Genomic DNA, 72,089 nt, shown 5'->3' on the forward strand with positions numbered 1-72,089 from the left:
CCATCTCAAAAAAAGAAAAGAAAATCCATCTCTATGTGGCATTTTGTAAAGCTAGCTTACAGGCACGGAATAGAGCAAACAATGTAGTCATAAGTACTTTTTCTCTTATCAGGCTCTTACTTTTGTATTAAAACAGGACTTGGGGAAGGGTAATGAATTCAACAGGGCTCAACATATCTGTATTTTACAAAAATAAAAGATTCTTGAAGAAAATAATGATGACATATAATTTTACTTTTACAGCACCAAACTACAACAGTTACAGAAACAAATTACAGTAACAAAACTATCACACACACACACACACACACACACACACACACAAAAAAAAAAAAAAAAAAAAAAGAAAAAAAAGCTTTAAACAAAAATTTAAAGATCCTTTACTGACCAGAAAGTTTTAAACAAAATGTTGTGATTCAAGTAGTGAGCTGTCCTTGTATTCAGCTGAAGCAGCCATTCAACCTTTTAGTGTCTCAGCTAATCAGCTTTAGTTTCTTCATGGTTCTCCATCTGTCTTTTAACATGACACTTGTTCGATTGTTAAATTTATAGTGCGATAGTATTTTAGACCAATTTCCCTCCCCATATTTTTTTACACCACACTTCAAAACTCTGTCCTCTTCCCAAAGCCAGGCCTGTTGAAAAAACAAAGAGTTACTCATAGACTCATTCTTTAAAGAGAATACATCTTTTACAAATCAAAGCAATGGTTAGTTTCATAAAAATGAAAATTTTTAATATTCTTTTGTAGATATGCACACACACACACACGGTTTTACAAGACCTTACTATTACTGTACTATTACTGTAACATTTTAGAGTAGTTTTTACAGAAGCTAAGCCACCTATGACGGGACAGCTACATAGTGACAGTCTGTTTGACTTTGGGCTCATTATAGTATCTCAAGAAGCTTTTATTTAACTCTTAATAGATCACTCCACATTTCTAAATAGAACTCATAACTGTTTATTTAGTACTTCACTAATGAAGTCAGTGAAAATTCTGCTCTACCTGTGTTGGGGAAGTACACACATGCACAGAAAATGCAAGTCTCTAAGACAGATTTTCAAGCACATACAATTAAGTTGAGAGAAAATGCTGAAAAAACTTAAATGAAATCTAGTAGTTTGCATAGAGAAAGTACAACATTTAATATTTGGTATAGGTGACCAACTAATTATTCCTTCTTTTGAAATGGTAGAAGAGGGTTTGAGTGTCAAACACACTATTTGTACACTAATGATCGCGGCTATATTATGCACAACACTTAAATGAGGAAGGAAGTCAAGTATCCATCAATGAATGAATGAATTTGTAGCATATAATATATGGAGACTATTTATCCTTAAAAGGGAAATTCTGACAGCATACTTAAGCCTTAAGATTATTATACTAAGTGAAATAACAAAGATATGAAAGACAAGTACAGGGGCTAGAGAGATGGCCCAACGGTTCAAAGCACTTGTGGCTCTTCCAGGAGGCCTGGAATCAGTTCTCAGCAACCACATGGTAGTTTACAACTGTCTGTAACTCATGTTGTAGGGTTCAATGGCTTCTTGTGACCTCTTTGGCACCAGGTACACTTGAAGTACACACAGACACACACACACACACACGTACTTTATATATATGGAATAAATCTTAAATAAAAATAACACAAGTACTGTAAGATTTGACTGATGTGAGCTACCTAGAATGGTCAAACTCAAGACACAGGCAACAGGCAATAAAAGCAGCAGTTACCAAGCATGGAAGAGTTTGTTTGAAAAGACTTGGGCTGTAGTGATGACCTGAAAACATGAGCATGGTTAGTGCTACTACATTGTACACTTAAAAATGATCGCGACATGGCGGAGACAGCAGAACAACAAAACAAACACCTAACTAAAGAAACAAAACAATAAAAGGGAATAGGGGCTGACAGGAGTAGTGATTTGGCACGGCAGCCTTGCTTAGTATGTACAGGTCCTGCCCCCACCACTGTGATGTGCAGGGGGTAAATCAAAGTAGCTGCTGATTATTTTGACTATTATGCTACTATAGATATCTATGCAAAGTTAACTTTGAGCCACACAGGATGATCCTAGTGGCCTAATTCTCAAAGCTCTTACACTTGAAATGACTCAAGTGCAAGTAGGTAGGAAAAAACAAAAGACAAACAAACAAACAAAAACTCAACCCAATACATTTTAAATTGAGTAAGACAAATGTTCCAGACACAGTAAAATAACAAGGACTAGATTTATTGATCTGTTGTCAAGAGTTAGAAAATCAGATAAACTACACCAACACTTTCAGATATTGGGGGGGGAAAAAGGAATTCTGAATACACTAAGTGGGAGAACTGATCTAAACCTGAAGCTGATCAGACTTAATACAATCTAATCCCTTTAATCCCAGCACTTGGGAGGCAGAGCCAGGCAGATCTCTGAATTCAAGGTCAGCCTGGTCTAATAGAGTGAATTCCAGGACCGCCAAGGCTACAGAGACTTTGTTTCAAAACAAAACAAACACAAAACCACAAGAAATTGATTAAATGGTATTATTTCTAATTTATGAGTGGTTTTCAGGTGCTTAAGAATCTTATTTAAGTTTACTAGGAAAACTTGAAGCAATTTAATGTTCATAAATGTTATTAGAATATAGTGAAAAATACCTGTTTTTTCTTACGCTTGTGTTTTTCGTTAGTGTCTGGCTGATTGTTTGAAGTATATGACATATTGCTTATAGTGGCTCTTCTGTTTCTTTCTGTCATTATTGCACCTACAAATAAAAACACTACCATTAAATACTGTTCACAGTAGAAGGGTGGACTTTGTGTGTATATACACACATATACATACACACACTATATAGTGTAAATTAAAACTTTTGTATTTATAAGCAAATGTTATATGCTAAAGAAATAACTTTTTTATTCATAGGAAGACATAATTGCCCCTACTCTTCCCCATGATCTGTAGTTGTAACAATTTCAAGTAAAATTTTCATCAGGTTCTTTGTGTAACTTGACAAGATTCAAGATTCTACCAGACTACCGTGGTTTCTGTAGTTCTTTTTTTTTTTTTTTAATTAATTCATTCTTGTTACATCTCAATGGTTATCCCATCCCTTGTATCCTCCCAATCTTCCCTCCCTCCCATTTTCCCCTTACTCCCCTCCCCTATGACTGTGCCCGAGGGGGACTTCCTCCCCCTTTATATGCTCATAGGGTATCAAGTCTCCTCTTGGTATGTGATTTTCTTTTTTTCTTTCTTTTTTTTAATTTATTTTTATTTTTTTATTTTATGTGGCTTTTATTGGCTCAGGCTGGGTGTTGGTGACAGAGCCAGATGTGAGGTCATTGGACCACTTGAAAGGCTAGCTAATTGGCTGCATCTGCCCTTGCCTTCTTCTTTTTTTTTCCATTTTATTGTTTTATTCATATTACTTTCTTAATGAATATACAAAGCTCAACTCATCCTGTAGTTTGCAAAGCTACTCAGATAGGCAATTCAACAGAGAAGGACGTGATAGCAGGGCCTCCACAGACCTGCTGTGCAGTGTACTTGCTTATTTGCTAACACAATATTCCATGGCTTCTTCAGAAAGTGTTATACACTAGGCTGAGAGCTGAAATAAATCTTGCTGTCTTGAAAGCATTCACTGTTCATGGGACTTGAAATCAATGCAGCTGCCCTTAGATCATGCAGTTACAAAGAAGCAGTAACTGAGATGTAACAGCATTGCTGCAGGAATTCACTGAGACCCTAAAATTTGAAACCTCATACTTTTACTGGTTGGATTCCAGTCAGGAAAATGGAAACCCCACAAGCTACAAACAAAAATCTTAGTACTAGAAAGAGTTTCTAAACGGGTAGAATTGGGGAGGGGAGTTAACACAAATAGACAAGCTCTTAATTACAGCTAGATATTTCTAGTTTTCTCTTAGTAACTTTTAGTACATACAGGTAGGAAATAAGAAGAAACTAGAACTTCAGGACGGCACTATTACCAACTTGACCTGCAACAACTTTAAAACACCCCCATTTAATAAAAGAATACATATTCTTCTCTGGTAGGCATCAACAGCAATCACCATGACAGACCAGCAGTACGATGGACCATTAAAATTTTTTCTTTAAGGGGCTGTTAAGATTGTTCATCAAGTAAAAGTTCTTAGTGTGCAAACCAGCTAGCCCAGATCAATTCTTGGTGGAAGAAGAGAACAGAACTGGCACTTGGGAGGCTACGGCAGGAGGATTGATTGCCACAAGTTCATGGCCAGCTTAGGATTTAAGTGTCTTTTTGTCTACAATCTATTCTCAGATCATAACAGAATTAAGTTAGAAAGCAGGAATAGAAGGACATTTGAAAATTATTCAGGTTTTTTTGGTAATTAAATATGCAAGGTCAAATATTCCATAAATCCAGGAAAGTCTGAAAAAAGTGGAAAAAAATCACTTTAAATAAATGGAAATCCAAAACCAAAGCAGTAATTAAGGAGGGATTTCTAGCATTAAGTGCATGTCCTCGGACAACCTGGTCATATAAGAGAGAAAAATAACTCACACACAAAGGTGGGAAAAGTCATGTTAGCGTCAGACCTCTCTACTACAGCAACTCGACATCAACTTGTTTGTGACGCTGTGACCAAAAAGTATTTCTAAAGAGTATTAAGCCTTATGAATAAATTAATAAAATATATTTTTTAAAAAGAGTATTAAACTTAGACAAGGTTTTTGTTTTTGGAGACGGAGTTTCTCTGTGTAATAGCCCTGGCTATCTTGGGACCCTCTTCGTAGACCAGGCTGGCCTCGAAATCCGCCTGCCTCTGCCTCCCAAGTGCTGAGACTAAAGGCATGCACCACCACACCTGGCTTAGACAAGAAGTGTTAAAAAAAAAAAAAAAAGTAGATAGTCTTTAGTGTGTACTTTAGGAGTTATAGACTTTTTTTAAAATCCAAAGAAAATAGGAAATAAGATGAAGATACAAGGAAAAGGGAATAATGACTGAAGAATTCATGGCAAATTAATTTAAATCACTAAGGTAGAATTTCATGGGTACTGTATTAAGAAAACAAGGCTACAACCCTCATTACACAAAATTGAAAACTAGAACTCAAGAGGCCAAATATAAGAAGAGTGTGAGATAGAATTAGACTATACTGTCAGACTCTGAACTGAACAAAATTATTCTAATTTAGGTTGGTAAACCAACCAAAAACAAGTAACTAAAGAAAACAAAAGATTGGCTTTGGGGCATAGATTTTTGCTTAAATCATTCAACTTTAAAGCTTAATTTATACTCAAGACACAAGTACAGCCAATTTTCAAACCACTTCATATTCTTTACTCAAACTTTACCAATTACATTTATTTACTTATGTGTGGGAATAGGCATGCGTACCTGTGGAGTCAGAGAGCAACATAGAAGAGCTGCACACATTTTATTTGGGCACGCACTACATATAGTGCTGCCGGCAATGATTCAACATTAATGAGTCAACAGCTCAGTGTCTTTAGCTAGGAACATAAAACAAGACCGTGCATTGGTTGATATTATATGAACCCTGAGCTTTGACTGAATGTATCACTCAAAAGTCTGAAGTTGCTGAGTACTGCTAAGCAGAAAAACAGCGCTACTATCACAGCCAAACAATCAGACTAAATCACCAAACTCAGCTTTCTAAAGCTGGCTTCTGGTCTTCTGAGGTGCTGTGCTGCAGTGGTGAGGTGGACAGCTAGAGCGCTCAGTCCTCTCTACTTCTAAAACTACAGTAACAGTACTCACTTTGAGCAGTTCCCATTGTTGCTTCTTCCTTATTGGAATCTCGGCTGCTTCCATGTTTCAATTTAGATACGACATTCTTGTGAGACCTAAATAAAACACAAGAGCTTGTGACTGAGACCTTTGCCAGTGCATCTTCTACACTGGCCTGTTTCTCTTGTTGCTCTCCTTAGTGACCCACGTTAATTTTTAATAGTTTCTATTGTCAAACTTCCCTTCGTCTCGTCTATCTACAGCTCATCTACTCAGAAATGAAGATTCTTATCAGTTTTCCAAATGGATTGAGGGAGAAAAGCAAAGCAAACAGAACTGAGCCGAACGGTACTGAACCAAATGAACTCCCAAACACCCCTCAAAGTACAAAGCATTTATTTTCCTTTCCTTTTCTCTTGTGGCTTCTAAGTCTTTCTGCAGGAGAATTTTCATTCATTCTTTCTTTTCTTTCCTTTTCTTTTTTCTTTCTTTCAATTTAATGGTAGATCACTTACTTTATAGCTTCTAAGACTTTTATTTTTTTAAGTATGGTTATACTAGAAGTAATGGATATGGCACATACTTGTTCAACCCTGCAAAGTTAGCATTATTCTAATTTTATATAGAAACAAATTAGAACCTAAAAATCAGTGTGTCTGATCTTGTAGGTATGTTACCCCCATCTAATATGTAGACATTTTAGCTATACTTTTATCCATGAAAACTGTTCTTTTTAATTATTAATAGGGCCTAATAATGCTTATTATCAATATGCCTGGCCAGCAATCAATCAAGACACAGACATTTGTTATATTTTAAAATAGCCTTAGTTAACCTGGGGCAGGGCAGGCATTAATCCTCTAAACTACTTCCCATAATGGGGCAGGTTTAGGATATACCTGCCATCTGTTTCTAATAATGTCTATCAATTTACCTCCCATCCATAATCCCATATACTTGCTAATGTTCTTCATCTGGGCGAAATCTTCCATCCATGTCAGCCATGTGCTTTTCTTTTATCTAAACCATGGCGGCCTCCTCCTCTCTTCTCGGGACCCTCTCCTTCTTCTTCTTCCCAGGATCCTCTCTGTCTCTCTAAGCCCAGGAACCTTAGCCATACCTCTATCTCATTTGCCCTGCCCAGGTGAATGGCTTTTATTAATCAAAAGGTGGGTACAGAGACAGCAAGCAGTAATCAGTATCAAAATACATCAGACCACCCCTCAACTCTACAACTACAATCCTTTCTCACTTTTCCTCTCTCCTGAAATGTTCTATTGTCGTCTCTAGAATGCTATTTTCAAATTCTTTACCTCTAAGTCTGGCCTCCAATCCTATTCCCACTCCACCTTCTAACCTTTTCAAGAAGAAATCTTAATCTTCAACTCTCATAAGTTGTAGTGTTCCAATGACGGGTCTTCATATGGTTTGGTTTTACAATGCTGGGGACTGAACCCAGGTCCTCCTTACACATGCTAAGCAAGGACACTATCATTGAGGGCTATCACCAACTCCAGTGGTTTTTATTTCTTAACAAATAGAACTCCGGCTTCCACAGAAATCTCAGCCACTTAGAAATGCTACTCATATCACCTTCTCTCAGCCTTAGTTGACAATCATCCTTCCAGGAACTTCCCATCATTCATGTATCTTTCTTGTATCTGAGAGGCAGGTGCATAGCTGCAATCTTAGCAGTGGGGTAGGCTGAGGCAGGATGGCCAATGCAATGGGTGAAGACAGCATGAACTACAAGTAATAGTCCAGATAGCCAGGGCAACATATTGAAAACCTGTCCCCCTCCTTTCCAGGGATATATATTCTAAATCAGTGATTTTATGGACAATTCATATAAACATCTGGATTCTCAAGTCCTAATCACCAATATTTCCAGACAAATTAGCCAGTCCCTCCCACATACCCACTCAGCCACCCAACTGATCTATTTCTGTAATCATTTATGCAGAGTTTCTGCTTTTGGACATGTTAGATGGTCTCTCACATGTTTTCAAATAATTGGAATATGGGACACTCACCAGAAATTATAGCTTCTAGTCCTTTCCTTAGCAGTGAGTCTTTGTTTTTGACAGAATACCAGAATAAACTCATGTGCTCCTTATTTGTTAGTCTATTAGACAGAATGTAAAACAATCCTAGATCCCATATCAAAGTCTTTATAGCTAGAAATTTCCAAACTTTTGAGGGTCTTGAATATCTGTTGAGCTAAACAGGACTCTGAGCTATACCTAATCATCATATTTACATGCCAATTATAACATGAGTTGCCTTCATCAATGATTTTAGGAACATAGAAAAACATCAATTTACTTTACCTTATTAAGGATACTGTATCCAGCAAGGATTCGGTTTCTGTAGACTGTTGGCCATTAACACTTTAAAAGAAAAAGAAATTCTAAATGATCTTTGTATAAGGGAAGTAGTTGGCATAGTCACGACATCTTTCAATTCACAAGAAAGCTTCTTTTTGCTGAGATGTGCTTATGAGGCACAAATCAAACCTCTCCCAAATACAAGTTAGGGCATAGTTAATGCTGCAATCAAGCACTTATCATGTTTTTCTTTAGAAAACTCCTACTCCATGAAATTTCTTTTAACAGCTCTACTGGAGTACAGCTGATACATGAAAAACACATGCATTTAATGTGTATAATGTAATGGGTTAAATTATATATTCTTGTCTTTCTAACCAGTGTAAACTTGAACTTTAGGGGAACTGTGTTGGTGAGTGGGAAGTGAGATGAGGTGCTGTAGGATATTTGATCCCATTGTGAACCCCAAGATTGCGAACTGTAAAAACATGTTTCTTGATTGGTGTGGCTCAGCCCTAGCACAAACCTTTAATCCAAGAACTTCCTGACCCTAGGTCAAGAGACAGAGCAAGAAACCAGCTGACAGGGATTAAACAGAAAAAAGGGACTTTGAGTTGAAGGGTATTAAAGACAGCATGTATAAGCAGAAGGAGATTTTGGCTTTTTCCTCCTGATCTGTAGAGTGAGCTGAGCTAGCAAGCTTTTGGCCTGGGGATTTTGGCTTTTTGGCTTTTTTCCATCTGGAACTTGAGCTAAGTAAGAAAGGCTTTTTCCTGTGGGATATCAGCTGGGAGCTTTCTCTGTCTCTCTGAACTAGCAGGTTTTCACTCCAGCATCTGGCTCCTGAGTCTTCATTGGTAAAATCAAATGATTTGAGGTTTTTGTTTTTTATAACAGTAATGCCATATGAAATCCTGGCAGGAATCAAACTGATGCTCCTCCTGCTTTAGTCTCCCAAATGCTAGCATAAAAGTTATGAGCCACCACATCCAACTGAACTTTTTTTTCCCCTTTTGCTGGCAATAAAATAGCATCCATAAACACAGCATGACCATTTTTAATTCTGTTGTGGTTAATTTAAAAAAGTATGGCTTAATAAATATTTATTATTCTGGCAGTATTTTCTAACCCACTAACGATCAATAAAAACACAGACACCCGATGTATTTTAGAATAAGCCTTTACCCAGGGCAAGGCAGGTATTACCTCCTAAGCTATCCTCCATTATCTCCCAGTCTCCATCCCATTCCATCTGCTTCTAATCATTTCTATTTGGGCTACCTCCCATCCATAATCCCAGAGTACCCAATCAATACCTGATTTGAGATAAGACCCACCCATGAGATGGAACCCATACCCAGTATTGCTTGGGTGACAAAGTCCAGGGACTTAGGGGGAAACCAAATACTACTGTTCTGCTAAAGGAATATATCAACAAAATGACTCCTAATGACATTCTGCTAAACTCACAGATCTGTGCTGCACTCAGCCATCAGATGTTTCCTCCTGCCGCAGATAAATACAGAGACCCACAGCCAGACAGAATACATAGACTTACAACATTCATCCTCAAAAGGGATGTCTCCATCAAATCCCTCTCGGGGCTCAGAGAACTATGTGGAAAGAGTTTAAGAGCCAGCAGGGTGGAAGACACCAAGGAATAGAGATCTTCTAGATAAAAGAGGGCTGGTGCACATATGAACTCACGGGTTTGTGTGGGTCTGCACCCATTCTTGGTGCTAGAAAGGAGGTGTACATATGCTCCCACCACTAATCAAAAATAATCTATAGCAGACATTTACAAATGAAAAATTAGTTTTCTTCAAGGGGGTCTCATTAGGGAAAGCAGCTACCCTGAAGAGTAGGCCCCATGTCCAGCAGTAGATGGCCAGCACACCGTGAATTCACTAGCACCTTTGGAAGTTCTTTATCTCATAATGTTAAGTCAGAGTGTTTTCTCCAGGCCCTTTGCATATATGTCATGGCTCCCCCTACCCCCCCATATAGGGTTTCTCTTGTACTCCTGGCAATCCTGGACTTACTTTGTAGACCAGGCTAGCCTCAAATTCAGAGATCTGCCTGCCTCGGCCTCCCAAGTGCTGGGATTAAAGGTGTGTGCCACCACATCCGGCTCCTGATTTGGGGTTTTTATGGGAATCTTGAGTGTGGGAACATATGTCTCCGCACCTATATATGTTTCTTGTACTTTTTCTTTGACTATTCTCTTATCTGGTTGTTTTGTTATGCTTATTTGTTTTTGATTCATCTCATTTTATTATTATTCCGTAGATGCCTGTTTGTTTTCTAATGAGAGATGGAAGGATGTAGATCTGGGTGGTAGGGGATGTGCGGAAGAACTGGGAGGAGCTGGAGAGAGGGAAAACCAGAATATATTGTATTAAAAAATAATTTTCAATAAAAGAAAAAATATGTATGATTCGTGTCTTGTCCTGGGTTCAATCTCTACTACTGTGAGTTAAAAATTTCAAGTTGGGAAGAAATCTAAACAGTTACCTTTGCAAAAGCCAATCTTAGGACTTACTTTAAGCATGTTGTGTGGTACAAAGCCATATTATAGCTTTGGATACAAGTCATCTGAGAAGCATTTCTGAGATGAGATTCCTAATTTTTGGAAGGACAGTTGGATGTATGAAGTCATGGAGAGTATGGAGAAGTATACTTTACATACTCTGCACTGCGTCTGTGTCTAAGAGAGCCTCTGAGATAAGTGGATGGTGCTATACAGGGAGAGAACACGGGAAATGTGCTTATTATCTCCAAGAACCACCGTTTAGGTTTTAACTCTACTGTACAGCACTATTACAATGGGCAAGAAGGCTTAAGTTACCTGAATGTACTGGTCTTAGGATCATTTATTTTCCAAACAAAATAAAATAATGGAACCAAAATGAGATATTTAATTCTCAAAATAGATTGTCAATGACAAACAGTATTTCAATGCACCCTTTGAGATAAACGAACAGCAAGCCATGCTCTGACACACAGGAACAAAAGGAGGAAAGATGCTAGGATGACTGAGCCTTAGTCCTAAGGAGTTACAATGAAGTGCTTACCTAACTTGGGCCCCAAGTCCCACCTTTAAATAAGTAGTTATGATAGCATTCTTGGAAGCATTATGTGGCCCAACAAATCCATCCCTCTAGAGATTACAAGATTCTAACCACTCAGCCTCGGATTAAGTATATAATAACAGAAAAATATACCATGGGTTAAACAGAAGAAATCTTGGTTGGCAAGATGGCTCAGTGGACAAAAGCACTTACTCTGTACATCTGATGATTTCATTTCAGTTCCCAGAACCCATTCTGGAAAGAAGGAACCAGCTACTGAGCATCCTCTAATCTTTATACATGTATGGTGGTACACATATGCATGCACACACATACACAACAATAAAAATAAATAAAAATTTAAAAGTAAAGAATCTTTATGGTCAAATTTTATCTTCTTCAATAGGGTTAACTTATAAAACAGAAGTTAAAAATTCACGCTTGGTGTCTTGAGAGATGGCTCAGTGAGTAGGTAAAGGTTATTGTTCCTTTGTAGCCAAGCTTGACTACATAAATCTCCATCTTTGATAGAAGAGAGAGCCAACTCCCACAGGTTGTTCTCTCACACCCCCCACCCAAACCAAATGTTAACCTTCCTCCCACTCCCCAGCTGGGAGTGGTGGCATATGCCTATGAATGTAGCATTTGGGTGGTGGAGGCAGGAGGTTCAAGATCTGTTCAAAGTCAGCCTAAGTGACAGTGACAGTGACTGATTAAAGCCAGCCAGAGTTATATAAAAAGCTGTTCAAAAGATTAAAGCAAAACAAACAAACAAACAAATCACCACTCCCTGGTTGAGGATGTAGCTCAAATCAACAAAGCCCCGAACAAGCCAACGTTGGTACCCTGTGAAAACAGCCTGAGACTGAACCATTGCCTTACACAGCCAGGACGAACTAGTGTACTTCCTCTAGCATTGCAGCCAATTGCTGTTTTTTGTTTTTTAGAGTAGAACACCATATCCATGAAAAATATACAGAACAGTATCTTAAAATACCAAAATAACTTAGTACATACCAAAGGCTGATAAGATCTGAGTTCAAATAAGAGGGAAAAATGAACCAGGTTTCTAGTTTCCACCTCATTTCTTAGGCACATCTTTACTAAAATTAGTTAATAAATTTGTACATATTAAATTGATATTTTCTCACACCCTCCTTTGCTCAACATATAATTTGTATACGTCATGAAATAACTCTACAGTATTCCACACTTGATCTTAGCCAAAAGGCCAAGAAGCAATTGCTCTACAGTACTCCAAATATTCAAACAATCAACTAGAGAACACACTAATTATTCAATTGTTACTTTTAATAATGGCTCACTAGCATTACTTATGTTAAAGACAAAATATTCCTAAAACTACCAAGCCCAAAAGAAACCCAACCAAACAAACCTTTTTCCTTCATTCAAATTAACTTCAGTTTCTGTTTCAGTATTAGTAGCATTTGGCTTATCCTCAGAAGGTAGTGTCCGTGCTTTTTCATTTTCTACTACTTTTGTTGCTGCCTTTAAAAAAGGTTGATAATGAGGGGGAAGGAGAAAAAAGAATGCATTAGGCATGTTTAAAAAGTAGCACACAGTCTTCTTTGCTAGCTGCAGCAGAAGTGTCTGTTCTCGGGCTAATAGAAGGTACCAAATTATTTTCATGAATCTGATGATGCCAGCAACTCCATTAGCTTTTGTTGGTTTACAGGCATTATGGAAGGGTGTGTCTGTTGTAAGTATATTTGATGGACACACTGTTCTCTAGGCAATTTTAAATAAAATTTTAGTGGCTAGAGACATTGTTCAGTGGTTAAGAACTTCTCTTGCTGAGGACAGGAGTTCAGTTCCCAGTCGCTGTATCAGATGGCTCACAACTGCTGGGAGTGTGACGCCCTCTGCTGGAACACACCCACAAGTGTACTCATTCATGTATACACCCAGATATTTTGAAATAAAATCACCCCAAAGTAACGAAGATATCCATTTTAATAACTCATAACTTAAAATGTGGGTCAGATTTTAAGACTTTCAAGTAGGTCCTTCATTACAACAATTTCTCTCTGGGAGATAACGTGTACCTTCATTAGAAAAGTTGACGATTTTTCATGTAACACATAATCCACATAACTCTTAACTTTCTCCATCATGTGGTTATAGCTGAAGTGTTGAAAAAAGGAGTGGAATGTAGCTTTTTGAGAGATTATCCTAAGTAATTTCCTTTCTAAAGACTAAAAAAAAAGAAATGTATTAATATAAAACATTAATTTCATATAAATATACATTTGTTTAAAAACATCTTTTTGTAAAAACGAACTCAAAGAGGTACAATTAAGTGTTGTAATTCTGCTTTAAAAGACCCATGTATTGTCTATTGTCTTTCTTTTTAATGCCCCTACATTTCTAAATGTTTTGTTTCAGACACACAGAGAAAACAGAGATTATATATTTAATTTTCCACTACCCAGCTTAAAAACAAAACATTATCAATACGGCCAAAGCCTGCTTACTTCCTTAATCTGGCCTCACTCTGTCCTTACCTATAACTACTACCCAAAATTCAGAATTTACTATCTTTATAAGTTCCTTAGAGCTGAGGGAATGTACATAGTCTGTCAGAAACAGTGCTTGGCTAGTCTAAGCAATACCTGTGCACCATTCCCACTACTGCCACCTCCCTCAGAGTAAAGTTCCTTACGCTGGTACAACATGTTTACATGTCTGTGAACAGCAGATGGTGCTGCTCACCAGGTTTAACTGTGTTTATGTGTGCTGGTGTGTCCATGTGATCCATGTACATACGTGCTCATCTGTGCATGCATCAATGCTCTCACCTTATATGCTTAGACAGGTTATCTAGGGAGCCTCAGTCTCTGCCTCCCCACCACTGGGATTACAGGTTTCTGCCACCATGTCTGGATTTTTACGTGGGTATCGAGAAACCGAGCTCACGTCCTCACACTTTTGCACAGCAAGTAGCTTCCTTAATTGTACCATCCTTGAAGCCCAGTGGCTTTAATTTTGTCCAAATTGAATCATTTGTATGATTTTGTTTACCTGATGGTACTTGCTATATTTTTCTTAATTCTATGTTTCTGGCAATTCCTTATGGAACTATGTAGAAAAAGTTATTTGTACCACTGTAGAGTATACTGATCAACCATCATTTGTTCATTTAGCTGCTTGAAGAAGTTAGGTTATTACTATTACTGTACGCTCAAACATTTTCTCTTACTTTTTCTTTGTGTTCAATACATGCTCAATTGTCTCAATGCTGGACAAGCAATAAATATAGAACTTGAAAAAAAGAAAATGAAACTGTAGGCTTGATCCTAGACTAATTGGTTCAGTAAGATTTGGGTTTCCCCTGTTTGTCTTTAAAGCTTCATGGCTTTTAGAATGAAGAGCAAATATAAGATATTTACCTAGGAATGAAACTCACTGAAATGTGTGCTTGCATAATTTGCTAAGACTCTCTAGCGCACCAACTTATTCTCCAGAGAGGAATGCAGACGGCTCAGCACCCTGCCATCTTCTGAGCCAATTGCTGGTGCTCTAATCAAGGAACAGACTAAGAGTATCGGCCGGAAACAGTTCCGTGAATTCATTGGGAATGCCCCACTGGTCACGCCAATCCTCAGAATTGGAACCTTTCTCCTAAGTACTTAACGTTTATTGGCTGTAAGTTTTCCTCTTATGATACAGAAGCAGAGTAGAGTTCTCATTATCTAGTAATACACACACACACACACACACACACACACACACACACACACACACACACACGGGCAGGAAATCCAACAAAAGCATCAGGCTCTCAGCTGAAATATCTGGGGCATTATACCCTTGGAGAAGGGTCAGATTAGATAATGCCTTCCTTACCTAAACCATAAACTACTCAATTAGGACAAGTCAGTTATTAACCAAGCCAACTACCCTCTATCTACTAGCACATCAAATAGCATTCTACCTTCAGGAGCTCTCAGGCAAATTAAAGCCAGTGTGACAGAACTTTATATTTGTCAGGAAAACTGAAATGAAAACCACAGATAAGGTCTACAGAGCAACTGGTGTTAACTACTTTGGAAAACTATTGGCATTAGCTACTAAAACTGAATGAATGTTACTTGAAAAGTGAACAGCAAATTAGAAAAACACATAAGTATGTCTAACAAACCACTCAAATTCTATTCCCAAGTATACACTGAAGCCTGGTTGATCTTTCTCTTTGATGATGCCAAGGACCAAATATATGGGAAATGCTATAGTGCTGCCATGGAGCTACATTCTGAGCTAGGTTGTTTCTGGATGTAGGTGCTCCTCATACAACTGTGTTCTTTGGTGCATTATTTCCTTCCATACTTAGGACACATTATTTCCTTCTAGAGGTATAGATACTCAACAAAAATTTTAAAAATATAAGATCATTTTCTCTTACTTTAAAGATGTTTAATTTATCCCAATAACTTTGCTTTAAATATTTTAACAAACTGAGACCTATTAACTACATCAGTATATACATAGGCACAAATGGCATTATGATGATATAATAAACTCCAGCTGGGTGTGATGCACACTCTTGAGATCCCATTTGAATGAAAGCTAGATAGATAGATAGACAGACAGATAGATGAAAAAAGAAAGAAAAGGAAAAGAAATAAAACAGTTCGGTATTGGAGATTGGTCTGATGTATTTTGATGCTAATTGCTGGCTTGCAAAATCTTGTTACTGCCCTGAATCTTGCCTCCCTGATTGGCTGAATAAATATACCTTGGCAAGGCAGAAGGAAGGGGAGGGGGTGTGTCAAGGTTCCATGGGCTTTGGAAGAGAGAATCTTGGGAGAAAGGAGAGGCAGGACAGAGGAGGAAGGAGGAGAATCTCCACGGGATAGGAAAGGAGCCACGTGGCCCCAGAGAAGGAACTCTCAAGTTCCTCATGGAAAGAAATGTAGAACGTTATCAAGTACTCTGGGATTATGGATGTGAGGTAGCCCAAATAGAAATGATTAGAAGCAGATGGAATGGGATGGAGACTGGGAGATAATAGAGGATAGCTTAGGAGGTAATATCTGCCTTGTCCTGGGTAAAGGCTTATTCTAAAAAAATTAGGTGTCTGTGTTTTCATTGATTGCTAGCGGGTTAGAAAATACCCTTATAATAATAATTAGCCTAATAATAAACATTTATTAGGCCATACTTCTAAATTAACCACAACAGTTTAATAATATAAACGGTTGAATAATTAGTTCTATGACTTTAATATAAATAATTACCGAATGAGATTCTGGATCACCAAATATTCTTTCAAACACTTCTTCTGCTTCCTTAAAACTGCCACTTTCCATACAAACAGCTACAGCCTTTAAGATAACATATACAAACTTTAGGTTGCCTTTTAAAATATCCAACCATTATTTGACTAAGTGCATAAAGTTCATTTTATTTGGTAAAGATATAAAGTCATGTTTCAAATGGGAAATAATTATGTCTTAAAACGATAGCAGAATTTCTCAGTAGTTCTTTGCACATTTACAATATGCTCAGCATCCCTAAGCAGGAATTAATAAATAAGTTAGAAGTGAATTTATTATCTGGAAAGACTACTGATCCTGCTGCTCATTTTCATAAGCTCTAGATGGCGAAGACAATATACCACACTCCACAGAACTGTTATGTACATGTGGACAGCACTGCGGAAAAGCAAGATACACTAAATATTACCATCACCACCTCAATTGTCTGGAAGAGCATTAAACAAAGTCAGCTTTCTTTAGAGACCCAAAGACTATGAAAACTCTGTTCTAAGTTGAATTCTTAGAAGAAGCAGTCATTTTCCCACCAGGTCCTAACTTCATTTGACAATCACCATATTAGGGAAAGTAGAAAACCACCTTGGGTTTTTCTCTCTCTTGTGCAACTTCAAAGAGCATTGACTGTACTTAGCTTTTTGATTTTTCTGGTCTCTTATTCTTAAGCAGTCTACTAAAATTCAAGTCTTAGCATGATTAAAATTCTACATATTTTTGTTCAGAAAAAGTCCATTCAAAGCATGTGTGAGGTCCTGGGTTCAAGGTCCAGAACCAAAACCACAACCCTACAATAAACATGCACCCCCAAACTGAAGCACTTATTACCTCCTGCCCCCATAGCTGTATGTTTTGGTAAGTAAGAGGAGAGCATGAATCCTCAGTTTTGAAGCTTGCTTGGTAATCTTTAAGTAGCTACAGTGTTTTCTGCATCAAGGAGGCAACATACACCTAAATATGAAACAGTAAGTTCTGGGCCTAGTGCTCATGTGAAGACTATAAATCAAAGGTCAATGAATGTACTAAATGAAAAGAATTATTAAAATTTCCAGTAGGTGTGTAACACAACTCGGACAGGTTATTTTTACTTTGGATGTTAGATGTTTTCATATTCACAACAGTTAATATTCATTCTCAAGTTTACTGAACTTAGAAGCGTATTTCCAGGAGGGTTTAGCTGAGAAGACCCACCCTGAACATTAGCAGCACCATTCATGGGCTGAAGAAAAGATCGACATAAACACTAACATTCTTCTCTCTCTGCTTGACTTTTTTCATTTTTTTCCTCAGAAGACTTATTTTTCTTTATGTGTATAAGGATCTGTGTGTGCACACCTGTGTGCAGGAGCCTGCAGAGCCAGAATAGGGATCTGTAGTGACAGGTCATTGTGAACTCCTAATATGTGTGCCTGGGATGTCACCTCAGGTCTTCTGAAAGAGCAGAAACACTCTTAAGCACCAAGCCATCCTACAGGCTCTCCTTAAGTTGCTTTCTGTTAGCATTTTTCTGTTCATCAATGAGAAAGGTAACTAATACAATATTCTAGCAAAACAATAAGCACAAAACAATATTCATACCTGAATTTTAACTAAGTTTTGTATTTCCTCATGAAGTTTGTCATGCTCTTTTTCAATGGAATTCCAAATCATCAGGGCTGATTCCAAGGGTGTAATACGTTCATCACTTTCAAACTGTGCATCTTTTAAAACAGAAAAGCAATTAACTGAAAGTATAATCTTAAATACTTCGTTCTCTTTCAAAATTACCAAGTATATACTACATGCCAAGCAGTTTTCATTCAGAACAGTTTAGGGAAATAATTTTTCTAAATTAATTTGTTCCCTAAAATCCATTTAAAAATAGAAAAATAAAATCATTGAAATTTTAAGAATCAGAAACTTCTTTTTTTTGAGACAGGGTTTCTCTTTATAGTCCTGATTATTGTCCTGGACATTGCTCTGTAGTGCAGGCTAGACTTGAACTCAAGAGATTGGCCTGCCTCTGCCTCCCGAGTGCTAGGATTAAAAGCATGTGCCACCATGCCTGGCTTACAAAAGATATTCTTTGCTTTTTTTTTAATGTTTTTTTGAGACAGGATTTCTCTGTGTAGCCTTGACTGTCCCGGACTCACTTTGTAGACCAGGCTGGCCTCAAACTCACAGCGATTCGCCTCCCTCTGCCTCCTGAGTGCTGGGATTAAAGGTGTGCACCACCACGCCCGGCTTACAAAAGATATTCTTACTAACAGAAATCTAACAGAGGTCACAGCTAGAAATGGGAAAGGCAGAGATACCAGAACCCTTAAAAAACACTGTGTGTCTCAATGTCTCAACAAAAAGTTCATCTCAGCAGATGGCATAATCCAGGACCCAAAAGTCCCTAATGACTCCACCACAAAACACTTAGATTTCATAAGCACTGTTAGTGAATAAAGTAGCAGAATATAAAACAAATTGTAAAATTTAGTAGCTTTCCCTTATATTAATAAATTGTTTGAGAAAGACACCAGGGGGGAAAATATTGTTCATGATAAAATAAAGTTCCTAGGAATAGACCTAACTCAGGAGGTATACAATCTATACAATGAAAAATTTAAGATACTGTGGTAAGGATTGTAAGCTTTGTCCCAGGTGAAAGCAGTCTTGGAGGGCTTTGTCCTTTGGAAACACCATGGATTAGACTGAATGGAGCCAGCCTGGGTCTGAAATTAAGGAAGTAAGGGGGGGGGGGACCGGACAGGGGGAACTCCAGCCAGGCTGTTGTGTTTCCAATGGGACATTGATGGGGGGAGGGATCCTGACCCAGACCTAGGCCATTGTGAGCCCTAGTGAGAGGCAGGCGAAGGAGAGAGAAGGCTGCATCTTTTCGAGCACGTGGATTTGGGGGAGAGACCAGCTTATAGGCCAGACCAGCATACAGGCCAGATACACCTGGGGATCTGTCCTGTCCCGTGGAACAGATACTGGAGGGTTTACTCTTGTTTCCCTTTAACCCTTTTTCCTTCTTATATAGGATTGCTGAATTATATAATAAAGTCTAATTGTTAAAAAACAGAGCCAACAAGATACTGAAGAAGTGAAAGACACTAGAACATGCAAAGACCTCCTGTTGGGAATAGATTGGTACAATGAGTTTTTAGATGCTGATTTGTGTGCTCAGGGATCTGGTTGCAGTTGGTCTTGGGCACTATCATTTCTATGAAGAATCTCCTGTCTCAGTGTTGTGTAAAAATTGTTCTCCATCATCTCTGATTGGTTAATATAGAGTTGAACAGCCAATAGCTGGGCAGGAGAAGAGTTGAGGGAGGACTTCTTCTTTTTTTTTTTTTTTTTGGTTTTTCGAGACAGGGTTTCTCTGTGTAGCCTTGGCTGTCCTGGACTCACTTTGTAGACCAGACTGGCCTCGAACTCACAGCGATTCGCCTGCCTCTGCCTCCCGAGTGCTGGGATTAAAGGCGTGCACCACCACGCCCGGCTGAGGGAGGACTTCTGATCCTAGGTAGGGAGAGAATAAAATTGAGGAGGTTGCAATGAGGAAGTGGCCATGAGGAAGGTTGCCAGAAGCCATGAAGAGGTTGCCATGAGGAAAAGAAGATGGAGCAGGAGCAGCCAGGGTGAGACTAGATGGCAGGTAACAGGGAACATGGCTGGGAACAGTCCAGACCAGCATAGATGGGCGAGAATAGATGCATATCTACCCAGTTACAGTGCTTTGAACCTCATTAATAATGGTAATAGGATTTTGTGTCATTATTTGGGAGCTAGAGTGGACATAGAGAAAACCCTACATTATTTTTACAACCTCCCAAACTCATGGATTGACAGAATATTGTAAAAATTGCTATTCTTATGTAAGTGATCAAAATCCTACTTACATTTTTCATAGAGCTGGAGGAAAAACACTAAAATTTATGTGAAAAAACCAAAAATCTCCAAATAACAAAAGCAATACTAAACAGAACAAGCATTGTGATAGAGGTCGCATAAACACCTTTCCTCTAACTAGGAAGACAGGTGGAAAAATGTAAAATAATGTTGCAAAGACAAGGAGTAGGCATGGAAGCAATGAGGCAAAACAAAATTTTGAAGAGAGCCTCCTTGGAGGTGAGCCACAAATTTATACCTGTTTTCTTTCCTGGGCTTATTCTATATGGAGTTCAAACATCTGGTAGAACAGGCATTATTTTACAGGGGAAAAGAGAAATAAGAAAAGCTTCTGATGGTTTCGTTAATATTGGGTTGGTGGACTGGAAACTAAAGAAACTGAAGACACATGACTTGCTTTTCCCCACAGGGCATAAGCTAAATTCTGTAGGAGGCCTGGAAATTCCTAACCTTGGATCTTATGAAGTAAAGAGTCAGGCATGGTGACACACAGCTGTCTGTCAGGAGCTGTTGCAGGAGGATTGAGGCTCTGGGCAGCCTGGGGTATATAAAAGTATGTTTGCTTGAGATGAGAAAACCTGCTATAAGAATTTTCTCCTTGAGCTAACTGTTGCATTTTACACCCACTAGGTACTTATAAGCACTTAGTAGTTAAAATGCTACTAGTCTAAACAGATATGCTTTAAGCATTAAATACTATGTCATAAACTTGATACAAAAATACGATATCGCAAATTTTAAAAATATTGGATTACTGGGTTAAACAAGATATTCACTGAAATTAATTCTATTTCCTTTTAGTGACGTAATTTAAATTTCAAACATAGACCACATTTCTATTAGGAAGCACTACTATAGAACAATCACTGAAAGATATAGAAGAGTTGTATATACTGAAAATCCAATACATAAATTAAAATGAAATAGTATGAGGCTATAGCTTGATGACAGCATGTTCACCTGGCAAGCTAAGTCTCAGGGTACATGGCACTGTCAAAAAAAACAAAAACTCTAAACTTTAACTAACAACTATCTCTTTTAGAGTCAATTATGATAAAATGAATTCTTGCTAGCCGATCCTGGTGAACAGAACTCTGGTACACTTAAAGACTGAGCCATGAGAGCAGGATGGCTGTGTGCTCAGTGGTACAGGGTTTGTCTAATACATACAAGGCCTGGGTTCAATCCTTATATCTGTAAAAATGAACAAACGAAACAAACCAACCATAGAGTTACTCACAAAATCTGTTTTTTGCCCTTGTTTTGAAGGGAAGATTCTCTGGAAAGAAACTAAGATGTAGAGTTGCTATTATATTTAAAGCACTGTTAGACAGCTTAGAACATTCTGTCACAGCTGATTTACACAGCCATCCAGTGAACAACAATATTCAAAGTTATGATCTGCAATTTTCAAATCATGTACAACATCAACCTGTTATCTTTTTCAGTCACAGGCCCTAACCTACACATGGCCCTCGACTCTGCATCTGCTGTAGTCCTGCCACGCAGTACTTTCCTTTAGTTCAAACATTCCATCCTACAGGGAAGTGTAAAAAGACTCAGGAAATAAAGAACCTAGAAGACTCAAGAACCTAGAGAGCTCCAGGGCCCCAGCGCTCCTCAGTTGCCACTCATGCTGTGGTGAGCTTTTGGTTTGAGCCTTTGAGTTGTCCATAATCCTGTAAGGAACTATAACAATGCAACTGGCTCACCAAGTTAGAGTTTGCTGTCAGTGTTACTTTGGCTTGTTATAGGTTCCATATTTGGGGTAGAGTGTTAACCTCTCCAGGAATAATGTCAGGCAAAAAGCCCCTCATTTCATTCTCCAAATAAAGCAGGCTATGTGGCCCAGGTATGGTTTAGTATAGTACTAATATTTTGAGTTTAAATAAAAATAAAATTTTTTATAAGTAAGGAATTTCATGTAGGTGCTGCTTACCACTCAGTAGTGTTGAAGAAAGCATTTTGTAAATTATAAAAACCAGCATAAAGTAATTATTTTTACCAAATAGCCCCTTGAATGACTATGCTGTAAATATGAGCCAGGAGTGATAAAATGAACTCATTACAATCTAAAATGAACAATGGAGATAAGACAGATTATAGCTACAAACCATGTTTTCTTGTATACAGACAGGCATCAATTTAAACAGCTGCCAATGAGCAGTGTATGTATGAGAGCTGTCATCACTACGTTCATTATATAAGAAAGCTTCGGCTGAAACCTCCAGGAGTCTATGAAACGCAGTCCTCCCACTACTGCATCAGAATCATCTGGGAGCCAAACTCACGGTGAGGCCGAATGGCTCTACTGTTTTAAGAAGCCCTTTAAATAATCTGAAGTAGGATAAAGTTTGAGAGTTACTGCTCTAGAAAGCTAAAACGATAGCTTTTATTTGCTTTACATAGGCAAACTTTCTCTCACCTCTTCCTCCCCATGGAAAATAAAATGCTCATCAATTTCTCATGTTTTATATTTAGATATATTTAAAAGATATTTCTAATATAAAATAAAAATCAGTATTTACCAAGGGATTTCCCTGCTGCAATTCTTGTCAAAAACTGACATATGTATATAGTTCTCAACTGGTAAGCTGTAAGACTGGGTAGTCCATGAATAATAGCTAAAAGAGAAAAGAAAGACTTTATTAAAAGATTATCACAACCTAGTAGGCCCACTGCATAGACACAATACAGGGTCAAGTATCAGATCATAAACACTTGGTGATAGCTATGCTTGGATCTCAACTTGACTACATCTGCAAGTAACTAAAACCAAAAACCAACCAAACAAACCAACATGGCTGGGCACATCTCCAAGGATTATTTTTTGTTACATGAATCCTCAGAGGAGGGAAGACCCAACTCTAATCTGGGCTACACCTTCTGCCGGAAGCCCATAGAAAGGACATGGAAGAGGGATGTTCTCTCCCACCCTACATATATATGTATGTATGTATATACGTCAAGGTTTCCATTGAGCTTGTTCAAATCATTAAGATATACTTTAAAACACTTATTTCTCAAATATTTGAATGCACACAAAGCTGTGCTTGGCAGTGAACATGTACACTGGTGAACCAGCCATATCCTTGGCTAGAGATAGTTGGGTCTCATTCGACAGGCACTGTCAATTATTTTAAACATTTAAACAAAAGATTGATTTATTTTTATTTTATGTGCTTGGGTATTTTGCCTGCAAGTGTGTCTGTTAACATGTGTATGCAGTGTCTGCTGAGGCCAAAAGAGGGCATTAGACGCCTGGAACTGGAGTTTACAACCCTGCCATGGGACTGCTGAGCTATCTCTCCTGTGTCCCTCATTTCCCACACGCCCTTTTTAAGACAAGGCCTTCCACTGGCCTGAAGCTCACCAAATAATGCTAGGTGGACCAGCCACTGAACCCCAAGGATCCAGCTGTGTGTTCCCAGTGCTGTGGATATAAGTGCGTCAAGCTTTTTTGTTTGAGTTCTAGGGATCAAACTCAGGTTCCCTGGCTTGCAGGAGAATCATTTCACAAGCTGTGCTATCTCCCTAGCCACCACCCCCACAACATGTACAACACTTGTTACGTTTGTTTACATCATCTGCTATAGTCTGGATCTAGGATGCTTCTCTTAAGGCTTGGTTGGGACTTTGGCACTTGCTGAGAGAGACATTAGAACCTGAAGACATGGAACCTCATACAGATTTGAGGTCATTGAGGGTGTCTTTTTCTTGTTTTTGTTTTTCAAGGCAGGGTTTCCTTGGCTGTCCTGGACTCTCTTTGTAGACCAGGCTGTCCTTGAACTAACAGAGGTCCACCTGCCTCTGCTGGGATTAAAGGCATGCACCACCGAGCTCGGCTCTGAGGGTGTCTTTTAAAGGGACCATATGGGACCCTTTCTCTTCTCTCTCTTACATCCTGGCGTCATGCAGTTTTGCTCCTTCTTCGCTGCCACCTGGATGCTCTCTGCCACCTTTGTGATCAGTCTGCTCTCTCTGGTGTGCACTGCTATAAACTTAAAATAATGGGTAACTGTGATTATGCCTAATGTTTGCCAGCTTTGCTCTTGTGCTCCACTAGGACAGCACAGCTTGATGACTCTTCACAGTTCCAGGGACAGAAACACCAGTCTCTGGGCTGATTACCTCAGATACACATTACAGTGACACAAAAATAACAGACTGCCTATGTTGTAACGGTGTTTCCAGCTCTAACCTACTACCATATAGAAACCACACAGCCTATCCGTTCTCAATAGAAGTTTTTTAATATTCCCACGTAAAGTGAAGTGACGTCAGGATTTAATTCTCCACTTACCGTTAGGTGCCCATGTCATGGCTCCAGCTTTATCTGGGAAGAGAAGTTCCTTAAACTCTTAAATGACACACGGACCTGGAGCACACCTCCTAACCTACCAACACCTCAGAAGAAGTCACTCACTTCTTTATAAATAAGATGGCCTAACTTGAGTAGTATTACTATAGCTGAGATGCAGTCTGTCTATATGGCTTGATGACAATTCCGGGTTAAATATTACATTTATACTATAAACACACACGGTCACAGTAACATGAACGGCAACTTCCACAGCAGCTGCTGTAATGTATCTGGCAGGGGTCCGGCTTCACCATCCCGCCCACGATGTTCAGGGGGCTTGCAAGTTAACATAATGCCACCTGACGACTGAGTTGCGGGCGGGCAAAGGAAGACTGCTGAACGTCGCTAAAGGAACACCTAGGCGGTGGGTAGGTGGCCGAAGGAGGCAGAAGCAACTGGGCTGGCCGCCATTTACTCCGTTTTAACCCATCTAGTCCTTCTATCAAGGTCGACAGGTCTCATTTTCGTTGTCCTGACCAGGACCACAGAATGGGGGAGAGCGCGTTGGGGGGTGGGGGGGGGTGGGGGTGGGGACTCCCGGCGGCGGGTTTCGCGCGGCCTGGGTGAAGCCGCGGCCTCTCTCCGGTCATCCCGCCCGAGTGTGTGAAAGGAAAGCGGGGCTCGGCTCGCACTCACCCTCGGCGCTGTCACGAGTCCGGCGGAAGTCCTCGGAGCGGCCGTCCCGGAAGGCTCGGCACAGAGACAGGCAGAGGAAGTCGAGCATCCAGCCGGCAACCACGGCCTCGGCCTCGGCCACCAGGTCCGCTTTCTCCTCCTCCGGGCCCCCCAGCTCCACACGGTGCTGGAACAGCTCCTCGTCGTCTTCCGCCAGCTCCATCATCTTCTCTGGTGAGTCCGCGTCTCTCCAGCCAGCACAGCCCTGCCGGCCCGGGGCAGCTGAGGCGACCACTTCCGCCATGTTAAACCGAAGGCGCGCGGCGTTCCTCAGCTGGCGCCCGCGCTCCGATTGGCTCGCGGTGGGCGCGAAAGTCAGCCAATCGCACCGCTAGGACGGGCTAGTGGCTCGAACTTAGCTTCTGATTGGCTGGGATCTGTCAGTCGGAGGCAGGCCTTTCCGGGTAGAGCAGCTGCTGGCGATTAAGTGAGGACTATTTATGTTTTTAAGAAGTGCAATCTGCTCTTAAAGCCACAAGGTTACTTAGGACGGAGCGGTTTTTGCCTGCGGATTTTGACTGCGTGGTGCAGCGTGTCTGTGGAGGGCGGGGGGTCGAAGACAGGAAAATTAGAAATTCGGGGCCAACCTCAGGTACAGAGTCCAAGTCAGCCTGTGGTACCTCAAAAACAAAAACAAACGAAACAAATCAAAGTTGTCGCCATTTTCCAAACGCAAACACGAGTATTTATTAGCCTAGTTACGGCATGATCACACTGAGTGTTCTTTCCTCCCTGAATCTTAACTGAAACCTGGGGTTCATTAAAACGGAAGTTGCTGGGCTCTTCTGCTTTCGAGGTGTCTCTAGAGTTTTGGCTGCCAGTTGGCGGGGCCTTGGAATTTGCAAGTCTAGCCAGTTCCCCACTGAGGCTGAGGCTGGTAGTCCGAAGACCACGTTTTGAGGACTACTGCTATACAGTGTATGTATTGACTATGGTAGTGTATTTCTACCAGGCTCTAGAAATAAAATGCATCTATGTGACCTAGGAGAGGTCATGTCCTTCTTTTTTATTCATGTACTTTACACTATATATCATAATTGAATAAAAAAATACTATTAAAATCCTATTGGTCCGGAGGGGTAGTACATACATGTAATTCCAGTCCTGGGGAGGCAAAAAGCACGAAGACTTAGACATCTTCCAGACTAGCTTGGGTCATTCTACTTAGCAAGTTCCAGGCCTGTCTTCACATTTCTTTCTCTCCTTGAATTTGGGATTCTCGGTGTGGTTGTTTAAGGCACCTTGTTGATGATGTGCTGTAATATTTAACCTAAGGCACCTACCAAATCCTAGGTTTCCACACTGAAACTTTTGTCATTGCAGATTTGCCAAGTTCCTTACCAGTACTTTCTTCCCAGCAGGCCTTCATGGGTTAGTATTAAGTATATCAACCAATTCAAAACTATAAACTAAGCATGACTCAATTTCCTGTGGTAGACATTTACTGGAGGATTTGAGGGTGTGAAATTGTATATTCTTAAAGGGTGTATCTGAAAACATATTTTAGATGAGGATTAAGTAATAATCTTTAATAAAATTTCCGTTGAAGAACTGCTTCTAGCTATATATTAACTCCACGTTTCCTTCTGTCAGGGAAGAGCAAATGAGCCACAGCTAATACGCACTGGCTCAAAGGGTGGGTCGGATGGGAGAAAAAGTGAATTCAAGAGTCTTTCTTACTGTGGTACATTTACACTATGGAATACTACTCAGCTATTAAAAACAAGGAATTTCCGAAATTTGTGGACAAATGGATTGAACTAGAAATTATCATAATGAGTGAGTTCACCCAGAAGCAAAAAGAGTTAAATGGTATATACTCACTTATATCGAGACACTAGTCCAAGGGGTACGTCCCCATGAAAAACTTTACCTACCAAGAAAGTGGATCAGAGGGGAGGACATCCTATTGAGACTTTAGGTGTGAGAAGCCTGGGAGAATGAGGAAATAGAAGGATCCAGAGGGTCCTGGAAAACTACAGGCGGGTCTGGGCCCTGGGGTCCTCCTCAAACTATGGCACCAGCCAAGGAAAATATAGGCAGTAAACTTCAAACCCCTACCCAGACTAGCCGATGGACAGGACATTCTCCACCGTTAAGTAAGTGGCGAAGGAGATCTGACTTTCACACAAACCCTGGTGCCCCATATATGACCATGTCCCTTGGATGAAGACGCCTGGTAGCACTCAGAGGAAGGATAATAGGTCACCAAGAAGAGACTCGATACCCTATGAGCATATACAGGGGGAGGAGGTCCCCCTCAGTCACAGTCATAGGGGAGGGGAATAGGGGGGAAAGTGGGAGGGAGGGAGGAATGGGAGGATACAAGGGATGGGCTAACAACTGAGATGTAATATGAATAAATTAATAATAAAAAAAGGAAAAAAGAGTCTTTCTTCACAGAGAATTATTCATGGGTGTCTAACCCCAGGTTGTAGATGAGAAGGCAGAGGAAAGCTTTGGTAATGAAGAACACAGATTTCTGCTTCCCGGGGAATAAGGGATGGTTTATTCTCAGCCAAATAGGAGTGACAATGGTCTGACCACAGAGTCGGGTTGCCCCTAATGTCATGTTCTATGGTGGAAGTGGTTATATGAGCTTTTAAGGTCACAGAACAAAGGACAGCCATGAATCAACTCATTTATCACTTGTTGGAGAAGACAGCAGGTGTCAGCACACAGCTCAGCATTCAAGTCCTGTGAGGAGAATTCTGAGAGCCTTTGAGAACACTCCAAGAAAAATCATGTGACCTCAGTGTCTTCAAAATACAGAATTGTTCTTGGAATCTGTTTCTGTACTCCTCCTGTGTGTAGTGAATCGGTGTCAATTTACTTAATATTACTAATTATTGTTTGGGGTAAGCATTCAATTAATTGTTTAAACTATGCTTCATACACCTCTCTTTAAAAACATGGGTTTTTAACCACATGTGGCTTGCTTTTGTGAGTGTGTACAGCTTGAACTCAGAGAATTTACTCATGTGACCTCTCTTAACTCTCAGGATACAAATTGTTCGAGTCTCTGAGTAAAGTTGGCTATTGCATGAGTCTTTAGTCTGTCTCGCTTATTGGCTCCATTCTCCCAGGTCTCACTGCTTCTAGCATGGTGACACGTGGGATACAGCAAAGAGGAATAACTCAGTGTGTTTAGTTGCTCTGTGAATGATGCTCTTAGTTTTGGCGTTAGTGGAAACTAGTGGCCTGCCAAGAATACACTTCAACGGTTGCAGTTAATAGTCAAAAGAATATTAAGTCAGATAAGGAGATTGCCCCGGCCCGCCGGGGTTCGACTAATGCTCGGGAGGAGAATTTTCCTGTATAGGGACAGAATACAAGACACGAAGAAGGAGGCAAGTCTGCATTTTGATCAAACCCCGTTTATTGAAACTTTCACAGGGTTTTTTTTTTTCTTTTTTAAGATTTATTTATTTATTTATTATATACACAGTGTTTTTGTCTACATGTATGTCTGTGCGCCAGAAGAGGGCACCAGATCCCATTATAGATGGTTGTGAGCCACCATGTGGTTGCTGGGAATTGAACTCAGGACCTCTGGAAGAGCAGACAGTGCTCTTAACCTCTGAGCCATCTCTTCAGCCCTCACAGGGTTTTTATAGGCACGGAGGCATGGCTTTTTGTGTAAGCAAGGGTTGCTATGGATACCTAACTCTGGAATGCTCCAGCAGGTGTCTACCTTTACAGCTGCTATTATTGCAGAAGAGAGAAATTCCAGGAAAGTTGTGAAGGATCTGGTTAGTCAGGAAAAAGTTTCCGGAACTGCTACTCGAAGGCAGCTGTCCTTTAATCTGATCTTATCAGTAGCCTTACCGGAAAAGGAGTAGCTAGGGGGTCTAGAATGACCAGGCCCCACAATAAACCACAACAGGTGTCTAACTGCCGACCTACGACAAGGTCAGCTAGTTTCTGGTGAATGGCAGACTTCTGGAGAAAGAACAGCCTAGGTTCTGACAAGATGGCTGAACATTGGCCATGTAGCTTGTCCCCTACAGGAGATGGGTGATAAGTGAGTGGTTTTAAGGGGATTACCATTAGTTCAGAATGTTTGCTTCTGATCTATAGACATCCTAATTCTCCACAAGTAGGAAATTCCAGTCGGTTAATCCACCAGAAGCATCTTCAGCATAGGTATGGCTATTTGGGGATGATGTCAGTTCATACTTCTCAAAAGACAAAAACAAATTACTAAAAAAACATATTCTAGAAGCATCAGTAGTAGTTTTTTTTTTTTTTTTTTTTTTTTCTTCAGGATAATTTCAGAAAACACAGCTATAGTGACTGTAAAACAGCTAAGTAAAGCCTTTTGGGGATGGATGGGAGGAAGGTGCTGGGGACTGAACCAGGGGACTAGTGCATTCCAGGCTTACCATAGAACATATTAGGGCCTCAGTGGTTGGGAGCTCTTGCTGCTTTCCCAGAGGACAGGAAGCTCACAACTACTTGTTACTCCAGCTTCGGAGGATCTGAAGCCCTCACCTGGCCTTCACACTTGCACATGCATGCTTGCACACAAACACACACACACACACACACACACACACACACACACACACGGCCTTCATAGACAGGCACACACACACACAGGGCCTTCACAGGCAGGCATAGACACACACATATACACACACACAGGGCCTTCACAGGCAGACACACACACACATACACGCATACACACACACATGGCCTTCATAGGCAGGCACACACACACACACACACACACACACACACAGGGTCTTCACAGGCAGGCATAGACACACACATACACACACACAGGACCTTCACAGGCAGACACACACACACACACACATGGCCTTCATAGGCAGACACACACACACAGGGCCTTCACAGGCAGGCACAGACACACATACATACACAAACACACACATACACAGGGCCTTCACAGACACACACACACACACACACACACACACACACACACACACTCACTTACTCACTCACTCACTCTTTAAAAGGCTTTACTAGAAAAGCAGCATTCACCCATGACTACCTGAAAGATGGCAAAGCTAGCTGTTAGGAATGGAGAGTGGGTTTGATGAGGAGAGAAAATCTCTGGTTTATGATTTTAAAAGTCACTCCAGCAAGGCTTGGTGTTATATCTTATCATCCCAACATATAGGAAACAGGCAGACAGAACAGAGTTCCACGCCATAAAGAGGCATACAAGTTTGAGACCAGTCTGAACTAAGTGAGGCTATAAATAAATAAATAAATATTAATAAGAAAATAGGTTAGGCCGGGCGTGGTGGTGCACGCCTTTAATCCCAGCACTCGGGAGGCAGAGGCAGGCGGATCACTGTGAGTTCAAGGCCAGCCTGGTCTACAAAGTGAGTCCAGGACAGCCAAGGCTACACAGAGAGACCGTGTCTCGAAAAACCAAAAAAAAAAAAAAAAAAAAAAAGAAAGAAAATTGGTTAAAGGCCACCTGTTAGCTGAATGTGATGATATACCTCTGTAAACACCACTAATTGGAAGACTCGGGCAAGAGATTTGTAAATTTCAGGCCAGCCTCGGGCCTGGAAAATGCATGTCAGTGATCAAATGCTTGCTTAGTGTACCCAAGACCTTGGCTTCAAGTCCCAGCACCACCATGCATGCATACGTATAGCCATCTCTTTGGGTGACATTAGAAAATCTTATTCTCTGGCCAAGCTCAGTTTATACAGTAATGCCCACAATTTCTACAGTTGGCTTTCTCCAAGTTACCTGATAGGCTGTTACAAAGGAGAGGTTCCATCTGTTCTATGAGGCTCCTAAGAGCACAGCTGGAAACCTAAAACTAACAGTGCTGGAGGGCAGGGGGCAGATTTGACTTCATAGTCTGTGGGCTTTCTGACTGTTTGGGCTTTTCTCACTGCTGGGCTCTGGCTTCTCACTACGGAAGAGCAAACTGTGCATGCCACCACAGCTACTGTGTAAAAGACTGCCACACAAACTAGATAGCAAGATCCGTACTGCCAAATTTCCCCTTGTGTGTGTGTGTTTTTTTTTTTTTTTAATTAAGCCTTGAATTGTTTTCTGAGAAATGCTTTGAAATCCAGCTCTTAAATTCTTCTATCTACCATATTGAATAGCTGTGCATTTACTGTAAGCTGAAGTTCTGTGAAGAAGCTACAGCTATGTCTTGTTTACTGGTTTGGCAGACACGGTCCTTCTGGACCTAGATTTGTCTGAGCTCTGCTGCTCAGAGTCTATTCCGGGAAGTTCATTGAGAGTTAGAGTCCAGAGTCGATGCAAAAGCAAAGGAATTTTTATTAAACTGACATGTGTGGGAAGGAGTGTACGCTTTCTCACAGGTGAAAGCAATCTTGGCAGGTTTTGCCCATGGACACACCACAGATACTCCCTGAGATTAACCTTGAGATAGACTGGGTGGAGCCATCCTGGGCCTGGAATTCAGGAAGGGGACCTGGGGACTCCACCTGGACTATTGTGTTTCTAATCGACCGTCAATGGGAGAGGGAGACCTCCCCTTGCACGTGAGAGACTGGCAGGTGGAGAGGACAGAGAGGAGCAGCAGTTTCAGACCAGGCTTGAGCACATGTGGATCGGGAAGAGGATCAGCGAACAGGCTGGACCAGCATGCACACCAGAGACACCTAGGGACCTGTCCTGTGGACCGAATACTGGAAAGTTCACTCTTGTTTCCCTTTAACCTTTTTCCCCTTTTGTGTAAGCTAGTTGAGTTGTATAATAAAGTTTAATTGTTAAGAAACAGAGCAAACAGACATGCTGGGATCTACCAAGCTCTGAGGAGATGGAAGACCTCGCTCTGTAAAAGCAGAGGGTTTAAATACCCTTTACAGAAGAACTCAGTAATGTGGTTAGTTATCAAGTGTTAGGCTAACAATAGGTGACCTTTTAGGTAGTAAATTTCAAGTAAGGTGGGATGGGGCAGTAAATTCTGAGGGCAGGGTAGAGATGGAGACTAGGGGAAATTTTTTTAACTTAGGCCTGTAATTCTTTTTTTTTTTTTTTTTTTTTGGTTTTTCGAGACAGAGTTTCTCTGCATAGCCTTGGCTGTCCTGGACTCACTTTGTAGACCAGGCTGGCCTCGAACTCACAGCAATCCACCTGCCTCTGCCTCCTCAGTGCTGGGATTAAAGGCCTGCGCCACCAGGCCTATAATTCTTAACTTGCTATTGTTATGATGTTTAGGCCAAGCCACCTGAAATCTCCCATTGCTTAGCTAACAATGTTACTCTTACCATGGCTGAGTTCAGGCCACCAGGAATCTTACATTACCAGCCAGGATCCCGGATTCAGCAGGATTCCTCTGACTACTTAGTCTCCTCAGAGGAATCAGAAGCAGAGTAGAACAGTGGCTTGTAGGCTAGAAGTTGTTGTATTGGAGTCCCTAACCCGTTGTGTTAGATACTTTCATGAGAATATTAAAAATGTATTGGATAAAGGTAAAACAATTCTAAAACAAACAAACAAACAAACAAAAAAAAACCTAAAAAACTAACTGTCCTTTGAGCCAGGCTGCTAGCTAAACTAGCTAAACAAGCCCAGGGCTAGAATTCCCTTGGGCCAGATAATTTTACAGACACTGCTCCTAGTTATCTGTGGGCTTGACCCTTGGAGAGGATGTGGCACAGTTAGACCGAGGAGCCTGCTGCAGCAACTGTCCTTCTGTGTTTGCCCTGGCTCCCATCGAGGCAGGAACAGAGGTGTTGGCTGCGGCAGTGCCTCTGACTATTACTGCAAGGCTTGGGGATGTGAGACCACTGGGAAAACCTAGGGTGATCAAAACTGATAATGGTCCTGGCTACAGACACGTGGCTAGTTGGAGAGATAGAACTAGGAGGCTGATAGATTTCTAAACTAGGCTAGGGAATGTAGTTAACTACCTAGATCTTAGAATTTTCTTGTTTCTCTGATTAATTTTTGTTTGAGATGTTTAAAAAAATTTTTTTACTAGAATTAGAATGAAACAATTAAACAAGTCACGGTGGCACATGCCATTAGTCCCAGCACTTGGGAGGCAGAGACAGGCGGATCTCCGTGACAGGGTGTGGTTGTGCACACCTTTAATCCCAGCACTTGGGGATTAACGCAGGTGGAGCTCTTGAGTTACAACCTGATCTCCACAGGGCGTAATCTATTTATAAGCTAAGTTACTTAGAGAGATGTAAGTTTTTTAACTTACTTGAGACTTGCAACTTATGGGAACATTGCAGCCAGGACTGCCCTCTCCTGTGGCTGTTCCCAAAAATACTTTAAAATTTGTCATAGACCTTAAGGATTGTTTTTTCACTGTTCCCTTGCATCCAAAAGATTACCATAGCTTTGCTTTCAGTAGGCATTCTGTGAATTCCAAAGATCCAATGAAAAGATATCATTGGCAGGTTTTGCCTCAGGGAATGGCTAACAGTCCCACCCTATGTTAGAAATTTGTAGCTACAGCTTTACAAAAGGTTAGAAAAAAATATACTAATTTATATATCATTCATTACATGGATGATATACTTATTGCTGAAAAGAATTGACAACAAGTGATTTTGTGTATGCTTTTATGGAAACCCAATTATCTCAGTCTGGTCTACAAATAGCTCCTAAAAAAGTCCAAAAGGTTGATCCATATTCCTATTTGGGATTCCAGCTTTTTCCTTCTCAGGTAAAACACCAAAAAGTATCACATTGAGAATAGATCACTTAAAGACTTTAAATGATTTTTAAAAGTTGCTTGGTGATAGAAATTGGCTTAGACCTTATAAATTAACTGGAGATTTGCGGCACTTATTCAAAATCTTACAAGGAGATTTGGAGAGGTCCAAATTCACCCTGTGAGCTTACAGCTGAAGCTAGGAAAGCCTTGGCGTTAGTGGAAGAGGCTATCTCCCATCAATGTATAATGTACATAGATTATGACAAGCCTCTAGGGTATATTATCTCGGCCACTCATGCTACGCCTACTGCGGTGTTCTGGCAAGGTGCTCCTGTTATGTGGGAACATTTGCCATCTTCTCCCAGTAAGGTAATAGTGCCATATTATTTGGCTGTTGCAAAGTTGATTCATATAGGTCGAATGCAAGGAAGAAAGTATTTTGGTAAAGAATCTGATTTTATTATTCAGCCATATTCTAAGAAACAACAAAATTGGCTATCTGCTAACACTGACGATTGGCCGTTGGCTTATGAACAAAATAATGGAGATATAGATAACCATTTTTTCCTCTAATAGGCTTCTCCACTTTTTAAATAAACATCCAGTTATTTTTCCTAAGTTAACTCAATTTCAGCCTGTGATAGATGGTTGGCTGATTTTTACTGATGGGTCTTCTAATGGAAAAGCTAGTTACATAGTAGAAGGACAGACATATGTTATTCCTACTGCTGCTAAGTTTGCTCAAATTGCTGAGCTACAAGCGGTAGCTACTGTTTTCCAACATTATGCCTTTTGTTCATTAAATTTATATTCAGATAGTGGCTATATAAGCAGAGACAGTTCCTTGCCTAGAAACTACAGGACAAATCCAACCCCAATCACCGGCTAGTGGATTATTTTCTCAAATCCAGACAGTTATTCAAAAGAGAAAACATCCTTTTTTATAGGACATTTAAGAGCTCACATTGATTTACCTGGACCTTTGGCTACAGGTAATGCATTAGCAGATACAGCTACCAAAAATTTGGTATGCCTTACAAATGTAGGAAAGGCTCAGAAAGCTCATAATTTACATCATATTAATAGCCGAAGTCTAAGACTTCAATACAGGATTACTAAAGAGCAAGCTCGAGCCATTGTGAAGACATGCTCCACATGCCCTCAGTTTCTTTCTGTACCACATCAGGGAGTAAATCCCAGAGGACTGGTCCCTAACCAACTTTAACAAATGGATATTACTCATATACCTGAATTTGGAAAGTTAAAATACTTTTTCATAAAACATGTTACAGGTATTCCTTATAATCCTCAAGGACAAGGTATGGTGGAATGAGCTCATTCTATCATAAAAACCTATTTACAAAAAGTAAAGAAGGGGGAACTTTACCCCCAATCACCTAAAATGCTTTGAGTCATATTTTCTTTATTTTAAATTTTTTACTGCTTGAAGCCAAAGGAAATTCCGCAGCCGATTGATTCTGGCACACTAATAGTCATCCTTTGCTAGAGTGAAATGGAAAGATCCTTTAACTGGACAGTGGAATGGACCCCACCCTGTATTAATATGGAGTGGAGGCTCTGTTTGTGTTTTCTCACAGGAACATGATGCTGCACGCTGGCTGCCTGAGAGGCTAGTGTGTCAAGTGGATGCTGGTACGGATGAGGTTGCCGGTGATCTCGAGGTCAGAGGAGAAGTGCTATTTCTATGCTAACAAGTCTGGGATCATTTGAGATAAGATTTAAAAACTACATAATCCCCTTTGGAATGGGCTCTACAGGTTCCTCCCGTATCTTCTCCCTCTTTTAGGTCCCTTGCTTGCCTTATTAATATTACTATCGCTAGGACTCTTTCTCCTTAACAAACTCATGGCCTTTGTCAAACAGCAAGTGGATGCCATATGGGCAAAACCTATACAGGTCCATGTTCACAAGCTGGAGCTTTCGGACTAAGGCTATTCAGATGAATAGCAGGCCACACCTTAGGCTTTTAGATGCCTTACCAGCTTTATAAAACAGCAGCTAGATGGCTCGAGATGCCTGAGCAGTACAAGTGCATTATCATAGACTTGACTTGGTGGACCAAGGCCATGATGAGCTTGAACACTAATGTGCTTCTGTTCCCTTTCCTTGGCATGGTGAGAATGGCATATACTCAGATATTGCCTGCCATAAGACATGGGCAAGGGGTGTAGGACAAGGTACCCCTGAGAAGTAAACCTGATTGCATAGAGGTTGATGCTGAAAACTGTCTTGTTTGCTGTATGTTGGGGACACCCACAGACAGCAGATCAGGACCTCCCTCTCCTCCTCAAAAAGACATCTTGGCAGGCCAATCTGGCCCTAGGAGGATAAGGTCAATGCTTCCCCCCTCTGGTTAATGCCCGCTTCCTCTGGGGACCAAAGCTCACCCATATATGATGGATCCATCTACCTCCTCTTTTAATAAAGAAAGGGAGGAGATGTTGGGGATAGTAGACCATATGGCCAATGTTTAGCCATCGTGTCAGAGCCTAGCTTTCTATCTCTCCAGCAGTCTGTCATTTACCAGAAACCATCTGACCCTGTCATGGGTCGGCAGTTAGACTAAAGATAAGATTTAGATGGAGCCACCTTGTTGTAGTTTAGCAGTTAGATTAGATAAAGATAGCAAAATATTCGGTGTAGCAGAACATTGTGACCTGCTTGGAATTCCTCGCATCTTGAGATAGCCTGTAGCTGGGTTGCCATAGCAATATGCTTCCCTGCCTTATAAAACCTTCTACTTGAAAAATAAAATTTGAGAGCTTGATCAAAAACTTGCTCTCCTTCTTCATGTCTTGTGTTCTGTCGCTATACAGGAGAATTCTCCTCCTGAGCTTCAGTCGAGCCCCTGCCCCCCCCCCCCCCGGGCTGGGGCAGAGTATGACCACACCCATCCCTCCATCTTCAGAATCAGTAAATGACTGCCAAGAATTGCAGGAGTGTTTATAGTGAAAACAAAGCAGATTTAGGAAAGGGAAATATTCTTTCAGATATTCTTGTTGGGGTTGATCTAGAGCTAAGTAATAAGAAGGGCCCAATGGAGGCCCTCCTTGACTCTCATTCAGACGTGGAAGTAGACTAGATGGTGGAAATAGAAGTAGAGAGGGCACTGCATAGGACAGAGTGTGTGGAGGGGGAAGAAGGGGGCATCAGATATAAGGAGAGTCGGGGGAAGAGGTTAGAGGGCTTGGAGAGAAAAGGAAAACCAAAGGTGGGGGCATCACTAAGACAGGATAAAGACAGCTTTATATTCTTTATTATAAGGACACACTTGTACAGAGACATTTGCATGAATATTATTAGTAGCTTAGCATGTACACACTGTTAATGGTTCATTTGTTTTCAGTTAAGCCTTCCCCAGCCCAGATGCCCTTGAAGGAGCACAGAGTCAATAGTGGTAGACACTGTCCTAGACTCAGCGTTTCAGCAAGTGCCTGAGCCCAGAGACCCGTGGAATATTGGAGGAGTGCAAGCGATGGTGACAGGAGAAACAGACATGACATGTCTCAGAAATGTGGCTGACTGCCTGACCACAGGGCTAAGACTGAGTTCCTAAATGACTGCCTGTCTGTGGTGTCTCCCCAGCTGAGTATTCTAGAAGGGGAAGAGATGCTGGGCAGTTAGTGTGTTAATGTGTTACCTTCTGAAATTACTGTCTGTCTGAATAAAGCACAACTTGGCGATTCAATTCCTGTCTCTGCTCATTGGCCTTCATGGTGACAGAGATCAGGGAGTCTGTATTCAGGTTACACTACATAGTATGATCAAGTTATGCTAAAGCAAAAGGGTAACACAATGAAATCATAAACTGATAACACTGTTATTTGTTACCAAGTATTATGGGCTATAGTTGTCTGTACTAAGTTTTCATATCAAAGGCAGTGGTTGCTGAGAATTGAACTCATGACCTTTGGAAGAACAACCAGTGCTCTTAACCTCTGACCCATCTCTCTAGCCCCACTCTGGTTCTTTGTTTGTTTATGATAGGGCTTATTGTTCCTGTGTAGCCCTGGCTGTCCTGTAACTCACTCTGTGGACCAGACTGGCCACAGACTCAGAGATCCACTTGCCTCTGCCTCCTGAGTGCTGGGATTAAAGGCAGGAACTGCACTGCCCGGCTGGCTCTTAACACTCTCTCCGCCTCCTCTACTGCAGAGTTCCCTGAGCCCTGAGCCCTGAGGGGAAGATATTTGATGAAAATATCCCATTTAGGGCTGAGTGGTCCAAGGTTTCTCACTCTGCATAATGTCTGGCTGTGGGTTTCTATTTTCATTCCCATCTGCCAGCATAGATATTATAGTTAATAATGTAGACTGTACATTTCCTTTGCTTCTTTCCTTTTCTTTCTTCCATCTTGTTTTGTTTTGTTTTGTTTTTTTGTTTTTCCAGTAATGGAATCAAATCCAGGGCCTTGAGGATGTTACTTAGGCAAGGTTCTACATTGAAGCTGTATCCATAGACCATGACTGTGAAATTCTGAATACAACATATCATACAGCATGTTTTGTAACTTGATCACGACTGTCCCTATAGTTTTATATTTAATTTTCTTCTTGCTGAGTGTCCTGGCTAGCCTTTTTGTCTATTTGACCCAACTAGAGTAATGTGAGTTGAAACAATGCCTCCATAGGCTTGGCCTGTAGGCAAGTCAAGGGGCATTTTCTTAAGTACTGACTGATAGGGGATCCAGTCCACTGCAGGTGGTGTTAACTCTGTGCAGGTGGCCCTGGGTTATATAAGATAGACAAACTGTTAGCCAAACTAACTAAAAGGCAGAGAGACACTATCCAAATCAACAAAATCAGAAATGAAAAGGGAGACATAACAACAGACACTGAAGAAATACAAAGAATCATCAGATCCTACTTTAAAGGCATATATGCTACAAAATTTAAAAATCTAAGGGAAATGGATACTTTTCTTGATCAATTCCACTTTCCAAAATTGAATCAAGATCAGATAAACAAATTAAATATCCTATTTCTCCTATAGAAATAGAAGCAATCATTGATAGTCTCCCAACCAAAAAAAAAGCCCAGGGCCAGATGGTTTCAGCATACAATTCTACCAGACCTTCAAAGAAGAACTAATACTGATACTCTTCAAGCTACTCCAAAAGATGGAAATGGATGGTACATTACCAAATTCATTCTATGAGGTCACAGTCACCTTAATACCTAAACCCCACAAAGACCCAACAAAAAGAGAATTTCAGACCAATTTCTCTTATGAGCGTTGATGCAAAAATATTCAATAAAATATTCACAAAACAATTACAAGAACATGTCAAAGATATCATTCACCATGACCAAGTAGGCTTCATTCTAGGCATGCAGGGATGGTTTAATATATGGAAATCCATCAATGTAATCCACCATATAAACAAACTGAAGATAAAAAACCACATGATCATCTCTTTAGATGCAGAGAAAGCATTTGATAAAATCCAACACCCATTCATGTTTAAAGTTTTAGAGAGATCGGGGATACAAGGCACTTTCTTCAACATAATAAAGGCTATATACAGCAAGCCAATAGCCAACATCAAAATAAATGGAGAGATACTCAAGAAAATTCTTCTAAAATCGGGGACCAGACAAGGCTGCCCACTTTCTCCATATCTCTTCAATATAGTTCTTGAAGTTCTAGCCAGAGCAATAAGACAACAAAAGGAGATCAAGGGGATCCAAATGGGAAAGGAGGAAGTCAAATTATCCCTATTTTCAGATGATATGATAATGTACATAAATGACCCCCACAATTTTCTGTTTTTTAAAGAATGAAAATTCTAAACATTTGATTTTTACCAAAAAGACTCAGGAGCCAGATGCTGGGGTAAAAATCTGCTAGCTCAGAGAGGCAGAGAAAGCACCTGGCTGACCTTCCTACTCATCTCATGTCCCAGAGGAAAAACCAAAAATCTCACTGGCTCAACTGACAGCCCAGGAGGAAAATCGAAAGACCTAAAAGTCAAAGAGCTTGTTAGCTCAAAGCTCAATAGCCTTCGACTCAAAGTCCCTGCCAGCTGGTTTCTTGCTCTGCCTCTTGGCTTTATTAAATTCTGTGTACAGAAAGCTCTTGGCTTAAAGGTGTGTGCTAGGGCTCGCTGAACCACAGCATAATCACCTGTTTACAATAAACAGAAAGTTCTTGGATTAAAGGTGTTAGAGCTGACCCACCAAACAATAGACAAGTTTTTACATTTCACAGTCTTGGGGTTCACAATGAGACCAAATATCTTGCAACAGTTCTCACATGATTCCATTCTTGGACCATGTTCCAACATCCTACTCTTTTTATTTTTAATAACAAGATATCCAGAGTGGTTTTGTTTAGATAAATCTAATTGTTGTTCGATGCTTGAGTATCTTACAAGCAAGAAAATTATAAACATAATGAATAATATTAGAGCTGTGAAAACATTGTCCATAATACCCTACCACCAAGAGCTGTGAGCCAAACTATCACAGTTATGCCAATATATTGATCAGAAAACTAGAAAATAGTTCCAAAATAGATATCAGGTGTCTTGTAGATTGTAAGACCATATTTGTCTCTAATAGAAATACAAATGTTATGATGTCCTATGCACATAGGAAATGATTTAAATCCCAGGAGAAAATTAAGTGCAGTCCCTTCTCTGGATAAATAAATGAGTCTATTATGGTCCCAAGGTCCAGGCATAAACACAGAGTCATTAGTAGAGATAAAAGGAGCTGGAGCCATGCAAACAAAGGAGGATGAAGACCACAAGATCAAAATACATGTTCGGAGGCATTCACTGTGGATGCACAGGCCAAACTGTCCCAACTATATTCTCAAGGGACAGACTTGACTTCTGATGATATGGTTGTTATCTCCTTTTGCCCTTTAGGTGGAAGTTTTCTGTCTTTTTGGTGAGTTCCACTGCCCCTTTGCCATCTGCTATTGTCCTTGAAGGTCTTGGGCTAGAAGAGTCCTCAGAGAGGAGCCCATAATGTTTCAGTGGACCTGTCTGCGATGACAGAGGTTTATACACCCTTTTCCAATTTTCTTCTGAAGAAGTGAAACTAGGAAAGGCTAATAATGCATTAGTTGATTTTCTAATGCAATAAAACTGGGAAGGCTAGAGTATGCACAGGTATGAGTCTGTTGCTGGAAATAACCCAGCATAAGGAGAAACTAAAACAATATTCAACGGTTTATGAACTAACCACAACAGATGAATCAAAACAGCTGGCTCTGAGGCCTGGCAAGATAAACAAATTGATAAAGTGCCTTCTCCTGCCATGCCCTCATTTGCCTAGGTTGTAAAGTTAGTATTTTCATAAGATCTCCTAAAGCCTCCTCAAAATATGGAGAGAATTCAGGATTAGATTGATTATCAAATTCCTCACCCCATGCTTCAGGGTCATTGTCAGGCAATGGAGGGTACATAGTTAAAGGAGGGTGCAGTAAGGGAGCTGAGGGAGCCCTTGGCCTCACAAATCGTTATCTGTTCTGCTGCTTTTACTTTCAGTTTTGCCTGAATGAGTAAGATCTTTTATTTTCCTCCTCTTTGACCAATTTTAAGGTTATTTACAAGTTTGTATTCGGTCAAGGATTTAGCCATCTCTTCGTCATGATTAACTTCCTCTTTATCTTCCCTAAGTACCTTAATATTTAAGTAAGTATTTAACAGTCTGAATGAATGCCTGAGGGACCCCAAGTTGAACAGGGATTGTTCCCCCTTGTTTATTTGCCCTTTCAATATTCCTTTGGGCTCTGTCCCACACTTTGTTTTCTGAAAACCAGGGACCATAATCACAACAGTTTCTGAGCAATAGAATGCACGTGATCCTCCTTTCTTTAAAAGACACAAGCTTGGCAGAAGGCAAAGCTGCCCCTAGTTTTGCCCAATTATTCTCACTAACCCCCTGTGAGGGTCCTCACTCCCTTAGCAAGACTTTGGGTCCCTGATTCATGGTGCCCCTCGTTTACTGCTCTAGAATGGCAGTGGGACCTGGGGGAATAGAGCCAGTAAATGAGGCAGACCAATGTCTCATTCAATTGACAGTTTTATTCAGTACTCCAGACAATATAGTCTCTGAGTAGAGTGTGCAGTCACAAAGACAAGCTGCATTTGGTAAAAACAGGTTTTCCATACAGGCTTATATAAATGAATAACCATAGCGAGTTGTAGTAAGTAACCTGTAGTAAACTCACTCCTATATGCTATAACTGAGAGGTGCACAAATACAGCTTTATGCTTTTGAGGAACTGAGGTTACTCTTGTCTTGTTTTCTTGGTATTTTCTCACAGGCAGTCAGCATTCCTCTCACATGACTCCGTTCTCGAACCATGTTTGGGCAGCAGTCCCCCTGCTTCGATTTTGAAGGTTCTGGGATTGCCGCCTTGGCCAAAGATCAAGCTTCATCTGTCTCCTTTAGTTTTCCACTACTTTGGTTTTTTTATTTTACCCAGAACTCATTTATTCACCTATGATGGCTGGATCTCCCTGTTTCTGCTGCCTCAGCTTTGGGACCACAAGACCCCACCATGCCTGGCTCTTCTACATGGGTTTTGGGGATCTTCCTTAGGTCCCCGTGATTGTACTGCAGACATTTTACCAAGTGAGCTATCTCCCCGGGCCCAAATCATTCCTACTAGTGAAAACTTTCACAGAATTTGAAAGCTTCACCATTAAGAATTAAATGTGTCCGTGGTGGCACATGCCTTTAATCCCAGCACTCGGGAGGCAGAGGCAGGTAGATCGCTGTGAGCTCGAGGCCAGCCTGGTCTACAAAGTGAGTCCAGGACAGCCAAGGCTACACAGAGAAATCCTGTCTTGAAAAACAAAAAACAAACAAACAAAAAAATCCCAAACAAACAAAAATAATTAAATAGGTCAGACATGGCTGTGTATGCCTATAATCCCAGCACAATGGAGGTTGAGGCTGGAAGATAGAGAACTCAAGACTAACCCAGGCTATATAGCATGATTCTACCTCAAGAACAAATAAACAAACAAACAAAATGACCAATGAGGGGCCTTGGATGTAGCTTAATGGTAGAGTGCTAGCTAGTACACTGAAACCCCAGGACCACAACAGATAAAGTCAAATACTGTAAGATGTTGCCGTACTCACACACAGAAAACAGGTCCTTCAATGTAATTTTTTTAAAATTAATTTATTTACTTTACATTTTGACTGCGGTTTCCTTTCTGTCCTCTCCTCTCAATCTTTCCCTCCCACCTCCTTTCTCCCCTCATTCACTCCATCTTCCTTTATTTTCAGAAAAAAGGAGGCCTCCCACAGATGTTAACTGGCCTTAGCATATCAAGTCTCAGTAAGACTAGACACATCTTCTATTAAGACTAGACAAGGCAGCCCAGTTGGGGGAAAGGGCCCCATAGGCAGGCAACAGAGTCAGAGACAGCCCCTGTTAGTCGTCCCACATGAAGACCAAGCTGCACAACTGTAACATATGTGTGGAGGACCTAGCAGGGTCCCTGGTTCTTGGTTCAGTCTCTGTGAGCCCCTATGGGCCCAAGTTCATTAGCTCCGTACATTTAGCCTACTGTTTGGCTGTGGGTCTTAGCATCTGTTTTTATTAGCTACTGGGTGAAGCCTCTTTGATGACAGTTATGGTAGGCTCCTGTCTGCAAGTATAGCAGAATATCATTAACAGTGTCAGGGGTGGGCTTTCTCTCATGGCATGGGTCTCAAGCTGGACCAGTCATTGGTTGATCATTCCCTCACTTTCTCCTAGATCTTTACTCCTGAACATCTTGTAGGCAGGATCACTTGTAGGTCAAAGATTTTGTGGCTGGGTTGGTGTCCCAGTCCCTCTAGAGATGGCCGCTTTAGGCTCCGTATCCCCCATTGCTGGGAGTCTTAGCTAGGATCACCCTCATAGGTTCTTGAGAGTTTTCATTGCTCTAGGATTCTTGCTCATCCCAGAGATGTCCGCCCCCCCCCCCCATTCCAGTTTTTGCCACTTTCTTACAGGATGTTAGACCAAGTCCCTTGAGCCAGATACTAGTGATGATAATAACGGTCATATCCAGCATTATCTTAGTCCACTTGGACTACTGTAACAAAATACCACAGACTGGATCAAGTATAAACAGTAGAAATTTGTTCCCCATAGTTATGAAGGTTAGAAAAGCCCCAATTATATGTCTGGTAAGGGCTGTCTTCCTGTATCCTCACATGGTGGATGGAGTAACCAGCTCCTTGTGATCTGATTTTATAAGGACACTAATTCTATCCATGAAGATAAACCTCTTACGACTTAAGCATTTCTCAGAAGACCCTATCTGTTTCTTAAATTTTATTTTGTTTTTTAGTCTGAATCTCAATGTATTGCCCAGGGTTGGATTGAAATCCAGATTCCACACCTTGGCTTTCTGAGTAATTGGATTATACATGTAGGCCACCATGTACCAGAAAGGCTTCATGTTGCAATACTGCATTAAACATTAGGGTACCACATATGAACTGGAGTTGGGAAGGAACCAACACTGAGGCTATATAGCACATTTCCAATAGTTGTTGTGTAAATAGTAGGTGACAGACACTTTCTTAAGTGTGTTACTTGTGTTAGCTTATTTAACTTCCAAAGCTAGTGTTGCAGGTAGATATGTTTGTTAACCCATGAATTCACTGGGGACAAATCTGTCATGTAGCAAGGACTATCAACTCTCCTGAGGCTAGTGAGTTATCTAGTTAGCAAGCCAAGGGCCCAGGACCCTAACTCCACCTCTCTCTCTCTCTCTCTCTCTCTCTCTCCCTCTCTCTCTCTCTCCATTCCTATAATGTACTGGGGGATACAAGGAGTATTTAAAAGCCAGAATTAGCTTGCTCCATTCTTTCAAAGGTGATCTCCACATTCTATTTTTCTCCAAAGAATTACAGCCCAAACCCATGTGCAGCAACCTTTGTAAGTAAGTCACGAGAGAATGAAGCAGGGCTGTCCGAGCCTCCCATTTAATAACTAACGGTGTCACAGCTTATTACATTATTCTTCCTTACACAAGATCCTTTCAGCTGGAAAAGAATAATATTTTGTCACAACAGCATGTTAATGAAACTTTTCTTTAACCTAGGTCACAGTCATCAGAGTCAGTAGCAATGTTATTTTTCTTACGCTAAGGGATCCAGAGGTTTTCTGGGAAGGGGATGTTCAATTCTGCCCAGTTAGTTTTTAGAAGAGGGATACTATGAGCCCCTTTGGAATGTGTCTAGTAGCCCCTGGAACCACAGTAGGAGGAGCTTGACGAAGCTGGGCATCAGCAGATGATGGCTTACAGAGTTTTCCACGTGCTTCCCAGGACTCTTGGTAGGGTATCAGCAAACCAGCATCAGAGTAAGGAGAGAAATGACTGCCTTTGCCTGTAAGCTCTGTCCTTCATTAACTGTCTGACCCAAGGAGAACTAAGTAACTGCATGGTGCCTTGATTTCCTGCTTTGGAAACTGGAGGTCAGCATAGATGTTCCTTTACAGGAGTGCTGTGAAGGTTGAAGCTTAGGACAGCACTTGGGCCAGTCTCTGGCATAGCGTATGTACTCTAGTATACCTACTGCTGATTTCCTCCTTCTTGCTTTCGGATAGTTTTGCACAGAATCTTTTGTGAACATTGTCTTACCCTTGTAATGATGGGCCATGCTTACCTCACCCATAAAGACCTGGGTGTTTTGGTGGGGGAACCCAAGGTTCTGGGCTCCATCTCCAATATCGCAAATCCTAAAACAAAGCTTTGGGTTTTTATCTTTACTTTGTCAGGAAGGCCATGCTTTCAATAATGAACCAGTTTGTAACTAGCATTCTACAGTTCATGCTGCTTCTAACTCTAAATGCCAGGGAGCAGAGGCAGGAATTGAATCTTTAAGCTATGGTTTATTCAGGGAGCTGTCAGCTAGGAGGCAGAGGATTCACAGTCTAGAGGTCTGCCTCCCATCTCCTCGGCCGCTCACAAACTTTAGAGGGAATGGGAGCGGAGGCAAGTCCATCAAACTGTAGTCTTGTCTCTCTGGTCGGGTGCCCAGCCATGTCTCTGGAATTCATGGTGTTGATGCATCTCTTCTTGCCCTTTTCTTGTTCCCTTCATTATTATCCCTCCTTGTGCATTTGGGCTTGTATATTCAGTCTCAAGGCTGCTGAGCCTACCTTCTTCCCTAGGAACCATCTGGGCTAGAGGTTTACTCACAATAAACAGAGCAGTGGTGCTGTGCATGTGTGAGATATTTACAATATATTATGTGCAATATGAAGTACAAATGTTCTCTTATCCTGTAGAATATAAAAATGTCTATTTTCTTTTAAATTCATCCAGCAGAAGAGTATGCATTTCAAACACACACACACACACACACACACACAGAGTTCATATATATATATATATATATACATACATACATATTGGTTATTTGAGACAGGGTTTCTCTGTGTAGCCTTGGCCATCCTGGACTCACTTTGTAGACCAGGCTGGCCTTGAACTCACAGCGATATACCTGCCTCTGCCTCCTGAGTGCTGGGATTAAAGGCGTGCGCCACCACGCCCAGCTCTTATATATATTTTATATTCACAAAAACTTATCATGAAAACCCAGTATTCTTAAGAAGTGGAAGCTGAAAACATCAGCAGGGGAAAACCTCAAGCAATATCTTTTTGAGAGGTGATGAGAACACTGTTTTCAGGCACTGGAACATGGACGTTTTACATGTATATAAATATTATGACATACTTAGAAATGAATGGCTTTTGCTAATAATCATTGACTCTTCATATGGCTCCCCCAAGTAGCTAAAAGCTGGCTGGAAGCCTGGGAGCCCTGCCTTTAGTTAGCATCTGACTTCTTTCTTTTAAAATCTCATCCATAAGTATGCTAATCATTGAAGGGGCATCTGTCTAAATATGGACAATACGTAATTTATCTCATCCCCTCCTCAAGGCTGAACACCCAGACATAAGCCTAACCGAGGCATCTTCCTGTCGATGTTTCTACTTTGTTGTTAACACGGGGTCTTATGTAACCTAGGCTACTCTTAAGCTTTCTGTAGTTAAGGACACATTTTTTCCTCTGCTTTCCAAGGATTCCAGGGGTGTGCCACACTGGCTGGTTTCTGTTGAGCTGGGATTAAGCCTATGGGCTGATGGCTGCTAAACAAACATCCTACCAATTGAGCTGCATATATAGCCCCCCTGCCAACTTTTATCATGTACTCTTCCAGACCTACAAATGTTACCCGGAAGCCTCCAGTCTGCGGTGAATCTGTATCATCTTGGACTCCAGAAACAGCAGAGCCTCATAGACAGGTTCCCATGTCGGAAGGACTATGTGACAGAAACAGGTCTGTCTGTGTTGTGGGATTCTGACAAGAGGTGGGGCAATGACACTGACACTTTCCATCGTGTTTGCAGACTGGCCTCAACTTCTTCACAAAAGAAAAAAAAAAAAAAAACTCAAGTTCTATGAAATGGGCTTTTCATTTGATTTTTGGCTTTCTTGTTTATAGTCATGTACAATTTTGTTGGTTAGTTTTGAACCCAAAGGTGGGATTCTGAAGATGGCCCAGATGCGGAGAGACAAAGGTCACTGCAAGGAGATCGTGAGGTCTCATGGAAGCCTTTTGGCAGAGACTCCCACCAAGGTAATCTCGGACAATTTACTAAGTAAAAAGGGATTGCAGGAGATACGTGCTCACGATCGTGTATCCTTAAGGGCAATGCTGAGCCTGTATGGCTGTTCTCCACCTCGTCTTCTCACATAGTAAGAGCTTCTTCAGGCCATGTTGCAAAAACAGATTCGTCATAATGGTCAACCCACTAACCTTTTTTTTTTTTTTTTTTTTACAGCAAAGACCGCTTAACTGTGCACACCCTTTCTCCTGCCCCACATTTTCCCGTGTTGAAGCCTGAAGCCCTGTCAGCACTTAGAAAATGGGTGGAAATACTTTCAGGGTTCCAGCATAGTGATGCTGACTAAAAACCTTCCCTTGCCTTTTCACCATTACTTCCACATCTTTCCTCTGGGGTGGATGGCCCAGAGTTGGTGCTCTGGTTAAGTCTCTGCCCAACTCTTTCCTTCCTAAAGCAAAATAACCATCTAAGCCTTTAGGTCAAGCCATTAATCCCAACCGTTTGGAGACCAAGGTAGGGTGATTGCTGGGAGTTCCAGGCCTGCCTGGACTACACAGGAAGACACTGTTTCAACTGATTCCCCCACCCTACAATACATACATAAAACATACATGCATACGCACATATGTACACAAACAGACTGCTAAAATGTTAAGGTATAATAAGGTTGCTGCTGTGTGTTTATTATACTATTTTCCCTACTTCATAAATTCGAAATATTAAATATTTCAAGTAATCTTAAAGAGTGCCATGGGATTTAGCAATTTCAAATAACATTTTTCTCCAATTCTCAATTTCTTGATTGACCAATCTAAATCAGCAGCTTTTTCTGTTTTAATGATTCATTTATTTGTCCAGTAGAGGTCGCCATACAGTGAAATATTTGGTTAAATTACTATGTGGTATAATTTCCTCCATGTAAAGATTTTTTCAGTTTTTTTTTTTTTCCCATTCTGTGACATTCTTTCTTGCAAGCTCTTCTATAAGCCCAAGATAGCAAGAATTAAACCCAAGGTAAATGTGAGGCTTTAAGGTCAAAAAACCCGGTTTGCAGTCAACTGTGGAAATGGCAGATTGTGAAATATGGCCCGTTATGTTTGCTCTTGGGTTTTAGAATTTATTCTGATTTCAGAACCTACATTTCCTATACCTTCTCTCCACAGGATCCCAGTGTGGTGCTTATTGGGATGAACATCATGAGAGTTAGGGGGATGAAGAACATAGCTACACTTAATCAGGGTGGAAGTGGTCGCTGTGAGCATGGCCCCTACTCCAGTGGTTGGGATACAGCTTTAGAGCATTGTTGGAAAGCTCACTTTGCATTAAGACTGCCTTTTTTCGGGCTGGAGAGATGGCTCAGAGGTTAAGAGCACTGACTGTTCTTCCTGAGGTCCTGAGTTCAATTCCCAGCAACCACATGGTGGCTCACAACCATTGTAACGTGATCTGATGCCCTCTTCTGACTTGCGGGTGTACACACAGAGCATTGTATTCATAATAATAAAAAAAAAATTAAAAAAAAAAAAAGACTGCCTTTTTTCTCCCCTAAAATTCTCTTTCCGATCATAGACAGTTGACCTCTCTCCTTGCATAGTTCACATTCCAGTAACAGAACGAATCCATTGAAAACAGCACAAATCACAGGAAAAGGACTTATATCCTATAACAAGGATGTGGGTGAGGGTCAGTGTGGCGAGTCAGTCAGAGGCTGAACACACCTTCAAAGACCCAGATTCCTTTAATATGTTTTTATTCTTTGACAATTTCATACATATGTACAACTCTCCTTTCTCACTCCCTAAGCCCCTAACACAGCCCTCTCCTGCACCCCTTCTTCCTTTATACTTTTTACTGCTGCCTGTAAGAGCAGGAACATCCTGTCAGTGGCTACAACCCGGAAAAGAAATGACTCTCCTTAGGCCACCAGTTCTCAGTAGGCAGGAGCTCTTCAGCTGGTGTGGAACATCATGCGCCCCTTCCCCATTGGTGCTGGAATGCTAACTGGCTTGGTCCTGAGCAGGTTACGATAGCAACCACAAGTTAACTAGGGCAAGCACAGTGCCATGTCCAGAAGATAGGGTTTCGTGGCACTCCATCCCATGCTCTGGCCCTCACATTTTTTTTGCTATAGAGGTCCCATTTAGGGCTGAGTACACAATTACTCATTCCCAGTGGTTTGCCCATTTATGAATCTCTGTATGACTTCTGTGCTCTGCTCAAAGAAGCTTCTCTGACCTAAGTTGAAAGTAGTACTGAACTATGGGCATGAACAAAATATTTGGAAGGTAGTTTAATAACAAATCTATTTAGAAAAAGAAACTAGCACGTTCCCCCTAGGGCATATGACTTCCTCAGCCATACTTTTGACTCGGATTCTAAGGTCTCACTTGGTAGCTGTCTTAGTCAGGGTTGCTATTGCTGTGATGACACAGCATGACCAAAGCAACTTGGGGAAGAAAAGGTTTATTTGGCTTACACTTCCACCTTACGGCTTATCATGAAAGGAACTGTCTTAGTCATGGCTTCTATTGCTGCAAAGAGACACCATGACCACAGCAACTCTTTTTTTTTTTTTTTTTTTTTAAAGATTTATTTATTTTTATGTATACAGTGCTCTGCCTGCATGGTCACCTACAGGCCAGAAGACGGCATCAGATCACATTATAGATGGTTGTGAGCCACCATGTGGTTGCTGGGAATTGAACTCAGGACCTCTAAAAGAGCAGTCAGTGCTCTTAACCTCTGAGCCATCTCTCCAGCCCACACAGCAACTCTTATAAAGTGAAACATTTGCCGGGCATGGTGGTGCACGCTTTTAGTCCCAGCACTCGGGAGGCAGAGGCAGGCGGATCGCTGTGAGTTCGAGGCCAGCCTGGTCTACGAAGTGAGTCCAGGATGGCCAAGGCTACACAGAGAAACCCTGTCTCGAAAAACCAAAAATAAAATAAAATAAAAAATAAAATGAAACATTTAATTGGGGCTGGCTTCTAGTTCAGAGGCTTGGTCTATTATCATCATCATGGCATGAAGCACAGTGGAGTGTGGGCAGACATGGTCCTGGCAAGAGCCTCAGACTTTTACATCTGGATCCTCAGGCAGCAGAAAGGAAGAGTGAGCCACTGGGCCTAGGTTGAGTTTCTGAAACCTCAAAGCCCATGCCTGGTGATACACTTTCTCCAACAAGGCCACAGGTACTCCACCAAAGACACACCTAAGAGCGCCACAACCTTTGAGCCTATGGGGCCTGTTTTCATTCAAACCACTACAGGTACAGAAATTCAAATGGAGTAGGAACCTATAGGCAGGAGCTGTTGAAGAGGTCATAAAGGAGTGAGGCTTACTGTTGGCTTACTCCCCATAGCTTGCTCAGACTGCTCTCTTATAGAAGCCAGGACAACCAACCCATGGGTGCCACTCCTCACAATGGGCTGAGCCTTCCCCACCAATCACTAATTAAGAAAATGGCCCACAGTCCAATTTTATGGAGTCATTTTCTTAACTGAGGTTCCATCCTCTCAAATGACTTTAGTTTGTGTCAATTTGATGTAAGTCGAGCCAGTCAGTGGTGGAGCATGACTTTGAACTTCTGATATTCTTACCTTTCCCATCTGAGTGCAGGAGTTACAGGCATGCACCACCATGGTGGGTTTATTTGCTACTAGGGATCAAACCTAGGTCTTTGTGCACACTAGGTAAACATTTTTTTCCAACTGAGCTGCACTTCTAGACCCCAGATTCTCCCAACCATTTCACTCTGTTCTGTTTGATGTATGTACTCATTGTTTCTTTAAATTAATTTTTTTGTTAGCCTATGAAGAAATAGGTTTCGCTCTGACATCACCATGCACACATATTAACATCCTTGGCTCTTCTTCCCCCCCAATCCATGTTAGCTTTTTTTCCTCCTTCTTGCCTTCCTGCTTTTATGGCACACATTATAGTATATATTATCTGGCTCCTTCTCCTTTTAGAACTCTTGCCATTGTCTCATAAATTGGTTTCTTTCTTCCTCTCTCCTTCCTCCATTCGCTTCCTCCCTCCATTCCTTCCTCCCTTCCTTCCTTTTCTTGTTAAAAAATTTAAAAATTACATGTGTTTATATGTATGTGTGTGTATGTGGGTACATGTATGCCACTGTACACATGTAGAGATCAGACAGACATGGAAGAGTGGCTTTTTTTCCTTCCACTGTGGGGATTTTGGGGAACAGAGCAGGTTGTCAGGCTTGGCAACAAATACCTTTACCTGCTGACTCATCTTGCCCCTTTCACAGCTCTACAGATGGGTATATAGTCCACTCTGCAGCCTGGACTAGCTCTGAATGCGCTATGTAGACCAGGACTGCCTCGAAGGTCAGAAGACCCTCATGCCTCTGCTAGGATTATAAGTGCACACCACGGTGTGTGTGTGTGTGTGATATGTATGTGTTCATGTGAGTTTGTAGGTATATGTGTAAGTATGTGTATGTGGCTATGGAGAGCATTGACTGTCTTCTTCTATTGCTCTCCTTTATTTTGAGACAGGGACTAAATCTGGAGGTCACCAGTTATCTGGGTTGCCTGGCCACTGAGCTGGGAGGATCTTCTTGCTTTCCTCACCCACCAGCACCTGGGGTTACAGATGTCCACCATGGCCAGTTTTCATACAAGGGCTGGATAGCTGAACTCAGGTCCCCAGGCTTGCATAGCACTTTACACACGCCCTCCCCCGCCCTCCTCTGAAGGCTCTATTTTTAGTTTAGTGTATCTACACACTTTTAAACACTCTGCATGAGAGAAAATTAGTGCTTGTCTTTAGAAGTCTGGCTTATATCACTTAACGCAGTGATCTCCCCAGTATTCATTTTCCTGTGTGTGTCATTTTAGTGCCCTTGGCAGCTGTGATGGTTAGTTTTAATTGTCAACTTGACACAATCTGGAATCATCTGGGAATCTAGTCTCAATAAGAAATTGCCTAGATCATGTGGGCTTCCCTTGATTATGTTTCCCGAGGTGGGAAGAACTGCTCACTGCTGGTAGCATCAGAGTCTAAGGCTGTCCCAGTGGGGTCTTTAAGGTCTTAGGTACAGGACTGGACCATCTAACTTCATCTCCTCCTTTCCCATTGGTATCCCATTCTGTCTTTTCTTTCAGCTTGATGTTCTAGCTAAGACTTTGAACACTATATTAATAAGAGTGGACATGCATGCCTCATTTTAGTTTTCCTAATTTAGCACAATATTATCTATAAGTTTGTAGGTATGCTTTTTTCTTTAAAAAAAAAACATATTTATTATTACATATAAGTACTCTGCTTTCATGTACACCTGCAGGCCAGAAGAGGTTGTTAGATTCTATTACAGATGGTTGTGAGCCACCATGTGTTTGCTGGGAATTGAACTCAGGACCTTTGGAAGAGTAGTCAGTGCCCTTAACGTCTGAGCCATCTCTCCAGCCCCATGTAGCTTTTTTTCTATACCTAGTTTTCTTCAGGGATTTTTATCTTGAAGGGATATTGAGACTTGTAAATGCCCCCTTTTCTGTCTTTTGAGATGATCACGTGCTTTCTGTCTTTAAGTCTATATGTTTGCTGTATTATAGTTGCTGATTTGTGTATTTTGAGTTGCCTTCATCTTCCTAGAATAAAACCAAACTGATCATGGTATTTGACATATTAAAAATGTTCTTAAATTCACTTTGCAAGTAAGTATGTTACTGAGTTACTAGAGAAATCAACCTAGAGTTTATCGGTTGTGCTTTTTTCTAGTATCAGGGTAATAATTCTGGCTTTGTTTGAGTGTTATAGTGTTTTCCTTCTCTGTTTTATAGAGCAGTTTCAGGACCTGTTTTTTTTTAGAGTTAGATTGCCCCTAGAAATTTTACAGAATTCAGTAGTGAATCTGTCTGGTTCTTGGCTTTTTCTGTTGAGAAACTTTTTAATCATTGCTTCAATTTCATTATTTTGTGGATATTTATAAATGCTTATATCATCTTGATTTGACATTGGTCAGTCATAGATGTCTAAAGATTTAGCCATTTCTTTTAGAGTTTCCAGTTGCTTTGAAGTATATATTTCAAATTTATACTTAAAACATATTTATTTATGTACAATTTATTTACACATAACACATGATAAATATACATAAAATGTATAGACTAGTTTCCTAATTATTCTCTGGATTTCATTGGAGTTGTAACCTGCGCTATTAATCTCTAGTTCTATTAAATTGGATCTTCCCTCTTTCTTTGTTGAATTCACTAAGCATCTGTCAATACTGTTTGCTTTGCTCTTGGTCAGAGGCAGTTCCCAGGCTCTCCCAGGAGGCATTGGATCACTGACTGGTAAGTGACATAACAATGTGGAGTTCAGCTCCCTTACCCAATGGGTTCACTTTGTGATAAAACCAACATTCCCCAATCCGGAAGGTCCGGACAGAATGTGAACCTTCACTTGTCTCATGTCCTTTTCTTTTTTTTCTCTTTTAAAATGTAATTAAGTTATTCAGATTACAACTCAATTGTTATCTCATTGTTTGTATCCTCCTGTTCCTTCCACCCTCCCACTTTCACCCTATTCCCCTCCCCTAGGTCTAAGACCAAGCAGGACCTCCTCCCCGACTATATGGTCGTAGACTATCAAGTCTCATCTTGGTAGCCTGCTTATTCTTTCTTTGAGTGCCATCAGGCCTCCCCTCCAAGGGGAAGTGGTCAAATACGGGGCACCAGAGTTCATGTCAGAGTCAGTCCCTGCTCTCCACATAACTGTGGAGAATGTCCTGTCCATTGGGTAGATCAGAGTAGGGGTTCGAAGTTTACTACTCGTATTGTCCTTGGTTAGTGCAATAGTTTGAGCAGACCCCCCTGGGTCCTGATCTGCCCATCACGATGTTCTTCTTATAGGTTTCTAGTACCCTCTGGGTTCTTCTATTTCCCCATCTCCTATATTTCTCTTACCCAGAGTCCCAGTAGGATGTCCTCACATCCATCCCAATTGCCTGGTAAGTGAAGGCTTTCATGGGACATGACTTTTGGGCTAGTGCCCAATTGTAAGTGAGTATATACCATGTGAGTCTTTCTGCTTCTGGGCGAACTCACTCAGTATGATCATTTCTATTATGTTTTCTGTACTCCTCTCTGGTCATTCCATTCCATGATAAATCACTAGCATATGAATTCCCACCTGGGAACTAAAAGCCCACTTCAGACACATACCTTCCTTTGCATTTCACCCCCTTTCCTTACAGTGTTGGAGATCAGACCTGGGACCTCCAAGGAAAGCAATGTGTCGCTGAGCTACATTCCCATGGACCAGCTTCGGGATAAGGGAAGATTATGTCTTGGTCGTTCAGAAGTAGGAAGAATTGAGCAGGCGGGGAACAGCTGGCCAAGGAGACCAACTACTGGTGAACAATTAGCTAGAGGAACTAATTGTTGAGGAGAGATTGAGGAATGGACGAGAAAAGAAATATTGAGGCCCAGACATAAATTGTGGTGGAAGCTGAAAGGTCTTCTAGTCCAGGAGAAGTTTTTCTTCTGCTGTTTCTTGGGCCAACCACAGTACTTTATTTAAAGTGAAGTTCAGGGTTTTTTTCATTACAGATTACATCATGATTTTCTCATCTTTTACAATCAATAGAAAGCAACAGAGCAAGAAAACAATTTAACAAAGAAATACAAACAGTTTTTTAAAAAAAAGAAATACAAACAGTTAAAGAAAAAAAAAAAAAAAAGAAATACAAACAGTTCTGTATGAGCTACAATAAAGCATGTAGCAAAAATCAACCAACATCCAAGCAATGGTCAGCATGACCTGATTATTATTTCTTAACCAATACTCAGGAAAGTTTAATCATAAATTTCCCCAGGCCTTAAGCCATTGTGTTTACATTATTGCCATAGCGATGTAGCTTGAAACTAAGTGTACTTAACACACATATACACACAAACTTGACTTACTTCTAGTCCCAAACTAACAGGTGTGTTATCCAAGCCTAGGCTAACAGCCAAGGGTCCTCTGTTGTAAAATATCTGTAAAGCATGATGCTCCGAGCCCATCTTCTATTACTTTCAAAGCAGATTCTAAGGAAAACAGTTTTACTTTTCTGCAGCTAAGAATATCTAACCAGGTACTGTTTATGTCAAAGTGCTAACTTTCTTTTCAAGCAGTTTCTGCCTGGCTGATCACAATAATCGGAGTCATCATCTCAAGCCTTTGCCAGCTACCTTCTCTCAACATTCTCTGAGGGAAAAAGCTTTACAGTGTAAATTTCCTTAGAGCTCATAGTCAAAGTGAGAAATGGAGAGAAAGACAGTTTTAGGAGAAAAGGTATATTTCAAAGTAGTTTTTAGGCAAAACTACACTGGGACCATACATAATATTTAAGGGCAGTGGTTATCAGTCATAGATCTTTGGAATTTTGTCCAGCAAAGCCTCCACAGCTTGTCCTTATGTCTCTGACACTACACATAAAACAAAACAAAACAAAACAAAACAAAACAAAAAACAGTTCAACCTTGCTTTTAACTTCCTTGGGGAAAAGCAGTCTATTCAAAAGTGAGCTATAAGCCTGGAGTGGTGGCACACGCCTTTAATCCCCACACTCAGGAGGTGGAGGCAGATAGATCTCTGTGAGTTTGAGGCCAGCCTAGTCTATATATCCAGTTCCAGGACAGTTTGGATTGCACAGTGAGACTCTTGTCTTAAGGAACAAACCAAAACAAAAACCAACCAATCAACCAACCAAACAAAAATCTCAGTCTACTGATCTACACCTTTAGACCCTAAAGTTCTTGAGACTCCTACACCCACATGATACTGAGCCACATTGGTGTAAATATCAAGGGGGAAGGCAGGGGCTTTGTGTTGAAGGAGAATTAAGGGTGAAGAAGCAGCCAACAGTGCCCCCACCTCCAAGTTTCATTCATATCTGGGTGAATATGTTACTGTTTGTTTGGAAGGTAACTATTCTTGCCTTAAAATGCAGCCACTTTCCTTATCAAAATGCCTGCATGAGTACTGGATGCCCAACTGGAAATTGCTAAGAGCTATTACTACATTGTCCTTTTGTTTCCAGTAAAAAATACAGTAAGATCTGATGTAATTAGAGGTTTAAATCCTTTTGGAGACCTTTATTTTCCTCCAGTCTGGAAGCTTTTAACAATTTCCTCTTTATGGCTTTTTCTGAAATTTCATGACGTTGTTTAATGTGGTTTTCTTGGTGATTATTTTTAATTTAGAAAGTCACGTTCCTTAGTTGTGTTTCATGCATCTAATGAATTGCATTGTTTCTAGTAATTTCCCCCTCCCTCCCCACCACATCTTCTCTTTCTGGAGCTCCTAATAGTCAATAAAAAGTTCTCTGGCTAATATTCTGTTTAAAAAAAAAAAAAAAAACTTTCTTCTCCTGATTTTCTATTTCTTGGAAATAAAACTAAGTATTTCCACTAGAATACTTAGTTCTAGTAAGTTAAATGTTGCTTTTTAAGAAGATTTAAAAAAAAATTTATGTGTCTGCATGTGTGCCTGCCTGAATTTATGTGTACCATGGCATGGCACATGGAGGTACCCATGGAAGTCAGAGGGTGTCAGGTTGCCTGGAACTGGAATGAGAGACAGTTGTGAGCTGCCCACTGTAGGTGCTGGGGAACTTACCAGGTCCTCTGTAAGAACAGCAAGTACTCTTAACACTGAGCCATCACGCTAGTTCCTACTTTGTATTCTTATGCCCAAAAGCCCTCTCTTTTCCTCTGAGTTTTTCATTCCTAGATGCCATATTCTTTCTTTGGGGGGGGGTCATTTTTGTCTTTTGTCTGATTACATCATTTCCCCATTTGTTCTGGATTCTTTCTTGCTTGCTTTCTTTTAAATAGTAAATGTATAGGCTTGGAACTTTTGCAAACCTACTTTATTTGGGGTTCTTTAATGCTTATACCTCCCTCCCAACCCACCTACCCTAGATAGAAAAAAGAGGTTAATGGGAACAGGAGAAGTAGCCCCTTTTAGACTCAGTTCCTTGGAGCGATTCCACTCTTTGTTGTCAGGATTTCAGCAGATCTGTTAAACAGCAAACCAGCAATTCAGCGAAGGCGACTGTAACCACAGCATCTGGAACCCAGAGCAGCAGCCAGAACCAGAAACCTCGAAAAGGTCTCTGGAGTGTTTCTCTAGGAGTGTCTTGAAGTGGAGTAATGAACAATCAAATGATAAGCAGTGCCAAAACTAAGAAGCCAAACTTATGGTTTTGGGCCTATCTATCTATCTATCTATCTATCTATCTATCTATCTATCTATCTTTCTTTCTTTCTATCTATCTATCTATCTATCTTTCTATCTATCTATCTATCTATCTATCTTTCTATCTTTCTATCTATCTATCTAACTATCTATCTATCTTTCTATCTTTCTTTCTTCTCTTAGATTCCATACTAGGATGTTTATCAGTTGGCAAAGACCATGCCCTGGCAAGTTCCTCTTCTATTGGACAAACATCGCGTGTTCTGTCACAAGTCTGTTTTCAGTGGAAACGCAGCACACGCACACACAAGTTTCACATCCCACACTTGGGATCAAAACAAAAGCATGTTTACATTCAGTACATAAATATTTCCCTCAATTGCCTTATAACCTTTGTGCATACTTGAGAATGGAATAGTGAAAAGCTAACTGGCAACCATGTATGTCAGCAAAGCTGTTTCCACGTGAAATTTCCCAACACAGTTGTCTCATAACCTAGCTGTGCTAGATTTATTCCTGGAGTTTGGAAGTGCTGCTTCTGGTCCCATCCTGGAAGACAATTTTTATTCAAGTCCAACTTGAGGACAGATGAAAATGGGGTAGAGATATTCTGATCTCACAGATCCTCTCAGGGTTTTTGTGGGGATGGGAGGTAGGAGTTGCTTGGCTGTTTCTGTACCTCTTTGGCTTTAGGTCCATTCCTTTGATAGGTGTAGGAACACAGAGCCAGATTTTGTGTCTTTAGAGGTCAGCTTCAAGCCTGGATTCCTGCAGTGCTTGTTAAATACATCAATTTTGCAAAGATGATAGTGCGAGAATCAAAGGGAGGGGCGCAAGTGTCTCTCTTTAGAACTTGGATTATACTGTCCACTTGGAAGGTGGAGGCAGGAGAATCAGAAGTTCAAAGTTATCCTCAGCTACATAAGGAGTTGGAGACCAGCCTGGGTTACATGAGACCCTGTTTGGGAAAAAAAAAGGAGTGGAAATACAGTTGAGTGCTTTGCTAGCATTCAAAAGGACATGGGTTCATTCTCAAGTGTTCCCCCAAACAAAAATCCTTCTAGATTACCCAGTCTTCATACGCCATTATAACGACGGAAAGGAGAATAGAGAAAGTATACAGAGTAACAAATTCTCTCAGCTCGGAGTTCGAGCCTGGAGGAAAAGGAATTGTTGGTTTTCACACCTCTGCCTTCAAAAGTGCATCTAGTGCATGTTTTTTTTGTTGTTATTGTTTTTTCTGAAGTAGTTTTTTTTTCCCCAGACTCAGGTTCAAATATGTATGCTATGCTAAGTTAATGTCCACTAGCCCATCTGCGTTCAGAATAGCTATCTGCTCTTACCCACCTACTGTCTGTCTTCCTTATGGCTTCTGTTGGAGTGGGGGAAATTAGAGGTGTGAACTATCTTACCCAAGCTGGGTGTGGTGGCACACTTCTGTAATCCCAGTCCTCAGGAGGAAGAGGCAGGCAAATCTCTATGAGTTCAAGGCCAGCCTGGTCTACAAAGCAAGCCTAGGACAGCCAAGGCTACACAAAGGAAACCCTGTCTTAAAACAAAACAAAACAGAAAGGAAGGAAGGAAGGAAGAAAGGAAGGAAGGAAAGAAACTTGTACTCGAAGAAAATGAAATTATGGACTCAGTGTTAGTAGCAAGACAATTTTCCCAGTTTAAAGATAGGATCTGTGTTTCAAGCTATGTGATAGAACATGTGGTTAGGATGTACAAGCCCTGGGTCCAAGTCTTACCACCCACTGACCAACAAATACAAAATATAAACAATAGAAACAGAAATTCTCACAATGACTACACTGTAGGCAATGTGGTAAATACTTCATAACATCACTAATCCTAATCCCAAACCATCCTTGTAATATCTTATGTCATATTGCAAAGGAAGGGAACGGAGGGTTAGGAAGTTAAGTAACTTGCCTAAAGCCACACACCCACTAATTGTGCAGCCAAGGTCAGAACCCGCTGATGTCAAACTCTCATTCTCATTACTCTTAAGATGACACTTTGGGGACCTGGAGAGATGGCTCAGCTGTTAAGAGTAGGTGTTCTTCTTCCGGAGGACCCACGTCAGGTGCCTCACTACAGCCTGTAACTCCAGTTCCAGGGGATACAATATTCTCTTCTGGCTTTCAAGGGCATCTCCACTCATGTGTCACACACACACACACACACACACACACACACACACATACACACACACGTAAAAATTACATTTTGGAATGTGAAACTTAAAATAAAACTTCTACATTTAATATCTTTTGTTAACTGATATTCTCTGGAAATAATCATTGAGGATAATTGATTTTTTTTTTTTTTTGAGACAGTATCTCATATAGTTCAAACTTATCTTGAACTTGCTATGTAGTTGAGGAAGACCTTCGACTTTTGATTATCCTGCCCCGCTCCTAGCTGCTAGGATGATAGGGGTGCACCACCACTTCTTGTTTTGCCCAGTGCTGGCACTGAACATGAGCATGCTAGGTGAGCACTTTGCCACCTGAACCACACTCCTATCCTAGCTAATTGAAAGTTTCTAGTGCAGGGCTACATAGAGAACAGCCTGCTGCTGGTGCTCTGAACTACTGATTTGGTTAATAAAGAACAAAGCTAAGATGAAGTATCTAGAAACTTTTGTAAGGCAGGGTCTTGTATAGAGTCCAGTTGACCTCAACTTACCGTGCAGTGGAGACTGGCCTTGAACTGAGTCTCCTGCCTCCACCCCGTAAGTGGTGGGATTACAGATGTGTGTTACGGTGCCCAGCTTTAGAGACTCTATGGCAGTGAATTATTGCTGAGACATCTAATTGTGGACTGGTTGATTTGTCTTGTTAAATAAAGGTCTATACACGTTCAGGTATTATTGAATTCTATATAGTGAATCTCATATGGGCATATGGCCAGACCTGCAAATTAATCATGAACTGCACAGCCTGGAGATAAAATAGGAAACTAGCCCTTCATCACAGATTGTTGGAGCACCACTATAAATTGACTTAAGCATGTCAATTAAGCCAGTTTAAAAACTAGTCTGCCCTGTACTGTTTCTGAGATCTGTTTTCAAAGATTTCTGTACATTTGTCTGGTTGCAAGAAGGTCTGTTGCAGCTCTTCCTTGAAGTCACTACAGGGCTTAAGACATTGTGGGTGGTAATGAGTAGCCAAAGTCATTTGGCTTTGTGTACTGGGAGAGCCAGGATGTCAAAGTCAGAATGAGGAGACGCACATGGGTGTAGTTCAGAAGAGTGTCTTTGACCAATCAGTAAAGCAAGAGGGCACATAAAGCCATAAATATAAACAATGAAAGGCCAGTGCCAAACAAGTAGGTATGAGCTGGGCAGCAGTGGTGCTTGCATTTAATGCCAGCGTAGAAGGCAGAGGTAGGTGGAGCTCTGAGTTTGGGGTCAAATTGGTCTACAGAGTGAGTTCCAGGACAGCCAGGGCTACACAGAAAAACCCTGTCGCAAAAGAGCAAAAGAAAACAAAAATATATATGTTGGTATAATCTAGACCAACCTACCTTCTCTCTGTACCTGCCTTCCTTCCTACCTCTCTCAGTCCCTGACTTCTTCCCTAAGCAAGCCTTAGTCCCATACATGGTCCGCCTTACCCTGTAGCTCTAGCCCTGTGATTTGATATGCATCCCTTTTTGGCCTGTAACTCAGTATATAGACAAGACTGTTTTCAATGTCACAGGGATCCTCTTGCCTCTGTCTTCTAATTGCTGGGCTTACAAAATAAGCCACCATACCTGACTTATATCTGGGGTCTTAAGTGTTTCCCCAAAGTCTATATGGCAAAAATGTAGCACCCAGTGTGAGATTACTGGGTGAGAGTGGAACCTTTAGGAAGTAGGACCTAGCAGGAGGCCTTGAGGAAATTGGAAGCTTTTCTGTGAGGGAGAGAGAGGAGCCTCTGTTCTTGCCTCATCCCCTTCTACTTTCCAGTGATGAGGTAGGTGGCTTAGTTTTGTTGCATGTTCCCACCATGATGAGTGGCCTCACAAAAGGCATGAGAGCAATGTTCCTCTCACACTTCCACTGCCACAACCACCCACCACCATGACTTTCCTGCCACAATCAACTGTAGCCCCTCAAACTGTGAGCCCAAGTAAACCTTCCTTAATTTCTTTTTTTTTTTGGTCAGATATTTGGTCACAGCGATGAAAAAGCAATTAATGTAGGAGTTTGCATATAGGCTAAGCTGACCACGAGTTCTGTACATGTGAGGTTGCATCACAGGTGTTTGTTTGCTTGGATATCTTCAATGATCAGAGAAATTCATACCCAAATCAGCACGACTTTCTGTGTTTTTAAGCTCACATAGAAAAATAAAAGTAACTTTCTTTTGTGACTGCTAACTCCCATGCCCTCTCTACTATCTGGCCAAGACACACATAGTAACCCCACCACCATGCCACCAACGTGACACATGTTGTCACTTTTTTTCTTTATTTTTGTTTAGATTAGCATTGCAAATTAATGAATTTTATCATGACATCTCTACACACTTGCATCATTAGATATGTGCTCGTGTACTAAAGCTTTGGGGAGATAAAGTCTACTGATGGCTGGGAAGTTTCACAAGTGTTCTTAAAGGGAACACAGGTGGGAATCTCTTAATTTGCATGGTTCTGCAGGGTTTTCTGAGTCAAGCGCATAAAGAATATTTTACAGGTCACCCTAGGCTGCTTACAAGAAAAGGATATTATGATACCTAAATATTAATCATGAGACTCTGCTGACAAAATGTATTAATCTCAAGCAGTATATAAAATTCAAATCATAATTCTACAAAGAATAAAGATGTTGACTAGAAATAGTTCAACAAATTCTAAGATAGTGACTAACTTAAACCGTCCCAGTTGCTGTCATTCTTTTCTTTAGTGTATGAATGGCCCCGAAGCATCTTAGTATAGTTTTTGAAATGCAATATAGAAATTTTAACTGGAAACAAAAGTCACTTCCTTCACTAATTTGCCTTCAAGGGCAATTTTCTATGAGTTATTATTATTTCTTTTTACTATAAAAACATTAATTATAGTTGTGTAACACACGAATTGGTTCTTTAGAAACAATATTCTCTTGCTGAACGTGTCTGAGCTTCATTTCAGAAATATGATGGAGGGTCAATAATTACGCTCTTTGATGGTCTTGCTGTATAATTTAGAATGCCATTATTTTTAGTGTGTTGTTTTTTTATCAGCTTAAGCATTGCAGGTGTTCTTCATGTCAGAGTCACAGCCGCCTCTCCAGGTAAACACGGATACTCCTGTCTCACTAGTACCCAGGAAGGGTTGAATGCTGTTCTTCATCTAGTCTCTTTACAACGTAGCAATGTAGTAAACACTATGTAGTATTTCAACAGCACAGCACCTTTATACAGGTGCTAATCACTGTAATTAATGAGAATGGATAAATGGAGGGTAGATGGCTAGCTGGATAGATAATAAGTAGACAGCAGTTTTCTATTGTGTTGGAACAGAGCACCTAACAAACTTAGTGACTTGAAGAAAAGCCATTCATTCATTTGTCTTTTGAATATGCATTAAACAGCTTCCAAGGAGGTGGCTCATCTCTGCTCTGCACATCAGTGCAGGTGGCTTAACTGATAGCTGGCAGATCTGATTCCAAGGTGATATGCTCACATGTCTGGATAAATTGTTACTGGTTGTTGGTTTGGGCTTCTGCAAGAGGTACAGACCAGACCTTTGACTCTCCATGGACCTGGCTTTTCTTTGCATGCTGGCTGGGTCCCCAAAGGTGAAGGAACATTCCCTAAGAGGACACACTAAGAAGAAGGTATAGTGCCCTCTACAGTCTAAACCAGATTGTCACACACGTCGCTTCAGCCAGTGGTTCTCAAGCCTCCTAATGCTGTTCCGCTTTAATACAGTTCCTTATGATGTGGTGATCCCAGCCACAAAACCATTTCTTTGTTGCTACTTGTTATGAATTGTATTGTAAATATATGCTATGCAGGATATCTTATATATGACCCCTGTGAAAGAATTCTTACACACCCTAAGGCATTGCAACCTACAGGTTGAGAATCACTGATTTAGATTATCTCTATTACAGCCTTGCTCAACCTCAGAACTGTTGACACTATACATTATGGCCAATTTAGCATTAACCACACTGTGTTCACTAGTTACAACCCTTTGTCTCTAGATCTCACCAAGTGTTCCCAAGGGAACAGACATTCCTAGGTGCAGACCATTGATTTTTTTTTTTTTTGCTATAGATATAAATGCCTTCCCAGATTCAAGGAAGCTCAAGACACAGAAACCTGCTAGGAATACATGTATGACAAGAAATGTAGTTATTTTTGTCAGATAGGCATGCCACTGTAACCATTTCACTAACATGGACTGATTTGGTCTTCCCAGTTTGCCTGTGGAACACTAATTCTAAAAATGATGGCACTTGGAGCCTTTGAATGGCAATAGATATTGAAGGTTAGGTATTCACAACAGACTTACTAAAAATATGGGAAGAGACACCAGAGAGCTTGCTTATAATACATGTTCTTTTTGTTTCTTGTCTCTATTTCTTGGTCTCTGTCTCTCTTCAAGTAAGAACACAGCAAGAACACTAGAAGAGCACTAACTAGGAAGTGAGCCCTCAGAAACTACTGTCAGAAAAACTGCAACAAATACATTTCTCTTGTTTGAGAATACTAGTATAGAGTATTTTGCTCTAGCAACCTGAATTAGGTAAGATTTTAAAGTGTATACAAAATACACATTAATTTTCTTAGCACTTTCTATGTCAATTATTTAAAATGTTTCCAAATTATAGCGTTGTCTCTAGTTGTAGAGAATTTTCATCTCATTTATCAGTTAAAGAGCGTAGTTCATTCTTATTATACCTTCTTGACGATTTTGATGTCTTATTCATGGGGCAGTTCTTGAAGAGAATCTAATTGATACAAACAAATCTTTTGCATTATAACCCAATGGATTGGACAATTTACCTGTCCCTTATTCCCAGTGTATAAATTGATGATATATCAATGTATTAGCATTTAACTAAGTTTTCAATTTTCAACTATTTAATTTTGCCTCCAGTGATTAAGGACTGAAGTTTTCTTTCTTTTTCTTTAAACTTTAAAGTTACATTTATTTATATATTTGGTATATGTACATCTAAGTTCCCTTGGGCCAAAGTGTATCTGTGTTGACCAAAGGGCAGCTTGAGGGAGTCAGTCTTTTACTTCTACTGTGTGAGTCCCAGGGGTTCAATTTGGGTCCTCAGTCTTGGCTGATAGCACCCCTACCTGCTATGCCATCTTGCTGGCCCCCTTCTGTGGATTCCTACTGCTATATCACAGAATGGACCTTCTCACTGTTCTATGAAACAGTGCAACACAAGTGCTCACTGGTGTTTGACAGTTGTGTAATATCAACATAAAACAAGTATTTAGATGTCTGTCTTCATATTGATAGAAACTCTGAAGTTTTCAGAATCCTGGTTTAAGAAGTGATTGAAAATAGCAATTTAAAAAAATCAGAGCTCAAAGCTTTGCTCAAAACTATTTTAAATTATTCCACTTAGAAGTATTCCCTCCTACAGATCCATCCCATAAAATGCCCTATAGCATTTCTTCTATAATCCTTTCAGTACTACCATGACAACCCTTGAAGACGGTTTGGAGGGCTATGGAATGTGGGCTTTTCATTCTCAGTTTCATTTTATAAAAAGATCTTGAAAGGATATGACTTCATTTGAAAATTTGTAAAGACTTTCCATAAAAACCTATCTCATGCCTATGAAAAATAAGGTTTGCTAGCATTTACTGAATGTATGTTATGTAGATGTTTAACTAAATGCCCACAAGACTCCATTGATGTCCCTAATATTGTGATTCCTATTTTTTAAACAAGGAAACTTGTATGAGATCACTCACTTCCCCTGTTAGTAGTAGAGCCCTAATAAACCCAAAGAATATCACACAAGAGCCATGGATCTGACCTCTGTGCTGGACTTCCAACAGTGATGATTGGTTGCCTCCACTGTACAACCTTACCGGACTTATGATTGGGGTAGTCTAGAAGCCATGTAGGTGAGCATTTTTTGTCCATTATAACCTGCTGCAAAGACACTGCCTCTATGCTTAGTGGTTTAAAACAATAATCATTTTTAGGAATAGCAGAGTTAGTGACCTTATCTGGGCTAACTTGTGTATCCATAGTCATTTGCTGGAAGAGCTTCAAGATGGCTCCACTTAAGTGTCTGTTGGTTGGAGTTGGCTATCAGCCAGGGCATGTTACTTTCTTTTTGTATGTTTTAGTCTAGATTTCTGCTAGCATTGTGGAGTCCCGGATCCAACACTGTTAGTGCTAGAGCTTCAAGGTTTTTTTGTAGCTTAAGAGTTGCCTAGGACTTCTACAGCACTTCTTTTGTTGTATTTTGTTGATCAGTTGTCACAGTTTCCTATCTCTTGGTGGGATATATGGCAGTATCACGTTGCAAGGAGGTATAGAACAGCAAGTAGACAGGGTAGCATCAATCTTTGCAGCAATTGCCAGCTACATATTGCTATGTAATAAGCCATGCCCACATACAGGACTGTGTAGCAACATTTTTTTTATTCATATATCTGTAGGTCAGCAGGAACTCAGGCGTGGAAATGGCTCTTCTCCACTCTGTCTAGTGCTGACTGGGGCACATGGCTTACAGTCATCTGATGCTAATGGACATAAGATGGTCTCAGTGATATGTCCCACTCTCCACATTAAAAAGACAATTCAAAGGACCATCTACTTGCTGTGTTCTTTTCTTATGGTAATGGTGAGGTTCATGCATATGGCAGAGTCATTAGTTTTCTTTCATATGGCCTCTTGTCCTTAGCGATCTCTCCTCCAGAACCTGTATTTATGACCTCTTCTGATGTAGCCTAGAGTGGACTTCTCTTCATGGTAGCCAGGTTCCAGATGAAAAGAAGCAGACTTTCTCAGATCTCAAAAGGTTTAGGGCCAGAGCAGCAATGCTATTCCTTTCCTTCTCTTTAGGTCAAAGCGAGCCACGAGGCCACCGCAGATTCTATGGCAGTCAAGGGAACTTTGTCTCTTGATCAGACAATGTATGAAGATGAGATGAGAAGGGGTTATAAAGAGCCACAGTTGCAGACAATGCGCCAGAGTGTTTGAACAGAGGTGACTAACTGAGAAGCTGGTGTCAAAGAATTGGTCTGGACTGCTGGCTACCCAAACTGAATTGCAGCTAACAGCCAAATGCTTCAGTGTAGAAAGAAGCAATGCATATGAGAAATTGCAAATATTTCTTTCAAATAACAAATCAAGTGGCAGAAGACAGTCTAAAGTCAGTGTTGAGAGAGTAGGGAGAATATGTCCTGCAAATGGCAATCTTCATTCATTCTAGATGGCCATAAATGGTTGATCAGGAATATTGGGAAGCTCTGCCAGGAATGGAATGTTCCATGAGGATCCTCATGTCTTCTCCCAAAATATTTAGTCCTGATCAGATAAATGTGGGACTTATCACCCACTAAATGGATGAGATCATAAAATATCCCTTCCCTTCCATCACCAAAGCTTGGGAAGGACCCAGAAACAGATGGCCAGGCAATATGGAGACTCTAATTAAGGAGAGAAAGTGGCAAGGCTACCAAAATAGATGGAGACATTGTCCCTCAGCTGTAACTAAGGCAGTTGTAGGCATTCCCCAGATTGTTTTAGAGGAAAATAAAGGCTTGCTTTGTGCCAGTGCTATTTATATACTTCACATGAATCCTACTGCTTCCACTGCTTTCTATTGTACTTATTTCTTTAACTTAAATGAGTGTTCTGTGATGCTCGGGACTCGACCCAGGGCTCACGTGCTTGTTAGGTGAACGCGATAGCACTGAGGTATACCCCAAATCCACTATTTTAACCTTTCTTTCCATGTGGAAATATTTTATATTTTTGGTTTTAAAGGCATTAAATAACTTCTAGTAGTAATGACCTTGGCAAGAATGAAGGAGACACATGTTAATAATTTTATGCTTTTAATAATCTAGGCTCTTCACATAGCTCGCTAACCCCCTCTAGTCCTGTGGGTTTATCATGGCAACAGCAATAATAATAATAAGTGGCTGATATTTAAAAGAAATATTTAATGCTTCTATAGTATATTTACATTTATCATTAATTTTTGTCTTGTTCTGTCTTGATGGTAAATCTGGGTTTCCTATTGATCCTGGGATTCCTATTCTACCAGATAGGCTGTGAAAAATCAGAAACTAGAAAATACAAATAGTGTCATTCTTGTCTCAAATTTCTTATAATTATTTGGGAACTTTTTTTTAATTTCCTTCTCTAATTTAAAAGTTCACTATTTTTAGTGGAAAGCAAAATATATTGTATCTGGGAGCCAAAATTTAATTAGAACTCATAAATGCTAATTTCGTTCTTCTTCTAATGAGCGTCATTACTTGTAGTTCTGCATGTGCCCCATTAGCACAAAATATGAAAAGTGATGGTATTACTGGTTAATGAGCCTAACATGTAAAATGGTGTGTTTGAGGATTGTTAAACATCAGTGCACATCAGTAGGTTCACCTACAGTACTGCAGTTTGGATGTTAAGTACTTTTCAAAATCCCAAGTGTTAGGTGTTTAGTCCCCAGGGTGGCAGACTTAGTGGGAGATTTGGTTACTAGGAAAGGCTTTAAAGCACATAGTTGAATCCCAGACTCCTCCTCTTTAGAGGCGTGAGGTGACTGCTTCTGCTCTGAGGCATCATTTAATGTCCTCTTTTACTGCAAAGGCAATAAAATGAAGGAATCCAAGTAGGACTATTTTTTATATTTAAAATTATTATTTTTTAATTTACTCACTTTACCTCCCAATTGCAGCCCACTCCCTTGTCTCTTCCTGGTCCCACCCTTCTTTCCTTTCCCTCCTCCCCTTCCGCTAGTCCTCAGAAAGAGGGAGCCCTCCTCCCCTAAATGTAACCCAAGCTACTAAGTCTCATCAGGACTGCCTGCTTCTTCTTCCTCTATGGCTTGGCAAGACCGCCCTGCCAGGGAGAAATGATCAAAGAGCAGGGAATAGAGTCCATGGCAAGGATAGTCCCTGTTCCCCTTACTAGGGGACCAATATGGAGACTGAGCTGCCTAGTGGCTATATCTGAGCAGGGGGCTAGGTCCTCTCCATGCATGGTCCTTGGTTGGTGCATCAGTCCCCACAGACCCCCTGGGCCGAGATTTGTTGCCTCTGTTGGTCTTCTTATAGAGATCTTATCCCCTCTGAGTCCTTCTATCCCCTCACCCCTCTTTCAGAAGACTTCCTGCCCTCTGCCCAAAGTTTGGCTGTGAGTCTCAGCATCTGCTTGGGTCCCCTGATGGGTGGAGTCTTTCAGAGGACATCTATGATATGCTCCCATCCTGTTGCCTTTCTACAACCATTTCCAGTGTCTATTCTATTTTCCCTTCTGAATGAGAATTTAGCATCCTCCCTAGAGTCCTCCCTGTTACTTAGCTTCTTTAAGTCTGTGGATTGTGTTAGGTCTATATTACATGGCTAATATCCTCTTATAAGTGAGAACATACCATGCATATCCTCATATCCTCCAGGGTCTGGGTTGCCTCACTCAGCATGATCTTTTCCAGATCCATCCATTTTCCTGCAAATTTCATGGTGTCCTTGTTTTAATAGCTGAGTAGTATTCCATTGTGTAGATGTACCACAATTTCCGTATCCGTTCTTTAGTCCCAGAGGGACATCTGGGTTGTTTCTAGTTTCTGTCTGTTACAAATAACACCACTATGAACATAGTTGAGCAAATGTCCTTGTTGTATGGTGGACTGTGAGGTAAAGCCAGCCTTTGTCTTCATAGGTTGACACTCCTGGGACATAGAGTGTTGGAAAGTTGACTACTACAGAGGATAAGAGAACTGTGTCTGCCATTTCCAAAGTGGCCCCCTCTGGGTAGGTCATGGGACTGCTGCAAAATGTGGCTGTTGACATTGAGGAATGTTTGTGTCACATGAAATAGGCCCTGGACTGAAAGGACCAGAATTGGCACAGGACACACTGAGACCAACTTCTCAGCACAAACATTTACTTTCCTCGGACGGATAAAGGTCAGGGAATAAGAAACAAAGATAGCAGACAGAGGAAAAGGGAAAAGGGAAAAGGAACAGCGAGAGAGGGAAGGGATATTTGTTCAAAGGATGAAGAACTGCATCTGACAGGAGAGGAGACAGATATGGCCCAGAGGCAAATGGCAGATTATAAAGGTGGAAACCCTATGTTAGGATGAGGTGTTTAATTTTATTTTATTTTATTATTTATTTATTTATTTATTTATTTGTTTGTTTGTTTGTTTTTGGCTGTGAAATAGTTCTTTTTTTTATTTTTATTTTTATTATTATTTTTTTTGTGAATCTGTCTTCAGCCAGTTTATTTTTTTTTAAATTTATTCTTGTTACATCTCAATGGTTATCCCATCCCTTGTATCCTCTCATTCTTCCCTCCCTCCCATTTTCCCCTTATTCCCCTCCCCTATGACTGTTCCTGAGGGGGATTACCTCCCCCTGTATATGCTCATAGGGTATCGAGTCTCTTCTCAGTAACCTGCTGTCCTTCCTCTGAGTGCCTCCAGGTCTCCCCCTCCAGGGGACATGGTCAAATGTGAGGCACCAGAGTACGTGAGAAAGTCATATCCCACTCTCCACTCAACTGTGGAGAATGTTCTGAGCATTGGCTAGATCTGGGAAGGGGTTTAAAGTTTACCACCTCTATTGTCCTTGGCTGCTGCCTTAGTTTGAGCAGGACCCTGGGGCCGAATCTGCCTATCATAATGTTCTACTTGTAGGTTTCTAGGACCCTCTGGATCCTTCTACTTTGCTATTCTCCCATGCTTCTCTCATCTAGAGTCCCAATAGGATGTCCTCCCCTCTGTCCCAGTTTCCTGGTAAGTGAAGGCTTTCGTGGGACATGCCCCTTGCGCTAGTCTGCAGATATAAGTGAGTATATACCATTTGAGTCTTTCTGCTTCTGGGTTAACTCACTCATTATGATCATTTCTAGCTCAATCCATTTATCCACAAATTTTGGGAATTCCTTGTTTTTAATAGCTGAATAGTATTCCATAGTGTATATGTACCACAGTTTCTTTATCCATTCTTCTACTGAGGGACACTTAGGCTGTTTCCATGTTCTGGCTATTATGAATAAGGCTGCTATGAACATGGTTGAGCAAATTTTCTTGTTGTGTGCTGGAGCATCTTCTGGGTATATTCCAAGGAGTGGAATAGCTGGGTCTTGAGGAAGCCCTATTCCCATTTTTCTGAGATAGCACCAGATAGGAGGTGTTTAATTTTAATTGGGCATGCTAATTAAATGATCCAAAAAGGGGCCTTTTGATCGCTGGACTTCCATACTTTGATAGCTGGACCTTGTTGGTCAGCCTCAGGAGGAAGAAGTGGCCAAATAAGGAAAATAGACCTTGGTGGTGGGCTTTAGGGCTGTAACCTAATGGTTTTAGCAAAAGAGAGTGATGGGAGAAGGACAAGACCTGACAGAGCCATGTTTGCTAGGCCAGGGCTGGCTAGAGTCCCTTTTCCTTCGGCTTTCCAGAGTCGCTGTAAATAGACACAGGTGTGTGAATGGTTCTGTCCAGTGGAATGTTAGTAGAGATGGTGTGTGTTCCTAATGAGCTAACGGAGTGAAGACCCAACTTTCTGCTGCTGCTGCTGCTGCTCCAATAGAGGCCTCTGGTTGAGTATGGGGGAGTCACTGGATGAGCCCAGTGTGGAGCACTAAGTGGAGGGCGGCTGCAGGAGAGTGCCTTGAGTATGCAAGGAACTTTGTAGGAATAAAAAAATAAATAACCCAGCCCCTGTGGCCCCAGCGCCAGCGTGGTGTGGCGCAGTTGGCTCCAGAAGAAAAAAACTCATATGTATTGGAAAATTGTGAGGGGGTGGTAAATTACCTGGGCCAGCTAAAGAAACCTAGAAAACCAAGACAGAAATGCCCATTTGTCAGAATGGCTGAGCTTTTGCAACAATATCAAACACCACCTCAATCTTCATGTTTTGTCAACAACAAATGTTTGGTTGTTTTTTGTTTTTCTACTTTCAGATCCTCTTTTATTCTGTTTTTCCACCTCACATACAAAACTTCTCACACATTTCTTGCAGCTATAGTCACTTGATGTTGGCAAGGTACCATCTTATCCCTAAAACTTTGTTATCATCAAAATATGACAGTTACCAGTGTTAAATCC

General features: G+C 40.8%; 1 protein-coding gene across 1 annotated transcript; it reads right to left on the reverse strand.

Annotated features, from left to right (window-relative positions):
- Window positions 1-352: 352 nt before the first annotated feature.
- On the reverse strand, window positions 353-25,663 carry Terf1 (telomeric repeat binding factor 1). The gene is made up of 10 exons (XM_051158814.1): window positions 25,318-25,663; window positions 22,847-22,942; window positions 18,012-18,133; window positions 16,401-16,487; window positions 13,209-13,358; window positions 12,539-12,651; window positions 8,075-8,134; window positions 5,775-5,860; window positions 2,658-2,764; window positions 353-635 (listed from the first exon to the last, which is right to left on the reverse strand). The coding sequence occupies exons 1-10, from the start codon at window positions 25,598-25,600 to the stop codon at window positions 474-476; spliced, it is 1,266 nt and encodes a 421-aa protein (XP_051014771.1). The 5' UTR covers window positions 25,601-25,663; the 3' UTR covers window positions 353-473.
- Between the last annotated feature and the right edge of the window lie 46,426 nt (window positions 25,664-72,089).

Source organism: Acomys russatus, chromosome 2 (assembly GCF_903995435.1).
Source record: "Acomys russatus chromosome 2, mAcoRus1.1, whole genome shotgun sequence".
Classification (NCBI taxonomy): Eukaryota; Metazoa; Chordata; class Mammalia; order Rodentia; family Muridae; genus Acomys; species Acomys russatus.

What these genes read in the sequence shown, in the direction of transcription:
- Terf1 (XM_051158814.1), bottom strand. Translation starts at nt 25,600, where the DNA reads ATGGCGGAAGTGGTCGCCTCAGCTGCCCCGGGCCGGCAGGGCTGTGCT. An exon ending in GATACAGTATCCTTAATAAG is followed by an intron (nt 5,861 to 8,074) that starts GTAAAGTAAATT and finishes TGTTTTATTTAG; the next exon opens with GTCTCACAAGAATGTCGTAT. An exon ending in AACAATGGGAACTGCTCAAA is followed by an intron (nt 2,765 to 5,774) that starts GTGAGTACTGTT and finishes TTTTATTTGTAG; the next exon opens with GTGCAATAATGACAGAAAGA.